This window comes from Zea mays, chromosome 5, assembly GCF_902167145.1.
Source record: "Zea mays cultivar B73 chromosome 5, Zm-B73-REFERENCE-NAM-5.0, whole genome shotgun sequence".
In the NCBI taxonomy this organism is placed as follows: Eukaryota; Viridiplantae; Streptophyta; class Magnoliopsida; order Poales; family Poaceae; genus Zea; species Zea mays.
In genome coordinates this window covers 80,348,275-80,420,363 of record NC_050100.1, presented here as the reverse complement: position 1 = coordinate 80,420,363, position 72,089 = coordinate 80,348,275, and the positions used below count along the sequence as shown (strand labels likewise).

Here is a 72,089-nt window from a genome sequence, read left to right as displayed (position 1 = left end):
CAAGCCGACCCTAAGGAAGCTCACCTTACGGCCGTGTCGGGGACCATAATTAGGGGTACCCTCAAGACTCCTAAATCTCAGCTGGTAACCCCCATCAGCACAAAGCTGCAAAGGCCTGATGGGTGCGACTAAGTCAAGGATCGGTCCATTCGAGGGACGCGATCACGCCTCGCCCGAGCCTAGCCTCGGGCAAGGGCAGCCGACCCCGGAGGATCTACGTCTCGCCCGAGGCCCCCCTCCAGCCACGGACACACCTTCGGCTCGCCCGAGGCCCAGTCTTCACCAAGAAGTAACCTACGCCAAATCGCCACGCCAACCGACCAAATCGCAGGGGCGTTTAATGCAAAGGTGGCCTGACACCTTTATCCTGACGCACGCCCTCCAGTCGACAAGAGCCGAAGTGACCATAGTCACTTCGCCGCTCCACTGACCGGTCTGACAAGAGGACAGCGCCGCCTGCGCCGCACCGACTGCTGAGCCACTCGACAGAGTAAGGCTGACGGCAGCCAAGTCCGGCCCTAGGCGCCATGGGCAACTTCGCTCCGCCCGACCCCAGGGCTCAGACTCAGGCTCAGCCCCAGAAGACGACGAACTCCGCTTCGCCCGACCCCAGGGCTCGGACTCGGGCTCAGCCCCGGAAGACGACGAACTCCGCTTCCCCAACCCCAGGGCTCGGACTCGGGCTCAGCCCAGGAAGACGATGAACTCCACTCCGCCCGACCCCAGGGCTCGGACTCGGGCTCAGCCCCGGAAGACGACGAACTCCGCTTCGCCCGACCCCAGGGCTCGGACTCGGGCTCAGCCCCGGAAGACGACGAACTCCGCTTCGCCCGACCCCAGGGCTCGGACTAGTGCTCAGCCCCGAAGAACGACGAACTCCGCTTCGCCCGACCCCAGGGCTCGGACTCAGCCCTGGCATCAGCCGACGGTCTCCGCCTCGTCCGACCCGGGGGCTCGGACTCGACCTCGACTTTGGAAGACAGACTCGACCTCGACCTTGGAGGAGCCTCCACCTCGCCCAAACTAGGGCATGGACCGACCACGTCAACAGGAGGCGCCATCATTACCCTGCCCAAAGCTGACTCAGGCTACGGGGAACAAGACCGGTGTCCCATCTGGCTCGCTCCGCCAGACAAGTAATGATGGCGCCCCGCACGCTCTATGACGATGGCGGCTCTCAGCCCCCTTACGGAAGCAAGAGGACGTCAGCAAGGACTCGACAGCCCCGACAGCTGTCCTTCCGCCGGGCTCCAGCGCTCCTCCGACGGCCACGACACCACACGAACCGGGTGCCAAAACCTCTCCGGCTGCCACGATGGCATGTACTTAGGGCGCTAGATCTCCTCCGCTAGACACGTTAGCACACTGCTACACCCCCCATTGTACACCTGGATCCTCTCCTTGCGCCTATAAAAGGAAGGACCAGGGCCCTCTTATAGAGGGTTGGCCGCGCGGGGAAGGACGGGACGGCGCTCGCGTGAGGCCGCTCGCTCCCTCCCGCGTGGACGCTTGTAACCCCCTACTGCAAGCGCACCCGACCTGGGCACGGGACAAACACGAAGGCCACGGGATTCCACCTCTCATGCCCGTCTCCCTCCGGCTGCCTCCCCCCTTCGCGCTCCGTCTCGTGCCGACCCATCTGGGCTGGGGCACGCGGCGATAATTTACTCGTCGGTCTAGGGACCCCCCGGGGTCGAAACGCTGACTGTTGGCGCGCCAGGTAGGGGCCTGCTGCGTGTTGACGAACTTCCCGTCAAGCTCCAGATGGGCAGTCTCCAGCAACCTTTCCAGCCTAGGACGGTGCTCCATTTCGGGAGTCTTGAGTTCATGTCCCTCGACGGCAGCTACGACATGATACTCCTTCCCCCGCCGTGCGACAGCGACAATGACGGCCGATAGCCCGCCCGCCGGCGGCAGAATCGACGACGCCTTCCCCGCGTAGTGGAAGAACAACATTCGAGCTCGCCCTGTCCCCTCCCCCGCCGACGGAGGAGGAGGCGGGGCAACCAAGGCCAAACAGGAGGCGGCACCTCGTCGGCTGTCGAGCGAGTCGACGACGCCGGCGCCCCAACGGGGGGCACGTCGGGCATCGACCTTGCGTCTGAGACGAAGACGAGCGCCGTCTCCCCGCAACACGCCAATCCCAAGCAAACGGACGACGCCAGCACGCTCGCGAAGGACTTGCTGGGCGTCACCCTCGTACCTGAGACGACGGTGCAGTCAGTCCCTGACGTGACTTCGTCACCGCCCGTCGACCAAGAGGTACCAACTGATTCCCATCTCACGCCTTTTGGATTCAGCTTCGACCCGCCAAGCGACTTCGCTTTGGTGGACGCTCTCGTAGAGGCGAGTCCAAACCCTCTGGGGTATCGTATGCGGTCACCCTGGGACCGGCTGACGGACGTCTCGACCTACGGGCCCTCGGGGTCCGAGGAAGATGACGAGCCCGACTTCTGTTGGGATTTCTCCGGACTTGGTAACGCTAGTGCCATGCGGGACTTCATGACCGCATGCGACTACTGCCTTTCTGACTGTTCTGACGGTAGCCGCAGCCCCGGCGACGAGGACTGCGACCCAAGTCGTGAATGTTTCCATGTCGATCTAGGGGGTCCCAACGAAGGCAACCATCTTGGTATGCCGGAGAACGGTGATCTCCCTAGGCCTGTGCCTCGCGTTGACATCCTACGGGAGCTAGTTGTGGTCCCCGTCCCGGCGGGGGGTCATGACCCACAGCTCGAGCAAATCTGCGAGATGCAGGCTAGGCTCGACGAGGGAGCAGGAACACTTGAGCCGATCCACCGAGACATCGGGCAGGAGTGGGCAGGCCAACCTCTGGCCGGAGAAGTGCGTCATCTACCCCAGGGTATCCAGCACCGCATCGCCGACGATGTCAGGGTAAGGCCGCCACCCACCTCCAGCGGAGTCGGCCAGAACCTGGCTGCAGCGGCAATGCTTCTCTGCGCGATGCCGGAGCCATCAACCACCGAGGGGCGGCGTATCCAGGGAGAGCTCAAGAATCTCCTGGAGGACGCCGCGGTTCGACGGGCCGAAAGCTCCGCCTCCCGAAGGCAGGGGTACCCCTCGGAACATCGCGCCGCGACTTTCCGATTCATGTGGGAAGCCTTGGTCCACACCGGGCGCACGCGCAACACAGCGCAGGCAGCCCCAGGTCGCCTCAGCAACGAGCACCACCACCGCAACCGTCAGGCCCACCTCGACAAGAGGGTGCGCCGAGGCTACCACCCCAGGCGTGGGGGACGCTACGACAGCGGGGAGGATCGGAGTCCCTCGCTTGAACCACCCGGTCCACAGGCTTTCAGCCGCGCCATATGACGGGCGCCGTTTCCGACCCGGTTCCGAACCCCGACTACCATCACAAAGTACTCGGGGGAGACGAGACCGGGACTGTGGCTCGCGGACTACCAGCTGGCCTGCCAACTGGGTGGAACGGACGATGACAACCTCATCATCCGCAACCTCCCCCTGTTCCTCTCCGACACCGCTCGTGCCTGGTTGGAGCACCTGCCTCCGGGGCAGATCTCCAACTGGGACGACCTGGTCCAAGCCTTCGCCGGCAATTTCCAGGGCACGTACGTGCGCCCTGGGAACTCCTGGGATCTCCGAAGCTGCCGACAGCAGCTGGGAGAGTCTCTCCGGGACTACATCCGATGATTCTCGAAACAGTGCACCGAGCTGCCCAACATCACCGATTCAGACGTCATCGGCGCGTTCCTCGCCGGCACCACCTGCCGCGACCTGGTGAGCAAGCTGGGTCGCAAGACCCCCACCAGGGCGAGCAAGCTAATGGACATCGCCACCAAGTTCGCCTCTGGCCAGGAGGCGGTTGAGGCCATCTTCCGGAAGGACAAGCAGCCCTAGGGCCGCCCACCGGAAGATGTCCCCGAGGCGTCAACTCAGCGCGGCGCCAAGAAGAAAGGCAAGAAGAAGTCGCAAGAGAAACGCGACGCCGCCGACGCGGACCTTGTCGCCGCCGCCGAGTACAAGAACCCTCGGAAACCTCCCGGAGGTGCCAACCTCTTCGACAAGATGCTCAAGGAGCCGTGCCCCTATCATCAGGGGCCCGTCAAGCACACCCTTGAGGAGTGCGCCATGCTTCGGCGCCACTTTCACAAGGCCAGGCCACCCGCGGAGGGTGGCAGGGCTCGCGACGACGATAAGAAGGAAGATCACCAGGCAGGAGAGTTCCCCGAGGTCCGCGACTGCTTCATGATCTACGGTGAGCAAGTGGCGAACGCCTCGGCTCGGCACCGCAAGCAAGAGCGTCGGGAGGTCTGTTCGGTAAAGGTGGCGGCGCCAGTCTACCTAGACTGGTCCGACAAGCCCATCACCTTCGACCAAACCGACCACCCCAACCGCGTGCCGAGCCTGGGGAAATACCCGCTCGTTGTCGACCCCGTCATCGGCGACGTCAGGCTCACCAAGGTCCTCATGGACGGAGGCAGCAACCTCAACATCATCTACGCCGAGACCCTCGGGCTCCTGCGTGTTGATCTGTCCTTGGTCCGGGCAGGCGCTGCGCCTTTCCACGGGATCATCCACGGGAAGCGCGTCCAGCCCCTCGGACAACTCGATCTTCCCGTCTGCTTTGGGACGCCCTCCAACTTCCGAAGGGAGACCCTCACGTTCGAGGTGGTCGGGTTCCGAGGAACCTACCACGCAGTACTGGGGAGGCCATGCTACGCGAAGTTCATGGCCGTCCCCAACTACACCTACCTCAAGCTCAAGATGTCGGGCCCCAACGGGGTCATCACCATCGGCCCTACATACCGACACGCGGTCGAATGCGACGTGGAGTGCGTGGAGTACGCCGAGGCCCTCGCAGAATCCGAGACCCTCATCGCCAACCTGGAGAGCCTCTCTAAGGAGGTGCCAGACGTGAAGCGCCACGCCGGCAACTTCGAGCCAGCGGAGACGGTTAAATCCGTCCCCCTCGACCCCAGCAGCGACGCCTCCAAGCGGATCCGGATCGGCTCCGAGCTCGATCCCAGATAGGAAGTAGTGCTCGTCGACTTTCTCCGCGTGAACGCCGACGTTTTCTCGTGGAGTCCCTTGGACATGCCCGGCATACCGAGGGATGTCGCCGAGCACTCGCTGCATATCCGAGCTGGGGCCCGACCCGTGAAGCAGCCTCTGCGCCGATTCGACGAAGAAAAGCGCAGAGCCATAGGCGAGGAGATCCACAAGCTAATGGCGACAGGGTTCATCAAAGAGGTATTCCATCCCGAATGGCTTGCCAACCCTGTGCTTGTGAGAAAGAAAGGAGGGAAATGGCGGATGTGTGTAGACTACACTGGTCTAAACAAAGCATGTCCGAAAGTTCCCTACCCTCTGCCTCGCATCGATCAAGTAGTGGATTCCACTGCTGGGTGTGAAACCCTGTCTTTCCTCGATGCCTACTCGGGGTATCACCAAATCAGGATGAAAGAGTCCAACCAGCTCGCGACTTCTTTCATCACACCCTTCGGCATGTACTGCTATGTTACCATGCCGTTCGGCTTGAGGAATGCGGGTGCAACGTACCAATGGTGCATGAACCACGTGTTCGGCGAACACATTGGCCGGACGGTCGAGGCCTACGTTGATGACATCGTAGTCAAGACGAGGAAAGCCTCCGACCTCCTTTCCGACCTTGAAGTGACATTCCGATGTCTCAAGGCGAAAGGCGTGAAGCTCAATCCCGAAAAGTGTGTCTTCGGGGTTCCCCGAGGCATGCTCTTGGGGTTCATCGTCTCCGAGCGGGGCATCGAGGCCAACCCGGAGAAGATCGCAGCCATCACCAGCATGGGGCCATCAAGGACTTAAAAGGCGTACAGAGAGTCATGGGATGCCTTGCGGCTCTGAGCCGCTTCATCTCGCGCCTCGGTGAAGAAGGCCTGCCTCTGTACCGCCTCTTAAGGAAGGCCGAGTGCTTCACTTGGACCCCTGAGGCCGAGGAAGTCCTCAGGAACCTAAAGGCGCTCCTTACAAACGCGCCCATCTTGGTGCCCCCCGCTGCCGAAGAAGCCCTCTTGATCTACGTCGCCGCGACCACTCAGGTGGTTAGCGCCGTGATTGTGGTTGAGAGACGAGAAGAGGGGCATGCATTGCCCGTCCAGAGGCCAGTCTACTTCATTAGCGAGGTACTGTCCGAGACCAAGATCCGCTACCCACAAATTCAGAAGCTGCTATACGCGGTGATCCTGACGCGGCGGAAGTTGCGACACTACTTCGAGTCTCATCCGGTAACTATGGTGTCATCCTTCCCCCTGGGGGAGATCATCCAGTGCCGAGAGGCCTCGGGTAGAATTGCAAAGTGGGCGGTGGAAATCATGGGCGAAACGATCTCATTTGCCCCTCGGAAAGCCATCAAGTCCCAGGTCTTGGCGGACTTCGTGGCTGAATGGGTCGACACCCAGCTCCCAACAGCTTCGATCCAACCGGAACTCTGGACCATGTTCTTCGATGGGTCATTGATGAAGACAGGAGCAGGCGCATGCCTGCTCTTCATCTTGCCCCTCGGAAAGCACCTACGCTACGTGCTACGCCTTCATTTCCCGGCGTCCAACAATGTGGCTGAGTACGAGGCTCTGGTCAACGGGTTGCGCATCGCCATCGAGCTAGGGGTCTGACGCCTCGACGCTCGCGGTGACTCGTAGCTCGTCATCGACCAAGTCATGAAGAACTCCCACTGCCATGACCCGAAGATGGAAGCCTACTGCGATGAGGTTCGGCGCCTGGAAGACAAGTTCTACGGGCTCGAGCTCAACCACATCGCCCGACGCTACAACGAGACTGCGGACGAGCTGGCTAAAATAGCCTTGGGGCGAACAACGGTTCCCCCCGGACGTCTTCTCCTGAGACCTGCATCAACCCTCCGTCAAGACCGACGACACGCCCAAGCCCGAGAAGGCCTCGGCCCAGCCTGAGGCACCCTCGGCTCAGCCCGAGGTACCCTCGGCTCGGCCCGAGGCACCCTCGGCCCATCCTGAGGCACCCTCGGCTCGGTCCGAGGTACCCTCGGCCCCCGAGGGTGAGGCACTGCACATCGAGGAGGAGCAGAGAGGGGTCACGCCTAATCGAAACTGGCAGACCCCGTACCTGCAATATCTCCGCCGAGGAGAGCTACCCCTCGACCGAGTCGAAGATCGGCGGTTGGCGCGGCGCGCCAAGTCGTTTGTCTTGCTGGGAGACGGGAAGGAGCTCTACCACCGCAGCCCCTCAGGCATCCTCCAGTGATGCATTTCCATCGCCGAAGGCCAGGAGCTCCTACAAGAGATACACTCGGAGGCTTGCGGCCATCACGCAGCACCTCGAGCCCTTGTTGGAAACGCCTTCCGACAAGGTTTCTACTGGCCGACGGCGGTGGTCGACGCCACAAGAATTATCCGCACCTGCGAAGGGTGTCAGTTCTACGCAAGGCAGACCCACCTGCCTGCTCAGGCCCTGCAGACGATACCCATCACCTGGCCTTTTGCTGTGTGGGGTCTGGACCTCGTCGGCCCCTTGCAGAAGGCACCCGGGGGCTACACGCACCTGTTGGTCGCCATCGACAAATTCTCCAAGTGGATCGAGGTCCGACCCCTAAACAGCATCAGGTCCGAACAGGCGGTGGCGTTCTTCACCAACATCATCCATCGCTTTGGGGTCCCGAACTCCATCATCACCGACAACGGCACCCAGTTCACCGGCAGAAAGTTCCTGGACTTCTGCGAGGATCACCACATCCGGGTGGACTGGGCCGCCGTGGCTCACCCCATGACGAATGGGCAAGTAGAGCGTGCCAACAGCATGATTCTACAAGGACTCAAGCCTCGGATCTACAACGACCTCAACAAGTTCGGCAAGCGGTGGATGAAGGAACTCCCGTTGGTGGTCTGGAGTCTGAGGACAACGCCGAGCCGAGCCATGGGCTTCACACCGTTCTTTCTAGTCTATGGGGCCGAGGCCATCTTGCCCACAGACTTAGAATACGGTTCCCCGAGGACGAGGGCCTACGCCGACCAAAGCAATCAAGCTAGTCGAGAAGACTCACTGGACTAGCTGGAAGAGGCTCGGGACATGGCCTTACTACACTCGGCGCGGTACCAGCAGTCCCTGCGACGCTACCACGCCCGAGGGGTTCGGTCCCGAGACCTCCAGGTGGGCGACCTGGTGCTTTGACTGCGACAAGATGCCCGAGGGCGGCACAAGCTCACGTCTCCCTAGGAAGGGCCGTTCGTCATCGCCAAAGTTGTTCTGAAGCCTGGAACGTACAAGCTGGCCAACAGTCAAGGCGAGGTCTACAACAACGCTTGGAACATCCAACAGCTACGTCGCTTCTACCCTTAAGATGCTTTCAAGTTGTTCGTATGCCTCGTTCCCATGCAAAGTTTAGTCATCAAGGAAGGGTCAGCCTTGCCTCGGCAAAGCCCGACCCTCCCTCGGGGGCTAAAAGGGGGGAACCCCCTCTGCGTCGAAATTTTCCTCGAAAAAAGATCTTTTCTGCCAGAATGTCTTTCGTGCTTTTCGACTACTTCGAAAGTGGATCCTGAAAATGACGGAGTACACGTAAGCAGCCAAGGCTGACCGAGCCGAGGGACTCCTACGCCTCCGGGATACGGATACCTCACTCATCACCTTCTGTGATAAGTAACTCATGCTCGGATAAGTGACTCCGCGGACCGAACAAGTCTTCACGCTCGAAAGCCCCTCTGCCGAAACGATTTTTCGGGCCTTCTCGACTGCGTCGGCGACAGAACCCTATGGACGAGTAAGAGTGCGCGTAAGCGGCAAGGCCGACCGAGCCGAGGGATTCCTACGCCTCCGGGATACGGATACCTCACTCATCACCTTCCGTGAAAAGTAACTCTCGCTCGCACAAACAATTCTGTTACCGACAAACAAGTCCAGATACTCGAAACAAGAGGAAAAGAAACGCAGCTTTACAACACGACGATGGTGTGTTTGGGCCTCGGCGGCCGCAGAAAACATACACACACTACAAGATAATCCGATCCTGCAGGCTCGGATCTTGACAGTTGAAGGGAGAAGCACCACCCTCGGCGTCAACTACACCTTCGGCGAGGTCCGACCTAGCCTCGGACGGCGAAGTAGTCGGAGAATCTCCACTTTGAAGGACGACATCAGCACCACGCCCGGGCCATTGCTGCCAGGGTCTTCTCCAGGAATCCGGATCGAGCAGACGGCTCGGCCGGCCACCCCGAGGCCTCGGCCGGCTGTCCCCCGAAGACATGAGCCCGGTCCTTGGCCTCGGCAACTCAATTCCGGCGTCGGTCCCGCCATGGACGACCCGGTCAGGCTCCGGTCGACCAAGTCTTCTTTTCGAAGCCAACTCTGCCTCTGTTCGAGCTGACACCGCTACCCTCGGCTTCGGCTCATCGAAGAGCGGCCGAGGGGTTCCTTTAACTAAGTAAGAGAAGCCTCGGACAGCAAGGCCGACCGAGCCGAGGGACTCCTACGCCTCCGGGATACGGATACCTCACTCGTCACCTTCACACGAGGCGACTCACGCTTGGTGAAGCGGTTCAGATAACCAACAAGCGAGTCTTAGTGCTCAAAAATGAGGAAAAAACACGGCTCTGCGCCGAAAATACATACATGTTCAGGCCCCGACAGCCACAATGAACAAAACACCGGCATTCAAGGCGCCATTACAAACAGAACTCTGGTTCCGTCTCCGCAGGTACGAACAACCCCACACGATTGGGGGGGCCTGCGGAGCAGCAGAAGACCGACGAACGGCTCGCCGTCGCCCGCTCCAGCAGCAGCGACGACGACGACTTCTGCTCCGGGGGGCGAACAGCAACAACGATGACCTCTGGGCGGATGCTGCTGCCATGAGGCCCTCGCCCATGCCCTCACTCGAGAGGTAAGGACGGGCAGAAGGCCGTAGAGTTGGAGGTCAGTCCGTGGGCGGCACCGGCTATCTCGTCGGCGGAGGAACCTCTTCCAGCTGTCGTGGCGGAAGGCGGCGCTGGGAGCGGCTCCGAAGCCACTCGGGTCAGAGAGCCAGGCACGCGGCAGCTGCCAGCGCCACGAACGGCGAACGCCCTTCCCCCCGATCACTGAGGGAAGGAGCGGGCCACCGCCCGCGCAGGGACCGACCCCAACTCGGCACACTCCCCTCCCCAGCACTGATGATGAAAATCCTTGAAGCTGAGGGAGGGGAAGAGGCCGCAGCCCGGCTTGCTTTTCCCCGCCATCGAACTGGAGGTCACCGTCTTGGGTGACCGCCGGCGAGGGGGTGCAGCCGGGCTGCATGATGAAAATCCTTAAAGCCGAACGATGGCTGAAAGGTACCAACTTCCACGAAGTTGCGTTCCTCCAACGACAAGGCAGAAGGATTGCGGGTGTCCCCCATCTGGGGGCTCGGAAGGTGGAAAGACACGGTGCATAAGGGAGCGCGAAGACATGGTCGCCTTTCAAGGGGGTCACCCTCCTTTTAAAGGCGACTCTCCCTGCTTGCGTCCCCAGTCGTCGTGGGCTGAGTCTTCTCCAACACGCTCCAAGGTCCTCCCCCTATGGCACGGGGGCTGGGTCCCACGCGTCATGCAAACTGGCCCAGGGCAGAAGAAGCCAAACTGCCACGCGCGGTGCATGCAACCGCCCAGCGGTTACAAGCACTCCTCCACTTTCGCCCAGACCAGCGGGTGAAAGGGCGGACAGCCGTGCAGGCGGCATGCAACCGCGCCAAGTGGGCGCGCCCCTCCGACTTCCAACGCACCCAGCATGGAGGCCCGGGCCCACGCGTCACACAACCGGCGCGCCGGTCGCTACGTGCGAGCAACTGCACCGCCACTCGCACCACTACCACGCCTCCTCGACTGCGGAACCAGTACCGCGACTCGAGGCAACCCAGCGTATGACCCAGCAGTGCCAGCCAGGCGCGACGGTCAATACGGCCAAAAATGGGCCGGCAGTAATGGTGGTGGCAGGCGGGCAGGAGCAGCGGTCACGTCGTCAGCCAAGCTCACGTCACCTCGTGGGACAGCGAGAGAACCCTCTCTCACGGCGTGAAGACGGCGCGCCCGTGTTCCGTTCCTCGAACGGCTCGCGCACGCGCAATGGCCGCCTCGCGAACCACTCGCCCCGTCGCATTAACTCCGCGGCGGGACAGGCGGCGCCTCAGGCAGGAGAAGCAAGCGACGCTTCGCCTTCGCCATAATGACCGCGTCAAAAAAGGTACGCCATGTCATTCGATTTTGTATCCTTTTCCTCTTTCTCTCTCTTACAACAGGGACTGGGAAAGGGGGATACCCCGAAAAGGATCCTTCTCCGTGAAGGAAACAGGCCCCGAGCCTCCCTACTGATCAGAGGTTCAAAGGCTGGCCCCTCGGAGGGGTTCAACAGCCGCCTCAGAGCGCTTGGGTTCTGCGCCCACTACTGGTCAGAGGTTCGAAGGCCGGCCCCTCGGAAGGGTTCAACGACCGCCTCAGGCCACTCGGGCTCCGCGCCCACTACTGATCAGGGGTTCGTAGGCTGGCCCTCGAAGGGGGTTCACAGCCGCCTCAGACACAGAGCGAGGGATGACCCTGGGTACGTTCGATACATAACCGAGGCTCGGGCTACGCTCCCGAGGTACCCTAGGACATTTCCGAGACCAGCGGGAACGATCTTGTAATGGAATCCCATCAGAGGGAGGCATCGAGCCCTCGGACCCCGTCGAAAGGGGACCGGGTCCGGTAGATCACCCACAGGTACTTTTGGAGCGCGCCTCCGGGCCTCTAGCCGACCCCTAACAAATGGGGCACGGGCGTCCACTCGGATTACCCGCCAGCAGCTCACCAGAGAAACCATGTTCGGCGCCCTCCAAGGGCAACATGGCGCTTTTCCCCCCTCCTCCTTGCGGAAAGGCGACGCAGGGGCGTATGTAAAAAAGACGAGTCTGTCCTTGACCGTCCTCTCGCCCTGTGCAGAGGCTCGGGGGCTGCTCTCGCAAACCCGGCTCCGGCCAAACCGTTGACAGCGTCAACATACCAGCCCGAGAACTTGGGACCCGACCGTGCACTCGGGCTACGGCCAGCTCGCATCAGGGAACGACCAAACCAGCCGAAGCATTGTGCGAGTTATTAAGACCTCGGAGGAGTCAAACCACTCCTCCGAGGCCTCGGGGGCTACACCCGGCGGGTGCGCTCGCGCGCACCCACTGGAACAAAACGCAACCGGGAAAGGCTGGTCCCCTTGCAAAAAAGTGCGACAAAAGCCTCCAAGCGAGTATTAACACTCCCTTCGAGGCTCGGGGGCCACTATTGGGGACCATAATTAGGGGTACCCTCAAGACTCCTAAATCTCAGCTGGTAACCCCCATCAGCACAAAGCTGCAAAGGCCTGATGGGTGCGACTAAGTCAAGGATTGATCCATTCGAGGGACGCGATCACGCCTCGCCCAAGCCCAGCCTCGGGCAAGGGCAGCCGATCCCGGAGGATCTACGTCTCGCCTGAGGCCCCCCTCCAGTCACGGACACACCTTCGGCTCGCCCGAGGCCCAGTCTTCACCAAGAAGCAACCTAGGCCAAATCGCCACGCCAACCGACCAAATCACAGGGGCATTTAATGCAAAGGTGGCCTGACACCTTTATCCTGACGCACGCCCTCCAGTCGACAAGAGCCGAAGTGACCACAGTCACTTCACCGCTCCACTGACCGGTCTGACAAGAGGACAGCGCCGCCTGCGCCGCACCGACTGCTGAGCCACTCGACAGAGCGAGGCTGACGACAGCCAAGTCCGGCCCTAGGCGCCATGGGCAACTCCGCTCCGCCCGACCCCAGGGCTCGGACTCGGGCTCAGCCCCGGAAGACGACGAACTCCGCTTCGCCCGACCCCAGGGCTCAGACTCGGGCTCAGCCCCGGAAGACGATGAACTCCGCTTCGCCCGACCCCAGGGCTCGGACTCGGGCTCAGCCCCGGAAGACGACGAACTCCGCTCCGCCCGACCCCAGGGCTCGGACTCGGGCTCAGCCCCGGAAGACGACGAACTCCGCTTCGCCCGACCCCAGGGCTCGGACTCGGGCTCAGCCCTGGAAGACGACGAACTCCGCTTCACCCGACCCCAGGGCTCGGACTCGGGCTCAGCCCTGGAAGACGACGAACTCCGCTTCGCCCGACCCCAGGGCCCGGACTCGGGCTCAGCCCCGAAGAACGATGAACTTCGCTTCGCCCGACCCCAGGGCTCGGACTCAGCCCTGGCATCAGCCGATGGTCTCCGCCTCGTCCGACCCGGGGGCTCGGACTCGACCTCGACCTTGGAAGACAGACTCGACCTCGACCTCGGAGGAGCCTCCACCTCGCCCAAACTAGGGCACGGACCGACCACGTCAACAGAAGGCGCCATCATTACCCTGCCCCAAGCTGACTCAGGCTATGGGGAACAAGACCGGCGTCCCATCTGGCTCGCTCCGCCAGACAAGTAATGATGGCGCCCCACACGCTCTATGACGATGGCTGCTCTCAGCCCCCTTACGGAAGCAAGAGGACATCAGCAAGGACTCGACAGCCTCGACAGCTGTCCTTCCGCCGGGCTCCAGCGCTCCTCCGACGGCCACGACACCACACGAACCGGGTGCCAAAACCTCTCCGGCTGCCACGATGGCATGTACTTAGGGCGCTAGCTCTCCTCCGCTAGACACGTTAGCACACTGCTACACCCCCCATTGTACACCTGGATCCTCTCCTTGCGCCTATAAAAGGAAGGACCAGGGCCCTCTTACAGAGGGTTGGCCGCGCGGGGAAGGACGAGACGGCGCTCGCGTGAGGCCGCTCGCTCCCTCCCGCGTGGACGCTTGTAACCCCCTACTGCAAGCGCACCCGACCTGGGCGCGGGACAAACACGAAGGCCGCGGGATTCCACCTCTCACGCCTGTCTCCCTCCGGCTGCCTCCCCCCTTCGCGCTCTGTCTCGCGCCGACCCATCTGGGCTGGGGCACGCGGCGATAATTTACTCGTCGGTCCAGGGACCCCCGGGGTCGAAACACCGACAGGCCGTAAAACGAATCATGAGATATTTAGTTCATACTCCTAAGTTTGGGCTTTGGTATCCTCGGGGATCCACATTTGATTTAATTGGTTATTCGGATGCCGATTAGGCGGGGTGTAAGATTAATAGAAAGAGCACATCAGGGACTTGCCAGTTCTTGGGAAGATCCTTGGTGTCTTGGGCTTTAAAGAAGCAAAATCCCGTCGCTCTTTCTACCGCCGAAGCCGAGTATATTGCCGCAGGACATTGTTGCGCGCAATTGCTTTGGATGAGGCAAACCCTTAGGGACTATGGTTGCAAATTAACCAAAGTTCCTCTTCTATGTGATAATGAAAGTGCAATCCGCATGGCGGATAATCCCGTTGAGCATAGCCGCACTAAACACATAGCCATTTGGTATCATTTCTTAAGGGATCACCAACAAAAGGGAGATATCGAGGTTGTGTATATTAACACTAAAGATCAATTAGTCGATATCTTTACCAAGCCACTTGATGAACAAACCTTTAATAAACTTAGGCATGAGCTAAATATTCTTGATTCTAGGAATTTCTTTTGATGTCTTGCACACTTAGCTCATAGGTATACCTTTGATCATGTCTCTTTTATATATGCTATGACTAATGTGTTTTCAAGTGGATTTCAAACCAAGTCATAGGTGTATTGAAAGGGAATTGGAGTCTTCGGCGAAGACAAAGGCTTCCACTCCACTCCATAACTCATCCTTCGCCGACGCTCCGAGCAACTCTTCGACTTTGGTATAATCTTCACTCATATGTCTTTTACCAAATGGGGAGAAAGTAGTTAGAAAGGGCTCTAATGATTCTGTTTTTGGCGATTTATGCCAAAGGGGGAGAGAGCATGAGCCCAAAGCAAAAGGACCGCACCACCACCAATTTCAATTTTAGTCTTTCAATTTGGTTTTAAAGAAGTATTTTCAAATTGGTATCTTATTTGTGATATAATTTCAAATTGGTATACCCTCTTCAAAATTAACATCAAAACCCTCTTGAACACTACGAGGAGGATTTTATCAAGGGGGAGTTTTGTCTAGTCAAAGGAAAAGCATTTGAAACAGGGGGAGAAAATTTCAAATCTTGAAAATGCTTCTCAAATCTTATTCATTTACCTTTGACTATTTGCAAAAGAACTTTGAAAAGAATTTACAAAAGAATTTGCAAAAACAAAACATGTGGTGCAAGTGTGGTCCAAAATATGTAAAATAAAGAAACAATCCATGCAAATCTTATGAAAATATTTATTGGTTCAATTCTAAGTAACCTTTGCGCTTACAATTATGCAAACTAGTTCAATTATGCACTTCTATATTTGCTTTGGTTTGTGTTGGCATCAATCACCAAAAAGGGGGAGATTGAAAGGGAATTAGGCTTACACCTATTTCCTAATTGATTTTGGTGGTTGAATTGCCCAACACAGATAATTGGACTAACTAGTTTGCTCTAGTCTATAAGTTCTACAGGTGCCAAAGGTTCACAATAAGCCAATAAAAGGACCAAGTAAAAGGTTCAAACAAGAGAGCAAAAGACAACCCGGAAGGCACCCTGGTCTGGCGCACCGGACTGTCCGGTGCACCACCGGACAGTGTCCGGTGCACCACCGGACAGTGTCCGGTGCACCACCGGACAGTGTCCGGTGCACCACCGGACAGTGTTTGGTGTACCAGGGCACTCGAGGCCCAACTCTTCACCTTCGGGAATTTTCAGAGGAGCTCCGCTATAATTCACCGGACTGTCCGGTGCACCACCGGACAGTGTCCGGTGCCCCAAGGGAGAGCAACTCTGAACTCGCCAGCTTCGGGAATCCGCTCCGCTATAAATCACCGGACTGTCCGGTGCGCACCGGACTGTCCGGTGTGCCAGCGGAGCAACGGCTACTACGGCGCCAACGGTCACCTGCAGAGGCATTTAATGCGCGCCAGAGCGCGCAGAAGTCAGGCACGCGCGAGACGGCGCACCGGACAGTCTACAGTACCTGTCCGGTGCCCCACCGGACAGCCAGGCGACCCCACAAGTCAGAGCTCCAACGGTCGGAACCCAACGGCCAGGTGACGTGGTTGGCGCACCGGACTATCCGGTGCGCCCGTCGACAGCAGCCTCCACCAATGGTCAAGTTTGGTGGTTGGGGCTATAAATACCCCAACCACCCCCACATTCAAGTCATCCAAGTTTTCCACCTTCCAACTACTTACAAGAGCTCTAGCATTCAATTCTAGACACAACCAAATAGATCAAATCCTCTCCCAACTCCACACAAAGCTCTAGTGATTAGAGAGAGAGATTTGTTGTGTTCTTTTGAGCTCTTGCGCTTGGATTGCTTCTTTCTCTCATTCTTTCTTGCGATCAACTCAATTGTAACTGAGGCAAGAGACACCAATTGTGTGGTGGTCCTTGCGGGGAAGTTTGGTTCCCGTTTGATTGAGAAGAGAAGCTCACTCGGTCCGAGGGACCGTTTGAGAGAGGGAAAGGGTTGAAAGAGACCCGGTCTTTGTGACCACCTCAACGGGAAGTAGGTTTGCAAGAACCGAACCTCGGTAAAACAAATCATCGTGTCTCGCTCTTTATTCGCTCACGATTTGTTTTGCGCCCTTTCTCTCGGACTCGTTTATATTTCTAACGCTAACCCGGCTTGTAGTTGTGCTTAAGTTGTTAAATTTCAGATTCGCCCTATTCACCCCCCTCTAGGCGACTTTCAATTACCTCCATCCAAAAATATAATTCAAGAATCTCAGTGATACTTATCTACTACTACGCATTGTGCAAGGGTAGCAAGTGAGTTTGGTGAGAGATGTAGTAGATGTGTTTCCTATCGTAGATGTATACATAAACACACATATGGTGTAGCGGTAGCTACTCTTAGCCTTTGCTTAAGAGGTCACAGGTTCAAATCCTCTTGAGGACATGTGTGTTTTTTTAATTTTAGCTAAACGTGGGCTGTACGGGGAAATGAGAATGGACTTTGCGGGGAGGGGGGAATGAGAAAGACAGAACAAAGAATGGGAATGAGAGAACATAGAATGATGGCAGAACATGGGAATAACATAACAAGATTTTAGCCCTTTCTATCCAAACAGATCAAGCTCCACGAGCTCTAACCTAAAAAACGAAACTAGAAGCTAATTTCATGAAATTTTCGAAGCTAAAACACTATTTTCATACATTTTCATGAAGTTGCACAAAAACCACCCACCATGTCATTGATTACATAACATACCGATTCAAGGATAATTAATTAAACTCGCACAAATTAATTATATTACATAAACTGGAGTCTATGTGCAAGCCAAACACTCTTAAACTCTGCCTTACCAATTTGTTGAAGTTGTTCCACGGTGAATCTGAAAAACTAAAGTTGCAATTCTTGAAATAAAGCCCTTCCAAGCAGAGCATAAGACTCTTGAGATATTTTGGAACCAATTTATTCGGTTGATGTTATTACGGGAGGGCTTCTTCGACTTAGTAAGGAGGTCTAAACATATGTACAAGAGGGCCGAACCCCCATTGAGAGATGGCAAGCCAAGATCTGGCGCTTACGCAAATACTTAAGAGGGTGGATAGAAAATACTAGTGAATCTTATAAAAAGGAAAAAAGCAACTCCTAGATAAATGGATGCATTAGACAAAAAAGCTGAATCAATATTTTTTAGAGGCTAACGAGGTGATTTTGAAACATGTGCTTAAGGATAGACTAGCTAAGTTATTAAGAGAGGAAGAGATCAAGTGGTATCAAAGGGCAAAAGTCAGTGGAGGGGGATGCTAATACAAAATACTTTCACTTAGTTCCCAATAGAAAGCATAGGAAAACTAGAATTTTTCGGCTAGAACAGGAGGACGATTTAATTCTTGGGTACATTGAGATAAAAATATATATTACAAAGTATTATAAGAAGTTGTTTGGGCCTTCAGAAAGCAACTCAGTATCAATGGATGAATCACGATGTAACGATACTCCTCAAGTTATAGATCATGAAAATGATTTTCTAGTGGCACCTTTTACTGAAGAGGAGATTAAAGAAGCAATTTTTCAAATGAAGCATAATACTGCGCTTGGCCTAGATGGTTTTCCACCGGAGTTTTATCAAGTCTTATGGAATGTGATAAAAGAAGACCTAATGGCCCTGTTTAGGAATTTCCATGTTGGTACATTACCTATGCATTGCTTGAACTTTGGTACAATATTATTGTTACACCAATTTGTTCGTTGAATGTTAGCTTTAAAATCTTCACTAAAGTTGATACTAATAGAATTGTGAAAGTTGCCCAACGTATCATCAAACCAACACAAACGACCTTCCTTCCTGACCGAAATATAATGGAAGGAGCTATCATCCTGCCTGAGACCTTACATGAACTCCACTCAAAGAAATAGAGTGGGATTATTTTTAAGATCGACTTTGAGAAGGCTTATGATAACACCAGATGGGATTTCCTACAACAGACACTGAGAATGAAAGGTTTTCGTCCTACTTGGTGCAAGTGGATTCAATCCTTAATTCAAGGTGGAAAAGTCAGGATACAGGTTAATGACCAGTTGTGGTTTTATTTTCAGATTAAGAAAGGACTCAGGCAAGGTGATCCATTATCCCCAATTTTGTTTAATATAGTCATGGATATGCTAGCCATTATTTTGCAGAGGGTCAAAGAGGATGGTCAAGTGGGAGGTGTTGTAACTCACCTAATAGATGGTGGATTGTCTATTCTTGATACTATTATTTTTCTAGACCACGATATTGAGCAAGCAAACAATTTAAAATTAATTTTGAGCTTGTTTGAACAATTATCAGGTCTAAAGATCAACTTTCACAAGAGTGAAAATTTATGCTTTGGACAAGCAAAGGAGATAGAACAATATTATTCCACCCTTTTTCATTACCTAGGTCTGCTAATGCATTACAAAAAGTTAACAAATAAGGGTTGGAGTTTTTTAGAAGAAAGGATTGAGAAGAAACTGAGTAGTTGGAAAAGCAAGATGCTCTCATGGGAGAAGGGGGGGAGATTGGTGTTGCTAAACTCGGTCTTATCAAGCCTACCTATGTTTATGCTATCTTTTTAGGTCCCAAAGGGAGTCCTTAAGAAAATTGAGTACTATAGGTCAATTTTATTTTGGCAAAACGTCAATCATAAAAAGAAATACAGGCTGATAAAATGGAATCTGTTGTGTCAACCTAAAGAAAAGGGGGATTAGGGGACCAAAATTGGGATATCCAAAATAAATGCTTTTTGAGTAAATTGCTCTTTAAACTTCTAAATGAAGATGGGATTTGACAAAACCTACTAAGGAAATAATATCTTAGTAACAAATCTCTAGGCCAAGTGTTCAATAAACCAAATGACTCTCAATTCTGGAAGAGCTTACTGGGCGTTAAATATATTTTTCTAGGCCTGGAAAGGTTCAAGTTAGGTAGTGGTAACCAGATTAGGTTATGGGAGGAGAAGTGGTTAGGACACCTTGAGTTTAAGGGTCCAGTACCCAAATTTGTTTAATATAGTTAGACACAAACACATGACAGCGGCAGGGATACTCAATGAGGCCCCACTAAATGTATCTTTTAAGAGATCATTAGATGGGAATAAGCTAAGAGAGTGGAACCATCTTGTTGCGAGAGTGTCCGATATTAGGACATGTGTGAGGGTATGGATTGCTTTGTGTGGGGGTTGCATAAAAAATGGCTCCTTCTCTGTGAATTCAACGTAAATTTTCTTATGAACAGTGGTATAAAAGTTACGCAGGAAATTTGGCGTGTGAAAATTCCCCTAAAAATTAAAGTTTTCTTGTGGTTGTTGAAAAGGGGGAGTTATTCTAACTAAAGATAATTTAGCAAAAAGGAATTGGAATGGTAGCAAGGCTTGTGAATTTTGTAGTAGGCCAGAATCTATCCAGCACTTATTTTTTTGATTGTCACTACACTAATTTTATATGGCGTGTGGTTTATATTGTTTTTGGGATCCCCACCTACGAATTGTGCTCATTTATTCAATAACTGGCTAGAGCAGGGGGTCACATAAGTAATTCTATGTTATTAACAGGAGCGAGTTCACTTTGTTGTACGATTTGGCTCACAATGAATGACTCTGTTTGACAAGAGAAAACCAAAATCTTACTTGCAATAGTTAGTTCAAGCTTGCCAGTAACGGACTTTTTTTTGCTTCACATGAATGGCCTTTTGTGTTTCGTCTATCTTGCTAAGATGATTTGTTTTCATCAAGTATGAGGTCTGTAATAATGGTGGTCTGAGACCTTTTCTACGGACAGGTCGGAAGCGAGAACATTTTTCCATTATCTAAAATAAATTTATTCGGTGGATACAGGTCATGAACGTACACCGGCAACTCGCCGTCGCCGTCTTCTCGTTCATCGGTCAGCGAGGGAGTGAGTAATATGAAGAATTGAATGGTCGGCGGCGGCCAACCTACAGGCCGGCAACCAACAACCTTAGTAATTCTTGACACCGACGGCAGGGCCGACGCTCCATGTTTTGGCCAAGCACCACTATTGCCCATTGCACGGACGTCGTGGTCCGACGGGCCGGGGGACAGACAAAGACACGAGACACATGGATCCCGGCTGGCCGGGGGAAAGAAATGAGCGATCGAGCAGCAGTGCAGAAACGTGGGGTACTAGCTAGTCTTTAAATAGATGCAGACCACAGTGCTGTGACGATCTTGCGGATGGCCGTCGTTGACACCAGCTAGTAGCAGCCAGCACTAGTCGCTACTAGCTAGATAGCCATATCACCAGCATGTGGAGGCTGACGGTGGCCGAGGGCGGCGGCCCGTGGCTGCGCTCGACGAACGGCTTCGTGGGGCGGGCGGTGTGGGAGTTCGACCCTGACCTCGGTACGCCGGAGGAGCGCGACGAGGTAGAGAGGGTACGCCAGGAGTTCTCCGACCACCGCTTCCAGAGGAGAGAGTCGGCCGACCTCCTCATGCGCATGCAGGTATACACTATTATGACTATTCAAACATGATGGACAGAGCAAAAAAAAAAAATCTCATAAGGGCTAAATTAAGCCGCTACATTGATATAATCTTACTAAAACTCACAATAGACATTATAGTTTGAAATAGTGTTATAATAAAAACATCACAATTGTATTACATTAAAATATCGATAAACGGCAAAAAAACATAAGGGTTTCAATGAATCTCTAATGAATCTATATAAACTCGGGAGGGTAGAGAGGCTAGAGCCCCACCGTAGGGGCGAAGCTAGGTACATCACAGTAGGTGCACCCACGAAAAATTATAAAACTAGTAATTTAGACTAGATTTTCACCGTATATACATGACCTATAAATTATTACCATAAATCCTCAAGACATATGCACCCTCCACTAATTTACTCTGGCCCTGTTTGTTTCGGCTTCTGGCAGCTTCTGGTCACCAAAAGCTGCTGCGGACTGCCAAACGCTCAGCTTTTCAGCCAGCTTCTATAAAATTCGTTGGAGCAAAAACCATCCAAAATCAACATAAACACATAATCGGTTGAGTCGTTGTAATAGTAGGAATCCGTCACTTTCTAGATCCTGAGCCCTATAAACAACTTTATCTTTCTCCACACCACTACAGGAAACGCCTAAATTTTCATGGGCCAAAAACCCACGAAAATAAGCTTAAACCGACGAAAATAGATTATTTTCGTCGGCATACCGACGAAAATAGCCGCCGAAAATATGTTAGACGAAAATAAGAAACTATTTTCGTCGGTACCGACGAAAATAACATATTTTCGTCGGTTTGTCCAAGGCCGACGGAAATACACAGGCTATTTACGTGGGCCCATTTGGCCGACGAAAATACACAGGCTATTTTCGTGGGCCTCTTTGGCCGACGAAAATACACAGGCTATTTTCGTGGGCCCCTTTGGCCGACGAAAATACACAGGCTATTTTCGTGGGCCTCTTGACCGACGAAAATACAGCAGTTATTTTCGTGGGCCCCGTTGGCCGACGAAAATTAATGATACCCCCCCAAAACAGATTTTTCTGCACCTTTTAATTCACAGCAAAATACACATAATCCACAATGACATATACATATTTCACAAGCAATACAGATTTCACAAACCACATTCACAAGCAATACCATAATTGTTTCAAACATAGTCCATACATAGTTCATACAGTTCATACAGTTTCAATACCATAATCACATCTATAATAAAGTGTACACATAGTCCATACATAGTCTATAATCAAACTCACTCCTGCGGGCTGTGGGAGTTTTGGCCACTCCCTCCTCCGCCACCAGGAAGGTGGCCACTCCCTCCAGAACCATGGACGAGGAAGCCTTGGACGTTGGCAGCACCCTCCGATCCCTGAGCATTTGACACTGAACCCTGCAATTCATCAAGCATTCAAATAAGGCTGTGTATTGCTATCCCTAATGTTTGGTCACGATTTGCATAAAATTAAACATGGAACGTCACCTGTGATCCTGCATGCATCCACGGGTACTGTTGTGCTGGCCACCCCAGAGGTGGTGGCACCCACCCCGTCGGTGGCGGTGTCATCCACGCTTGAAATGGCTGAGAGCCCGCCGGTGGCTGGAAGACCGGTGGCACCCATCCCCGGACTGGCTGCGATCCTTGGGGTGGTGGAGGCGTCCAAGTGCCTGGAGGTGCCTGCGTCCACCCAACACCGGTCCCGGGTGGCTGCGACGCTGGAGCTTGTCCTGGCCACTGTCCCCATCCTTGTGCATGCGAGCCATTTTTTATAATAAAAAAGAGTTGCTATGGAATTGAAGTGTTTAGATAGTGTTACCTGGGGAGGGCGAAAAGCGGGCAAGTTCATATCAGGGCCGAGTCTAGTAGTCATTTCCTGCAAATGGATGCAACGTTAGAATCGCAACATTATACTTTGAATTCAATGACGACACGTGATGAGATAGACGAATTACCTGAAAATAAGAAGCCATATATTGCGTCAGCTGCCCAACCTGCTCCTGCGCTGCTCGAGCCTGCTCCTGTGCTGCTCGAGCCTGCTCCTGTGCTGCCCGAGTCTCCTCCTCCAGCTGAGCCTCTCGAGCAGACCTGGAGGAGCGAGAACTCCCTCCCGAAGACGATGCCTTCCCTTGACCTATTGTCCTGTTATAATCCACAACGCCGGTGCCAAAGGCAAACCTGCATGATACACATAGTTGAGCCATTAAGTGGACACATTCTTGTTAATGAAATCGTCGAATCAAACACAAACACCTCACCTGCCATGCTTTCTACCCCCACCACTGTGGTACAACGCCGAGACATCTAAGTCTGAATGCATCCAGTCGAAGTCAGGCCCATGGCGTTGAGTCATTTCCTCCCCATATGCATTCTGCAAAGAAAGTTAGAGTTGGAGTTAGACACAAAATATGCAATTTAATTCATAAATACAAACTTGTTTACCATTTTCTCCCTTGCCGCCTCGCTGCATAGCACATCAGGGTTAGCCGGATCAGGGCCACGGTGACCACGGACGTAAACCTCCATAAAACTTGGAGCAACTCCACTTTCAGCTTCCTGCATGAAAAAGAAGAGTTAAACCATAGAATTTTCATAGATGTAACATACAAGTTTGATTTATATACTTACCATGCGGCGTGCGGTACCAAGGTGTCCATCGGCGCCGTACCTGTGCCCCGGTCCTTCAGTGCCACGGTTGGTACGGTGCTTCTGGGACTCTGCAATCCACTCTGGCGACGCCCATCTCTTAGCCAACCACCTCCAGGCTTCCATGTCCTTCGCCAGCCAATCCACAACGCTCTCCAGGTACTGCTCCTCTGTGAGGTAGATCTCATTGGCCCCTAATGCTTTGCTCATTTTTTGCCCCTTTATCTTCTTGTAGTAGTAGTTGACGGCCGCGATGCGAGCATTGTACATGGCATCCTTGATTACCTTATCAGCGCACTTCCGAAAGTGCCTCTTCACACGTGCCCACTGAGCCTGATCCTCCTCGATCTCATTCGGCAATTGGAACCTCCCCTACATATCAATGGAGAAGTTAAGTTAAAGTAATATTAGGAGAAGCAATAATTCAGTGAATTGCTTATATACGAAAGTAGACTCACCCAGAACTCGTCCCACACAGCCACCTGACAAGTCCTTCGTTTTTGTTCCGAACTTCCCCCTCCGCTACTGCTTTCCCCTGACTCCCCTGGCTGGACATAGTCCTTTAGACCCCAGTCGGCCCACTGCATAGCCGCGAACCTCTCGCCATTGAGCTCCACCATGCCAGGGTAGTAGAAGCGACAGAGGCTACCCAACACCGCGTTCACCTTGGGACGTCTGCCTGTACCGTCCCAATTCAAGTCTTCCCATGACCTACAAACATTAATAAAAAAAGTAAACCAGTGCAATCACATTCACATTAAAAAATTAACACAACAGAAATAAGCCCCACCATTCTCCATGCGGCCGGATGAGCCTCCTCTCGGCAGGTCTCGGACCAAGCGCATTGCTCTTTTTATACCTAAGTATACAAGTAAATTCAATATGATGAAATGATAAAAAAACTAATATCAATTAAACTAATATGCATAATAATACCTGAAGGACGTAGAACCATCTGACGCGTCGCCCGCGCTGCCTTTCTATAGGATACATCCACCTGAATTGCACTGGTCCCCCTACCAAAGCTTCCCAAGCCAAATGCACAATTAGATGTTGCATCACATTGAAGAATCCTGGCGGGAAAACCTTTTCAAATTTACAAATAAGGATTGGAATTTCTTTCTCAAATTTCTGCATCAACCTCTTCGATACCGTCTTTGCGCATACTTCCCTATAGAAGTAACTCAGCTCTGCAAATATGCTCCAAAGCTCATCCTTAAAATAGCCTCGAAACATCACGGGCATCAGCCTCTCCATAATAATATGGTAGTCATGGCTTTTCAAACCGATCAATTTACCGATCTTCAGATTGACTGCCCGTTTCAGATTTGCCGCATATCGATCTGGAAATTTCAGATTCTTCAACCACTTAAATATTTCTTTCCTTTCATCCGGCTTGAGGCAGTAATCAGCTCGCGGCCTACTCTCATGCCCTTTATCGCTTACTTTCAACTCGAGCATCGGCCTCTTACAAATTTCAGCCATGTCTTTTCTTGCCTTCATATTATCTTTCGTTTTATCAGTCACATCGAAACATGTGCTTATGATGCTTTCAGCAACGTTACATTCTTGGTGCATCAAGTCTATGTTGTGCGGCATGATCAAGGCTTTTGCATACGGAAGCTCCCATATTGATGAAATATGGGTCCAGTTGTGGTCCTCCCCGTAGCCTTGGAACCTATCATTTTCTCCTTGCTTCAGACAAGCATGCCATGCCATTATCTGCGGTGCAGTTAGCCTCTTTGGTGGCCCATTTCTGATTTTGGCTCCACTTCTGAATGCAGTAAGCGAACTCCTGAAATCATGCTTGAATGGAGTCCAACGTCGATGAGCATCAAAGAATGACACTTTCCCACCATGCTTCAATCTGAATGCATCCGTATCATTCATACATATGGGACAACACAACCGACCATGAACACACCATCCAGACCAATCTCCATACGCTAGCAGATCATGCACTGACCACAAATAAGCAGCGCGCATGGTAAACTCCTTTTCAGTATGGCTGTCATAAGCCTTCACACCTCTCCACAATTGTTTCAGCTCTTCAATTAAAGGGCGAACAAACATATTCAGCTTTGGCCTGGATGCTCGGGGCCTGGGATGACTAGTGCAAGGAACATGAACTCTTCTTTATTGACCAACTCAGGAGGAAGATTATATGGCACAATGAAGACAGGCCAACACGAGTAAGGGCTTGCACTGCTATTGAAAGGTGTGAATCCGTCCGTCGATAGACAGGACAACACGTTGAAAGGTGTGAAACACAAAGCAAGGCTAGTGGCTAAAGGGTATGCTCAAAGAGAAGGAGTAGACTTCGATGAAGTGTTTGCACCTGTAGCTAGACTAGAAACAGTGAGAGTGTTGATTGCCTTAGCTGCTCATGAAAATTGGGAACTACATCACATGGATGTAAAATCTGCTTTTCTGAATGGATACCTCAAAGAAGAAGTGTATGTCTCACAGCCACCAGGATTTCAGAAATCAGAAGTGGATTCAAAAGTTTTGAGGTTGAACAAGGCCCTGTATGGTCTGAAACAAGCTCCCAGGGCTTGGAATTCAAGACTAGACTCTGAGCTGATTCTGTTGGGGTTTGCAAAATGCAGTGTGGAGCATGCAGTTTATAGAAAGGGCTCTGGTGAATCTTTGTTGATAGTAGGTGTCTATGTGGATGACTTGATTATCTGTGGCCCTTCAGTAAAAGAAATTGCAGACTTTAAGAGGAAAATGAAGCAGTCATTTGACATGAGTGATCTGGGCTTGCTAACTTATTATCTGGGGTTAGAAGTCAGACAGACAACAGATGAAATCACCTTCTGTCAGAAGGCGTATGCAGCAAAATTAGTGGAGTCTTTGAATATGACTGGTTGCAATCCAAGTGACACTCCAATGGAACAAAGAATTAAGCTGGTAACGGCAGAAAAGGGAACTGAAAGAGATCAAACAAAATACAGAAGTATTGTTGGGAGCCTGAGATACCTCGTTAATTCTAGACCTGATATATGTTTTGCTGTTGGTATGGTCAGCAGGTTCATGGAGTCACCTGGAGTAGACCACTGGGCTGCAGTAAAAAGAATCGTTAGATATGTTGCTGGAACTTTGGGTTATGGAGTTAGACTCAAGAAAGGCGGAGGAACAAAGTTGTCATTGCTCGGGTATACTGACAGTGACTGTTCAGGGGACCTTATTAAGAGAAAGAGCACCTCTGGGATTCTGTTTCTCCTCGGCATGAACCTAATAACATGGTCTTCACAAAAACAAAGAGTAGTTGCTCTCTCATCTTGTGAAGCTGAATATGTGGCCGCTGCACTTGGAGCCTGTCAAGGAGTCTGGCTGAGCATGCTAGTGGCAGATATACTGAACCGCACTGTCCAAAAGTTCAGGTTGTTGATAGACAACAAGTCAGCCATTGAACTAAGCAAGAATCCAGTACATCATGACAGGAGTAAGCACATTGATACAAGATATCATTATATCCGAGATTGCATCGAGAAAGAAGTGGTTGATGTGGAACATGTGGGTACAGACAATCAGCTGGCAGACATATTGACAAAGCCACTTGCAAGGCTTAAGTTTGTCGAGCTGAGAACCAGGCTGGGAGTGGTTCAAGTTCAACAAGATTAAGGGGGTGTTTTGTTAGACAAATAAAGTGCTGAGCACCATGTAATCTTGTTGGAAACAGTATTTATGCTTTCAGTTTTTGTTTGGCGTAGTTTCATGGGTGCCTGGAACGCGCACAGACCATGCCATGACCGCCATGTGGGTTACCCCGTCGCGACGTCGTGTTTGCGTTGTGCACGTCTCTCTCTGATCCGAAATTACAGGAGACGTGGAGCCTTCGTGCGACGGGGAAACGGCTATAAGCCGGATGTATCTCGTTCATTATTGAGTAGAGAATAAACCCAGAAAAGTTGCAGCCATTAGTCTGCAGGCCAAAAATTCTCTCGTGTGATATTCATCCAGGTGTGTGTGTCTGTGTGTACCGGAGCTCAGGCGCCGGCGTGGTAATCGCACGTCTCGCCGCTTGCAGACGCCGGCTGATCCAAGAACCCGCAGCAGTGCTTGGGTTCCAACACATATTGTGATCAAGATGCTCATATGTGGTGTGGGATGTTCTAAGAGTAGTTGAGAAACTAAGTATACTGACAACAAATGCAACAACACAATTTTGTACCTTTTCTTGTAGAATTCTGATAATTTCAGAGGAGCACGTAGGCAAAACAATAATTGGTCAAATTAGTCTCTGTTACTTCAACCATGTAAATTAACACCATTTCTGGCATGTATTATTTTCTGTTCACAAATCTGGGCTCCTCAGTGGCATAATCTTTACTTCTGATATGTTTTTAGGGCTGAGTAATTTCGTAAAGCACAGGGAACATGCTTTACGAGCAGCAGAAGCAACAATGCAGCGCTGCAACCAGATCTCGCCTGACTTTTTTTTTAAAATGCCACACGCGCAGCGCATCACAGCAGTGCATCGGGTCGCTAATCGCCGAGCACTGAGTCCCAGACGAAGCAGGGAGCGGAAGGGAGAGATTTTTAAAAAAACGAAGTGGGGCGACGAGCAATCCGTCACCAACCGCACCTAACACGAAGATTTCGCCGTAAGGAAAGCACCAACCGGATCGGAAGGGAACGTACCGGATTGAACCGAGCCTGGCGGATCCGGAGATGGAGCCTGGCGGGGGCCTCCCTGCGGCGGATCGAAGTGGCGTCCTCCTGGACTTGCCGGTTGGGAGCAGGTCGGCGGCGGCAGTGGTTGGGAGCAGGTCGGCGGCGGCGGTGGTTGGGAGCAGGCCGGCGGCGGCGGTGGTTGGCTAGCTGTGGGGTGCCCGCGCGCGACAGGGGAGCAGGAGTGTCAGGACTTGCGTCGGTCGATTCGATGGGTTTTAGGGCCACTATTTTCGTCGGCCCAGAGGCCGACGAAAATAACTACATTTTCGTCGGTCCAGAGGCCCACGAAAATAACTACAGTATTTTCATGGGCCTGCCCACGAAAATATTCACCGACCCACGAAAATACGTCACATTTCGTCGGTCCAAAGGCCGACGAAAATAACTACAGTATTTTCATGGGCCTGCCCACGAAAATATTCCCCGGCCCACGAAAATACGTCACATTTTCGTCGGTCACGAGGCCGACGAAAATAACATCCGAATTTTCGTAGGTCGGCCGACGAAAATAAAACGGCCCACGAAAATTTATGCGTTTCCTGTAGTGCACGTAATCGTAATAATACTCAGATTCTCCCCACAGCCAGATTCTCCCCGCAGCTAGATTTTCAGAAAAGCTGGTGTTGGGGACTTGTTCTCAAATGCTAAGAGTTAAGAACAAGGCAACATAAAAAGTGTTAAGTGTTAAAGTCCTTCGTCCTTCGAAGCATTATGTCCCTTCGGGAAATAATGAGTTTCGGACGAAAGTCATAAGAGACATACCTTCGTAAACATAACAAGTAATGACGAAGGATTCATATAAAGCATGAAATATAATATAAGCATCATCATAGAATCATTTCTATTTTATTAACATGGAAAAATAGAAATGATTTCAAATTACAAATGTACCTTCGGTCCTGAGAGAAGATAAAAAGTACAAGCGTGACGCAAAAGCAAATGCCAAGTCCGCGTGAACAGTACGGGAGTACTGTTCATCTATTTATAGACGCGGGACGCAGCCCACGTAAAATTACATTTATGTCCATTACATTTGTCAATGACTTATGGAAATTTGACAAGGCCCACATAGTCTTTTCATCTTTAAGTCGGTTCCCCTCTCTGCTATCGCGACGAAGCTTCCCTGCGCACAGCTTCGGCTGTGCACCATCCTTCGTGGAGCTTGGTAATCAGCCCGTCCTTCGTCTGGTTCAGGCTTCGTCCTGACCGCACTTCATGTTCGTAATTCTGAGTCCGAAGGTACCTGTTCACATAATCCACTTGGAAAACATTGTCAAATCATGTTTTTGAGGACCTTCGGAGGACGAAGGCCCCCAACAGTAGCCCCTCGCAATATTAATTTGTTAATGATAAATTCAGATTGCGATATGGACGAAGGCCTTGAGCCGAAGGTCCGAAAAAACACCTGGTCAGAAAAAAGCTGAACCAAACAGGCCCTCTGTCTTCGCCACTGCCCATCCGCCCACTGCTAGAACTGTCCTTGTGCTATACCACTACGGTACCTTATACTCATTCTTTCATAAAATCAAACTAGTCTATATTATATAGATAGACCTTGCATAAATAAAATACTTATTTAGATATAATTATATTTTTTATTTTCAAATTATTAGTATATACATATTTACAATATCTCTCCTTTATATATTATAAATGGGCATGATAGTTGAGCTCTTCGAAACCAAGGGAGAAGGTTTGAATCTCCATCACCCTATTTTTTAATATTTCGCATGGAGGGAAAAAATTATTCGCTCGCTTTGCTCGCTGGAGTGACACGTGACAAAAAACTGTTTTATATTAGTAAAGATAAAGATGTTATTGCCGATTCTTAAAGAAAGTCAAATGTTTTAAATTGTATTTAAATATATTTAAATATTGATATTTACAGTGTTTAATTAATATTATTAGATAAATTATTGAATATACTTTTATAATACACTTCCTTAGAGTCATAAACATTGCTAATACTTTTTATATATTTATTAAAAAAGTTAAATAATGACCGGCACAAAATTTTATATTTGCTGGTGTGGCATCTAGCAGTGAGTAAACATATTTTGCTCTAGATTTTTATATACACTATTATATCCTCTACGTCTTATATATATTCTAGTTTTACTTAATCTATTATTTAAAATATTAAAATAGATAGAGAAAAAGAAGAAAAAAACTCCCTATATATATGACGAAGGAACGTCCTCTATATTCAGAGGACGTTACTAGAAAAGGTAGGGAAGAAATCTCCTCTAAAGTTAGGAGACCGGAGTGTTTATGGTGCCATGCTAAACTCAAGACCTGATCCAAATATTTAGAGCTAATTATTAACCACTTAATAAGTTGTTAGTCGATTATAGCTATATTGAGATATGTAACAACTAATGGCTATTTTAGGAGTATAACTAATAATTAGTTGGTGTATAAGTTGACACTTTTAAACCTCTCAGTTAATTTTAGTTGCTAACTATTAGTTTCAAATAAAGCCTCTAGCTAACCACGCATTCACCAGCGTCGTCAACTGTCACACCGCTTGCATATGATTAACCACACTTAGATGTGTTTGATTCAGCTTTCTAAACTAGATTCGTTGTAAAAAATCTATAATCTCAACCAAATAGGTACAATAGTACAGTAGATTCTTGACATTTTATAGATTTCTCTAGTTCAATTCAAAATCACCCCATACTCTAGATTTTTTAGATTTCTGTCATTCACATTACAAACTATCATTGTTTATCAAAATTTGTAGTTGATAGTTGTTTAAACCAAACAAATTTCAATTCTTCATAATTGTCAGCTCACGGCTAGAATCATATTTTTAGGAGTCTATAACTGAACCAAACATACCATTAATACCTGTTTGTCCCAAATTGAAATTTGTTTTCAAGAATTAATAGATTTATACAACATTTGATGCATGGGAATATCTAGATTCATCATTTATTTAAATATAAATATAAAAATCAAGAGATAAAATAAATACTATTTTGGACGGAGATAGTACTGTTCAGTCACTCAATCATATTCGTGTTACTTGATTATCTATACAAACATTATGATTATGGAGGGTGTGCCGCTATCTATATTTTTTTTGCCGTGATACGCTCCACAATTCAATGTATTATAACTTTAAATTTATTAGTTTGTAAAATATAAACAAATATATTCAGTAGTTTGATTTTATCTGTAGAAATAATTTTAAGTTAGGCACCATAAGACAAAAAATGATTTTAGAAAAATAAATTCGTTTAAAATTTTCGAAGATATTTTTTTTCTAAGATGACAAAAGATATTAGTGTTTCTAATTGCGTTATTCTTACTGATACAAATAGTAAGATGGAATTTTGTTTACGAATTTTGAGATATATTTTTAAATATTTCTAGTGCGATTTAACCGCTAAACTTTCTACTAAACACGATGTACCCCTCTGATGCGAAAAGCCATCATTAGAACAATTGAAGATGAAAAAAATGTTGAGCGAGGGTAAATGGGATTTGTATTCAAGAAGTAAAATCGGACGACTGCGGTAGCTGAGGCCTTTTTCTAACAAAAATATTAGGCTCCATTTGCGTTGGATTATCCAGGGTCCAAGGCCCACCAGATAGTTGTCGATCGCGTTGCTGGACTAATGGGCCTACGGAACAGCGCAATGGAGGTGGGCTTGGGCCAGCGGCGGTGGCGCCGAGGCGGAGGATGCATCGCCGGGGTGGGAGCCTTGCTGCGAGCCTGCGACAGAGGAGACAGCGTTGGCGATGGCGTCCACAGTGGCGGGAGCTTCCTGGAAGTGGATGGATGAGAGCGCAGGAAGTTGAAAGGCCGATGTTTTCATTCCAACCCTCACGCTTTTTATTTTTGTTTATTTCATCTTGGAGAGCAGCTCTTCCTACCGATGTTCCTCACCAATTATCTCATATATGTTCATACTCATTTTTTTTGAAAAATACATTTGTGCTTAAATTATGTCAAACATTTTAGCAGCTAGCTAATCAAAATCGATCCTTCGTTGTAGTGCGCAAAGCAGAACAGATCTCAACGTCGTGATCTGCCACGCATCAAGCTTGGGGAGGATGAGCACGTCACTGAAGAAATTGTACTGAGCTCCTTGAGGTCGGCTCTGGACCAGTTCTCTTCACTGCAAGCCAGCGATGGGCACTGGCCTGGTGATTTCAGCGGGATTATGTTCATCATGCCTGGTTTGGTGCGCCTTATTTCTCCACAAAGCGGCGTTGCCTGTTTTCTCCCCTTGCTTAGCTAAGTATTTTGATTCCTTTCTGCGCACTTATATAGATATAACAAATTTGCACCTTCATATGCAGATATTTGCCTTGTATGTCACTGGATCACTGAATGTTGTCATATCACCAGAACATCGGCATGAGATTTGCCGCTACATCTACAACCACCAGGCATGTCATAGTTCTCTTGGATTATCTCGCTCATTAAGGTCTTGTTGGAGACAAGGTCAATTTGCACCAAAATGTTCACTTTGGATGTATATAAGGTGATTAGTTAACAATTTTCTTACTCCTTCAATAAACAATGTCTAGAACGAAGATGGTGGATGGGGCACACTTATCCTGGGTTCGAGCACCATGTTTGGCACATGCTCAAACTACATCACCTTGAGGCTTCTCGGTGAGGAGCCATACGCCAACAACAGTGTGTTGGCTAAAGGGCGTGCTTGGATTCTATCCCATGGTGGTGCAACCTTGATTCCTCAGTGGGGAAAAATATGGCTTTCGGTATTCTTCGCAATCCATACATGTGTCCTAGTTCTGCATACATGCATATTAGGATTCTTATTTGGGGAAAAAATAAAAATATAGCATGTTCTCATTTATAAGATATGATTCTCCATTCTAGTTTCATTGACATTTCATTTGCTTTTGTATCAATTGAAGGTACTTGGATTGTTTGATTGGTCAGGAAATAATCCAATTTTCCCTGAACTATGGTCCATTCCCCAGTTTCTTCCATTTCATCCAGGTATATATTCCTTCTATGAAATTGTGTCGTTCCAACTTCCTATAAACTATACATTGGATTTGTGTGGATCTGGTGGAATAAGTTTGTTATATTTGTTGGAAGAATTGAAACCTTAACCCTAGCCAAGGTTGGGAGTGCATTAATATAGCTGAGTTTAGTGGGCCAAGGCCCATTACAATAGGGTATGCACAATAACAGAAAAGGGTACGCTAACACACCACAGTCACAACTCTATCCTGTATAGATGTTGAGATTGGACCGGAACTCGGTGAAAATGGTAGAAGGAAGCCCCTTGGTGAAGATGTCGGTGAATTGCAAAGTGGCCGGGACACAGAGAACACGGATATTACCGGTAGCGGCCGTTCCTGACTTTTTAGGGGCCCGGTGCGAAATCCGAAATAAAGGCCTCATCCACACACAATATATATAATATTCAACGTATACAAATTATAATGCACTATTTTCAAGTTTATAAGATGATAAATATAAAATATAGCAAAAACACATACTTGTTATCCGATGTCATTAAAAATATCTTCTAACATTTTCTGATACAAATCATTGCTTATACCATTAAGATCAATCTCATCCAACAACTTCTTTTAGATACATATAATCATCAAACCATTTAACCTCTCTTAAGTCATTGTTGACCTTAAATAGTTCAAAAAATATTTCAAGTTTAAAAATCTTCTCTCCGTCGATGCAACCATCATGTGTATAGTAAATAATACTCTCTCTGTATCAAAATAGAATTTATTTTGCTTCTCTAGTTGATTCCTCATCATCTAGTTGAATATAGACATAAAAATCAAAAGTTAAAACAAATACTATTTTGGAACAAAGTGAATATTAGATAAGTAATTGAGACATTAGTTTAACAATCTAAACGAAACTGATTGAAAGTGTATCGCTCTTGCGTATTTATGTCTAGAGTAGATATGCTTAGCGGTAAAAAGTGCTAACATCCAGTGACCAGAGGGGCCCTCTGTTTTTGGGGGCCCGGTGCGGCCGCACCCGCCGCACCCCCTCAGGGCCGGCCGTGGCGACACACTCGCAGACGAAGTGGAGGTCGATCTCCACGTGCTTCGTGCACTGATGCTGCACGGGGTTGGTGGAGAGGTAGACCATGCTGAAGTTGCCATTGTAAATGGGTGACCGAAGTGCGCACAAAAACCCATGTTGGTTTGTGGGGATGATATATGATCCTAGAGGGCTGCCAGGAGTAAGTACCGCCGGTTTGGGAGTGGACGGGGTGTTACAAGGAGCGGAAAAAGGAAGGGAGTGAGGCATCGCGTGTGAGAGAGAAGTAGGCATGGGCGCTAGGTCGAGCCCATGCACGCCGGTGTCGGGGCGATTGGAGCAAGGGAGTTGGCGTCACCAGGAGTTGCATTCGGAAGGGAGGTCGTGGGCGCAACAATGGATATCCACGAGTGAGAGGCGAGGGGAGGGGAGGAAGGGGTTACTGACATCCTTCATGGCTGACAAGGACCAAGACGACGATGGCTAGGGGAGAATGGCCGACGGCTGGCTAGGGAGGAGGTAGGGAGAAAAATGGCTTGATACCATGTTAGGAGAATAGAAACTTTAACCCTAGTCAGGTTTGGTAGTGCATTAATATAGATAAGTTTAGTGGGGCCAAGGCCCATTACAATAGGGTATGCACAATAACAGAAAAAGGTATGCTAACAATATCTGCTAATGTCTCTATCCATTTCAGGGAAATTCTGGTGCTTTGCCCGTATGGTATATCTACCAATGGCTTATCTTTATGGCAAGAAATTTGTTGGACCAATTACACCAACTATATTGGCACTAAGAGAGGAAATCTATGACACTCCTTATGGAAAGATTGACTGGAGTGATGCTCGTAGTAAATGCGCAAAGGTTTGTCACATCCCCTCTAGTTCCACATGTTGAACTGTATAAGTGGATTTTTGTCACACCCGGGTTTAAGGACAAATCCAGATACATCTCACATGTGTGCTAGGATCAAGTCTCACACATATGATGACAGTGCACAGAAAATAATGTCATATCTTTATTATTTAATACAATTTCTGTACAAAATAACTAAATAAATTACACCATTTTTTTATCGAACGCACAGGAGAACTACACATCTTTATATTAAAAGGGAAGGAGACAAACCCAAAGGGTTTTACAAGACACAGATCCTGCCAAAAGAACAAAAAGGAAAAGAAAAACAACACAAAAAAACAGAACAAGACCAAGGATCTAGATGCCTAAGGACCCAGCCACATTCAAAGACCTAGCGAGATCCAGGGATCCAAGGCCCTTAGCACCAGCCTTAACCCAACAAACTGATTCATCAAGGAAGCTTCTCTGAATCCTTCTCAACGAAGGGGAATCCCCATCGAAGACCACTTTATTACAATGAAGCCAAATACACCACGCCCCTAAGATGATGACACTGTTAAGCCCCTTTCTTGAGCTTTTGGCGACATGAATACTCATATGTTTTAGAGAAATTAAATTTGTAATCTCTTATCAAGAGAATTTAATTTGAATAATTTAAAGAGTGTTTCTAATTATCCAGTTCATGAAAGGAATAGTCTACTTTAGGAGAAAATAACTTCAAAAGTAAGGAACTCTTATTAAAAGACATTTTAATTCAGTTCTTCTTGGAGAAATTTCACCAAAGCTAATTTTGGGTGTTACAAATGGTATCATAGTCAACCCTCGCTGTTTCACGGGCGTGTGTGGGCTAGGGGTTCGGGCATATGGTGCATGGCACATGTGAGCTAGGAGTGGTCACATGGCATGGAATATAATGACACTAGACAGACAGACGTGGCCAAGAGGCGAGGTTCCTGGCTTGGGGTTGACTGACGAGGACGTCAGCCTTCTAAAAGGGGTGGATTGTGATATCCTGGCACAAGGCTTAATATAATTAATAAAGTACTCATACCAACAAGGTACATATTCTTTTTCAGAAGCCTATCTCAAAAGAACCTCTGGGTTAAGTGTGCTTGGCCCAGAGCAATCTTGGGATGAGTGACCGACCGGGAAGCTTTATCAGGTGCGCACGAGTGAGGACAAACTGCACACAAAAGACTCATGTTGGTCTATGGGAATGATCTATGATACTAGAGGGCTGTCAAGAGTAAGTACCGCCAGTCCGGGAGTGGACGGAGTGTTACAATTTTCTACCTTCTCCTAACAGCCTAAGCTTTTGGGGGTGAACTAGTTAGTGCGTCCACTATAACATGGTATGTTCGAATCCTGGTAGAGGCATCATTTGTGCCTTCGCTCCTTTATTTCCACGTTTGTGTCTTCCGCTCCGGGTGCACGTCAGTGGGGATGTTGAATTGTATAAGTGGATTGTTTACCTTCCCCTAGCAGCTTAAGCATGCACTTCTATGTTTGGAATGTTTAAGCATGCTCTTCTATGGTGGGAATGTATCTGATGGTGGTGAGGTTTTTATAAAATTCCCAAGCCGTCTTACAAAGTTCTATATCTTCAAAACTTGCTTTGATGGTCTATTTACTTTCTGTATAAATAAGTAAAAACTATATTGGCTCCACGAACCATCTGGATCATACTCTGAGTATGAATGTGAGCAACATACTATTAGAAGTTAGGTTATGTGATCTATTTGTGGTCTTTTGTTGGATTAGCCTAGCTCATCCAACTCCATGTCGATAGTTAGGATACTATTAGGTGGTTATCTGGATTAGCCCTATATCTACTAGCGTATTGCTCGTGCTAATGCTATGGCCCCGAGGAGGGGAGGGGGAGGGGCCGGCGGCGGCACGAGTGAGGGGGATGGGGAGCGGGCGACGGGGTTGCAGGAGGAGCCAGGGGGTGGTGGGGTCACGGGGGAGGGATGAGGGATGATTCAAACGATCTGAATCATTGGATTTGAGTAAAAGAAAGGAGGGTTATCAAGCGATCTAAATTGTTCGTTTTGAGGGTGTGTTATGTGTGGGTGCAATTTGTTTGGTGGATTTAGTGAAAATTATAAGTGTGGGGGTGATTTGGTTTGGTGAGTTTTGCAAAGTTGAAACTGGTGAGTTATATAGGGGTATAGATAACTTGGTTACACTTGTGGATAGCTGTCCAGTGTAACTAGGCTCATTCCAGAGAGGTGGTCTGCAATAGACGACTATTATAGTTTGGGTGGTGTTCAGTCCTAACTTCCTAACACCTATATTCCTCCCTCTGCATACAAACTAAAAATAATAACACCTACAGTTTTGTTTTGTGTTCATATTTGCCGAATCCTCATATTTTAATTGTAAGACAACTTTAGATTGTTCCACTCAATGATGGGTTAACTACTAGGAATATCTCTTTTCTTAACCCTGTTTTAAATTTCTTTTAATTTCTTTTTGGCATCTCAGGAGGACCTCATCTGTCCACGCACACTGTTGCAGAATGTTATTTGGACTTCACTTTATAGGTGTGTGGAACCAGTATTGAGCAGTTGGCCTATCAACAAGCTGAGAGAGAGAGCTCTGGGAAACATCATGGAGCATATCCATTATGAAGATGAGAACACACAATACCTATGCATATGTCCTGTGAATAAGGTAAATATCTCCAAAAGTTTGATGTCTTGTTACTGGAACTTTAATTGTCCATGCTTCTGTTCTGTTGTTGTGGTCTTATTATTAATTCTCCTACTTCATGATTTAGTGTTTACTGTTTCTTGTTAATTATTGTCTTGTGGATGATGAACTTCTGATTGGTGCCTATTAATATTGGTTACTTTGCCATTTAGGCTCTAAACATGGTCTGCTGCTGGGTAGAAGATCCAAATTCAGATGCATTCAAGCGTCACCTTGCAAGGATACCAGACTTCTTGTGGATTTCAGAAGATGGCATGAAGGCACAGGTATAGTTTTTCTCCTTTTTATGCACTTCTGGCACTCGCTACCGTTTATATCATTCTGGCGGTCTGTTCGAATATCATAATAAGTTAAGCTAGTAATATTTTCTTTTAGCTAAGTCATCATTATTGCATCTTTACTGAGTGGCAGAGGAATTGGCGCCAATAATTCATGTATTGCATTGGGCCTTTAGATAATTTATAGAGTATATGACGCAGAAGATAAGGCAACCCACTAACACATATGGCAATGTACGAGACACAATATGTAGACTACCAAATATACTCTTAATACATATGGAAGTTTATGGGACATTAATATCTAGACTAATAAATATACTCTAACACCCCCACCTCACAATAAAAACTCTAGCCACGACAGATGTTGACACTAGACCGAAACTCTCAGAAGACCAAAGACGAAAGCCCTTTGGTGAAAATGTTTACAAACTGCAATGATGCAGGAACATGAAGCACATGAATGCAATATGTTTGGTGTGCTGATGTTGGATGGGGTTGGTGGAGAGGTATACGACACTAATGTTGTCGCAGTAGACAAGTGTACTCCAGCGGAGAGGAGAGTGAAGCTCCTGCAGCAGCTGGTGCAACCAGCTAGCTTTCGCGATGCCATTTGCAACAACCCGGTATTCAGCCTCAGCACTTGACTGAAAGATGACGTTCTGATGCTTCAACAACCAAAAGATCAAGTTATCCCCCGAGAAACACAACATAGCCTGATGTGGACCTGCGTGAATTCGGACAACTATCCTAGTCGGTATTCGTGTAGACAACGAGCTCGTAGGTGGACGAGTGGCAAAGACAAAGAACCGAATCTAGAATACCCTAAAGGTTATGCGCTTGAGGGCAACCATATGGGGCTCATAAGGATTATGCATATGGAGGTACACCTGCTGAACAACATGAGACACATTTGGTCGTGTGAATGTGAGATATTGAAGGGGGCTGGCCACTCCTATACTAGGCGGCATCCTCCACTGATGACGGTAGGCCTCCGATAATTTGAACGGGAGGTTTATAGGAGTGATACACTATTTGCAGTCAACCATGCTGGCACGCTCAATGATGTTTTTTAGATAGGTGCGCTAATGGAGAAATAAACCCTCGAGTCGCCGCTCCATAGTGATGCCCAAGAAGTGGTGAAGCGACCCAAGGTCCTTCATGGCGAACTTCCAATAAAGAGTTGAAATAATATGTCAAAGAAGAATATTGCTGGAAGCCACGAGGACAATATCATCAACTTAAAGCAACATATATACCGTCTATGCACCCCGATGGAAGATAAACAGAGAAGTACCCAACTTAGCCTCGTGAAATCCTAACGTAGCAAGAAAGAAGAAAACCAATTATACAAGGCCCGAGACGCCTGCTTAAACCTATAGAGGGACTTATTGAGGCAACATACCAAGTTCGGATGTGTTGGGTCGACAAAACCAACTGGCTGAGTAGCATATAGGGTCTTGAAGAGTGTGCTATGCAGAAAGGCATTTTCACGTCGAGTTGGTGCACCAGCCAGTCATGTGAGAGTGCCAAGGACAACACCATGTAGACAGTGGCCGATTTAACAACTAGGATGAAAGTCTTACCATAGTCAACGCTTGGGCGCTGAGTGAAGCCATGACACACTCAACATGCCTTGTAGCCCTCCAAGGATCCATCAACGCGCCATTTATGAGTCCAAACACATTTACCAGTGACAACGTTTATACCACGTGGACGAGGCACCAGGTCCCAGGTCCAATTGGTAACCAAAACCTTGAACTCCTCCATAGTCCGAAGCCAATTAGGATCATTGAAAGTCGTCTAGAGGGGAGTGAATATACGGAACCTGAAATTAACTAATTTAATCACAAACTTCAATATGGGTTAGCGTTAGACGAGTATAATGTCAATCGGAGTGCAGGAGAAGGGTTCTCCTTGCTTAGAGTTGCTCAATCAATTGGAGATTACTTTAGGAGCCAACTCAAATCGATCGCAAGCAAGAGAACAAGATAGAGGGAAGAGGAAGAACCAAATCGCAAAGATTGTAATCAACACAAAGACACAACGATTTGTTTCCCGAGGTTCAACTCTGAACAATTTACATCCCCGTTGACGAGTCCACAAAGGACGAGTCTCTTTCAACCCTTTCTCTCTCTCACATGGTCACGGAGATTAGATAAGTTTTCTTCACAATCTCAAGGACACCAAGTCCCGCAAGGACTTCTACACAAAGAATAGAGTTTGTTGTCTCGCTTTACAATTAAAGATAATGAGGAGGGAGTGAGAATGAAAACTCAAATCAAGATCACAAGAACTCATAACTCTCAAATGCGCAAGCCGCTAAGTCTCTCAAACACAAATCGATCAAATGCAGCGCGAGAATTGCTTTGGAAGCTTGGAGATGTTGCACTTAATGTGTAGTAGGTTGGAGTGAGTCTTGTGCCTTCAATGTGCTGGTTGGGGGTATTTATAGACACCAATAACCAAAAGAGCCATTGGAGATTAGCTGCAAAAACTGCTCTGTCGGGTGGTGCACTGGACTATCTAGAGTGCTGGTCCGGTGCACAACCGGGCCTCGGCGTACTGGCCTGTAGGTTACTGTTGAGTTTGTCAGCCAATTGTTGGCTTCTGTCAGATGGCCCGGTTGAGAGCACCTAGGAAGGGGGAGGGTGAATAGGTGATCCTGCAAAAATAGCTTCAAAAACATACAAAATTGGTCTAATAATTGAATTAGAGTAAACTAAAACCAAGTTTGAATAGAGAAGATGATAGAAAAGTTCCCTTCACTTGATTGCTCTTCCAAGATATGAAATATTCTAAGAGCAATATTCTAAGTGAGTTGAGAGAACTTAAGAAGGAAAAATCGCAATAAAGTAAATGAGACAAGAGACACAACGATTTTTATCCCGTGGTTCGGTCAAGCGTAATATACTTGCCTGATGAACTCAATGGATAAAGGTACACTCAACCCCTCTCAAGCAATCACAAAGATCAACTTGAGTGCCACAGTCTTCCTTTATCACTTATATCCTGTTTGTGAGGAATCTCCACAACTTGGAGTCTCTCATAGCCTTACAAATGGTCAATATCGCAACTTAGAGTAAGGGAGGGAGATAGAATACGCACACAAGAGCAAATCACAACAACACACGCTAGAAAGCCAAAGAAACGAGCGCAAGAACACAATATGACAAGAACGGCTCAAAACTGGCGCTTAGACCTCACTAAAATCACTAGAAAGCGTGCTCGCAGAGTTTCAGAGTGTTGGTATGCTCTTGAGATGCTTGTGTGCTGGTTGGAGGCATCTAGGGGGTCCTTTTATAGCCCCAAGGGGCCTAGGAGCCGTTGCCTCCTCCAAATGGATGCTAGAAAACTTTCCTCTCTGCAGGTGCACCGTACCGTCCACAGTAACGCTCAGTAGATCCTCTGATTGGTGCCTTTCCTTAGCTAGGTGGCACTGGACTGGTCCGGCGACGTCAGCTACCCGTTGGAGATTGGTGACTGCTAGAGAGAGCCGTTGGAGAGGCAGTCCGGTGCACACCGGACATGCACTATTCATGGTCCGTTTAATTTTGTATTAAAATTCCCAAAACCGAGGACTTCGTCCATACGCCCCACTAGACCGTGCGGTGAGTCCTAGACTTGCCCAGAGTTCGCTCTTTTGAGCCAAACTTCTCCAACTTCTTTCGGCTATCCTTGGTAGCTTCCCTACGACTTAGACAAAGATAATTAGCACCTAATCCAATTGACTAATTATAGGAAACATATCTTTTCCTTATAGTTTCACCAGGAATTTTAATGTGGCTCAAAACAAGTCCAAAAAGAACTTTTCTTGCAGAAATGAGTTAGTAGCCAAAACAAAAAGTGCTAGAAACATAGAATAGGGAGTGTGCAACTTATTCAAACACTTAAATCTCTTGTTTATGTTGATTTGCCCAAATTTGCACTTTTGGCCCTCCATTTTAGCTCATTTGGACTTGATCTTTTCAACTTGCCTTCAAGTCAACCTATGCTCATACTCATATGAAGATAGTTAGTTCAAGACTGTGTGTTGAGCACTTAATCACCAAAACAGGTAGAAATGGCCCTATAACACATTTCCCTTTCACCGTTTGCCACCGGTGCGCCAGCCCAAAAATACCATTTGACATGTTCCCTGCATACTCAGTCTAGAGCCTTCAACAAACCAGTCTGATGCGCCAGCTCCAAGAAGCCCCGAAAACAACGTCCATGCATAGACAGTCCAGTGCCTCATCGGACCGGTCCGATGCGCCAGCTAAGAAATGGCTAAGTCTAGCTCCTCTGCTCAGACGGTGGTGCACCACCGGACCAGTCCAGTGCCTAAGTCATGGATCTTGGACTTTTTATTCTCTCCAACTCAATTTCATGTTTTTGCTCAAACTAGCTTAAAAAGAGTGTTTCATTGACACTGAGCTATCCAATCACTTTGCTTGAGTCAATTAAGTTCCTAGGGCTGTATACAAATTATCCAAGGTGTGGAACTAGGTAAAGTTCCTCTATTCCAAGTTTTACCCCTTTTTTGTTGGTTTTGAGCTATTTCTTTCCTAGAACTGAAATGAATGGTCTTATGCACATGTGAATCAAAGACTAGGCAAACTAGTTAGTCCGTAAGGTTGTGATGGTCATCAAGCACCAAAATCAATTAGAGAAAATGGTTAAGCCTATTTCCCTTTCAATCTCTCTTCCCCTTGCCCTTGTTTTTGTTGCTGGCGGTAGGAGCAGAGGGACGGGGAGGCCCACTAGAGGGTACATAGAATGGGTGGTATAACCTGCGACTGCGACTATTGAGGTCGTGTGCCAGTTTCATAGAGGGCAGTGGCCTCGCCCGCCATTCCGTAGGTAGCACCAGGTGGTGCCATTGCAGAAGAGAAGTGGCACTAGGCTGCAGTGGTTGAGGTTGACTAGAGCAGTGTAGCTAGGGAGTGGGAGGGCACAACCATACCAGGGAGGCAGTAGCCTAAGAGAGGGGGAGAGGTAGGTGGCGCACCCTGGAAGGTTAGAGAGGCGGCAAAAGCAGAATGGATTTGTTAATTGTTAGGCTCTAGTACCATGTCAGAGGGATTGTCGCCAATGATTCATGTATTGTATTGAGCATTTAGATGGTTTGTACAGAGTACATAATGTAGGAGATAAGACAACCCATAGACACATATGGCAGTCAACGATACACAATATCTAGACTACCAAATATACACTAACACATATGGTAGTCTATGGGACACAATATCTAGACTACCAAATCTACTATAACCCTGAGGACTAAACTAACATAACAATTGTAGAATTGGTATGCAATTGCCTTGGTTATTTCTTCTCCAGACCCCACTCATGTAGGAGCCGCCAGCACTAGGTCTAAAGTGTCTTAGTATGGTTGCAAGTATATTGGACATGTTGAATATGCACAAAAATTTACTTATAGGATATAGCTCTGCATGACTGGTGCGTTACCCTGATAGGTATATGATGGCTGCCAGAGCTGGGAGACATCATTCATAATTCAAGCATTTTGCGCTACAGATCTTGTTAATGACTATGGTTCAACTCTTCAGAGAGCCTATGAGTTTATGAAAAATTCACAGGTTTCTTTCTTTATCTTGAAATCGTGGCAATTTTTATATATTTACCGTCATGGCAATGATGAAACACAACATGCATTTGTGTACTTGAAGGTCATGAGGAACCATCCTGGTGACCAACGTTATTGGCATCGCCATAGATCGAAGGGTTCATGGACACTTTCATCTGCAGACAATGGATGGGCTGTATCTGACACTACAGGAGAAGCACTTAAGGTTATTTCATGTTTGTCATGTTTTCTTTTGCTGCAATGTAGACGAGTAAAGCTACCTTTTTTCTCTCAAACTTGAAGGTCAGCTACCCTTTACTATTTTTGTCAAACACGCAGAGGAGCTGCGTATCATTATATTAAGAAAGCTACTGATCATCATTATATTGAGAAGAAATGAAACTAAGGTCACTAAGTACCATATAATGTTATTGTTAATTTACAGTGTGTAGTAATTTAATATAATGCTCTTCTTCATATGTTGTTCATTACATGCCTTCTAAAACAGCTTACCCTGACTCTATTTACAGGCTGTACTGTTGCTGTCAAAGATCTCAAACAAAAACAACCTTGTTGGGGATCCAATAGAAAGAGAAAGGTTGCATGACGCTATTGATTGCCTTCTATCTTTTGCGGTATGGATTCTCTAAAATTCAGTCGTCTGATGTGATATTATCATTTGTTTCATACCCTAGAAAAATTGCAACACAAAACTTGCTATCATGCATGCTTCTGTAAGCCATGGAAATCAGAAATGTCACACTTATTGGGATGATATGATGAAGTGAAGTGTGTAGACGAATAATTCTCTTAAGGAACCAAGTTTCTAAATTCTGAATTTGGCACAAATTTTTTCTCACCTTTCAAATTTTAATCAATAAACCTAATTTAGCTGTAACAGTACATGCTTGCGTTGCCTAGCTTGTTTTTTAAAAATGTTAGTGTGCCAGTTGTTCTAAGCTATGAGATAATTTCTTAATTACTAATCACCATATGTTGTAGAACAAAGATGGCACCTTTTCTACATATGAGTGCAAAAGAACTTATTCTTGGTTAGAGGTAAGTTTCTGTCGGCTGGAGCTCTTATATATCCTTGTTACTTCCCATTAGGAAGGTGCAATCTTAAACTTTTTATTTCAATACATCTTAATATTTCTAGCTCCACTGTATTGACACGTCTTTTTGTTAATTAACTAGATTCTAAGTCCTTGTGAGACTTTCCCAAACATTGTTGTCGATTACCCGTAAGTGATGCATGCAAATGGCATATATATTTTTTTAGCAAAAGATCATGCTTACAAAATTTTCACTTCAGATAAAGAATTAAAATCATGGTGTATTATCAATTGACAGTTACCCAGAATGCACTTCATCAGTGCTCCAAGCTCTGATATTGTTCAAAGACTTATATCCTGGTTACCGCACAGAAGAGATAGAAGCATTAGTTAGAAGTGCAGCAACGTTTATTGAGACCAAACAACAAGAAGACGGTTCATGGTTTGTCCTAATGCACCATTTACCCAAAGAATTTCTACGCCAGCAGTTGCTAACACAAATGAAATAGTTGTTTTGCAGGTTAGGTAATTGGGGTATATGTTTCACCTACGGGGCCTTCTTTTCGATTAAAGGTTTAGTCGCTTCTGGAAGAACGTACAAGAACAGCCCTTGCATACGGAAAGCATGCCACTTCATATTGTCGAAGCAGCTCAGTACTGGTGGATGGGGAGAAAGTCATATCGCTATTGAAACTCAGGTAACCATATTTTGTTTCACTTCATATTTTGAATCCTTGTTGAAGATACTAGCAATAAATTGACACATGATATGAATCTGTGCGTTCTAACTACGCTCATTTAATTTGTTCTCAATATGCCTTTAGTCTCAAGTCCCTAGCGAGTCATAGGTAGAATATCTTTGAACTTACCTTTTCCCACCATGCAATCCTAAATAGGTGTATGTAAATCTCAAAGGTGACCGTGCTCACGCTGTGAATACCGCCTGGGCAATGCTCGCTTTAATTTATGCTGGACAGGTACAGGTCATTCTGTAATTTCACATATGAACAAGAACCTACAATTTACCAATCTGTTCACTCACCTCTTCTCTAATACTAGTTTGAACGAGATCCAACGCCATTACATCGTGCTGCAAAGGAATTGATCAACATGCAACTGGAGACAGGAGAGTTTCCTCAGCAAGTAAGCTCCATTCTGTTTTCGTTGATAGTAGTACATTATATTGTTGACAAGTGAAAACTCGTTCTGTTCCTCTTGATTTGTGTTTCAAATTTATCCAGAGTGGTTTTGTTGATGACTTGATGTCCACTTGCGCTTAGGGGTGACAATATGCTCTAAATTTTACAATATAAAAATTCAAGGATCAGACTTTATGTCTATTCACTTTTGAACCAAAATTAATTTAGGGCCGTAAAAAATTGTGAAGAAATATTTTGATCGTGATCCATTACCACCCCTACTTGCGTTTTGGTGACAGGAGCATGTAGGATGCTTCAACTGCAGCCTCTACTTCAATTACCCAAGCTACCGCAACTTGTTCCCCATCTGGGCTCTCGGTGAGTACCATCGTGGCCTTCGTGCAAAGAAAGACAATTGAGTCCGTGTGTGTATATATATAGTACGTATAGCATTGTGAGGAATAAAACAGGTTGCGTCGGTGGTGAGTGCGCAAAAACAAGATGTGCTTTTATGTAGGTGTACCACAGTGTACAATGTTGGTCGTTGTTAGACTGTAAGGCTATCATGACGTGTATATTGTAATATATATACTACGTGATTGGTGTCCTGTATGGTCACGGCCATACTCGCTGCGTGCGTAGAGCGCATGATTGGCTTCCTGCGCGCGTAGAAGCTAGGCTGCCACGCGCCGGTGCGATGTAGGATATTTTTTCATTCATTTGCTGCATCCATGGAGAAGCCAGGGAGGGACGTTTCCCACGGGCCAGGATGGCGCGCGCCTGGCGACGGTGAGCGCGCGAACCAATCACACGTTATAGTGTTCCATATGTTTCAAATTATATAAGACGTTTTATCTTCTCTAATGAACGAGCAGTCTCCTTTCCCAAAATATGTTGGTGAGCATACCAAATTCAGAGCACGTGGTACGCTAAATCGCGATCATACGCCAGTTCATCATCTTCGTGTGGAGTGCAGCTGGGACCATCACACAGGTCGAACGTTCCATATTACAGTACATATATATCCCTTTGTTCTACTCTTGTTTAGACATGTTCAGTTAACATCTCCCTCTGTTTACAGTTGAGTTCATTGCATACATTGTTTTTGTTGGGGACTAAGGCTGGCTCCAACAAGGTCCCCTAAAGGGTTCTCTACCCTAAATATAGAGGACCAAACGGTCCTCTACGCTCTCCAGCAGCGTCCTCTAAACGGTCCTTTAAATTTAGAGGACGTTGCTGGATTCTCTATATATAGAGTTTCTCTAAACGATCCTCTATTCATTTGACTACTTTAAATAACCGGTTTAGTAAAACTAAAATATGTACAATATATTTGAGAGTATGATAAACACGTATGTACAAAAAATAAAATTAAAAAATGTCTTTAATATGGGTATTTCAGTATAGAGAACGTGATTTAGAGGACATTGTTGGAGAGAAATGAGATATAGAGGATAAAATCTTTTAGAGGAGACTGTAAAGGACAGATATAGAGGATGAATATAGAGGACGTTGCTGGAGACAGCCTAAGGCTGGGCAATTCGTCCCAGTGTTCGGTTGGTTAGAAATACACCCTTTAGATCTATATGTACGATAAGACGATCCATTGGAAAAAGTCTGACACTTGTTTTTGTTGCATTAGACTAACTCTAATCATTCTCCCCATTTTTCTCATCCTTTTTGTACTTTATACTATATTTTACTATATGCAACCCTCTAGTTATAGTGGCGTACTCATGACCTACGAGTCCCTTGGCCTGCGGAGTACTCATGACCTATCGAGCCTAGGCCTGAGAGCGCGAACCGACCACATGACCCGCAATACAACGAGCTGCGCCTAGACCGAGACTGTGGAGGCCTGGATCCGCATGGCGCAAATATAGTAATGATGGCGCGAAGGGCCACACCGCCCATGCTAGTTGTCATAATGAGCACGAACAAAGATGACAAGGCGCATATAGACAGACGACCATGCCACAGTAAAGGCACTTGGTTTAACCACGGAAAAGTGGTTCCTTCTCAAAGGAGCCACCGACCGCTGACCTCCATCTTGACCTATAAAAGGAGGAGGTCGACCACGAGGATAAGGGTTGGCTAGACCTAGATGGACCAAGATGAACCAATGAAGACCCAAGACAGAAGACACTCGATAGGAGGCAATCACATACGTCCGGAGATACCTAAAAACCTAGAGGCTGGAGACAAGGCTTAGCGTAGGGCCCCAGTTCCATAGTCTTTAGGACCACTCCTTCATAAGAGACTTTGGAGCCTTTTATCCCTCTCTCGTCCGCTTGTAACCCGCTTGTAACCCCTACTACGAGCATCGAGTAATAGAGGCGCCGGTAGCACGAGCCACCGAAGACTGGATGTAGGGACATTCTGCCCGAACCAGTATAAACTTTGTGCCCACCGAGCACACCGTACGGAGCCCAGAATGTGCACATAGAAATTTACTTGTCGGAGCAAAGATTCAAATCATTGATAGTTGGCACACTAGGTAGAGGCCTTTGTGTTCTTGACGAACTTTCCAGGCTCCAGATGGCCAACAACAACAGTGGTGTTGTTTGGACCCTCGGAACGACCATTCGTTTTGGGAGTCTCGACTTCGTCATCAACGATAGGAGAACAATGGCCAGGACCCCGGAGCCCTGGTTCCCCCAACGAGCTACTTGCTCGACATTGCCGGAGGCCTCGACAGCCTCCGACTCGGTTCCCCACGAGGTGGTGACGGGCGACGACATGTACTACAACCCACTTTCACCGAGATTGTGGGAATGCTAGACCCCATCCGGGACTCGTTCCACAACCTCCTCCTATCGGGGTCGACATGCATACTTAGTTCCCCATCAAGCGGGACCGACCACAACATAGCCCAAGAATGCCTCATGGCCAACTCGTTGGGGGACCCCACCAATGCCATGATGTATGTCATGGCATCCGCCCCACCTCGACTCGACCTGCCTTCCCAAAAACCACCGCCAGGGCAAAGCCCCTCTCGGGGTAGCCGAGGCCCACAATTGGGGGACGAGGATTGCCACGATGGCGAATGGGGCAGTTACGTCGGTGCGCTTGGTAAACACACGCCATGACAACTAGCGCCTACCACTGCCTGACCTACGGTGGGGCCGGCCCACCACGATTCTCCTAGGCGAGCCAGAATGTTGCAGCCGCCGCAACGCTCCTGGACAAACTCCCCGAGGCAGAAACTCTGAGCGAATGAAGAACCCACCAAGAAATGTGAGTCCTCCTCGACCTCGCCGTGTAGCAGCATGCCAAAAGTTCCATGTCTCGGCATCGGGAGCCAGGGACTGACCAGTGTACCGCGTCCACGCCAGCAGGAAATGACACCTTATTGGGACAGTTGTCCGAGCCCGAGGAAGACATGGAACGAGCCCCACCCCATCGATACCCAAGGTCAAGTGGGAGCGTGCAGAGCGTGCCTGACCTAGGGAACAGTGAGGGAGTGCAGAAGGGATAGGACAACGACCATAGGTACAACCGGCTCCGCAGAGTCCGCTTCAACCCCATTGAGGACCGAAGTCTGAGCCCCCACCATCGGGGCCTCGGGCCTTTAGCCGCCACATCCTCCAAGCGCTAGTACTATAATGATACAGGGCCCCCGCCAACATCGCGAAGTACTTTGGGGAATCAAACCCCATCCTATGGCTAGGATACTACCTGCTGGCATGTTAGGTAGGAAGGGCGGATTGCGATGACTTCATAATCTGGAACCCGCCCATGTACTTTATGGACTCGGTACGAGCATGGCTCGAGAACCTGAGGCCCAGGTGTCTCTGAAATTGGGCTGACCTCAAGAAAATCTTCGTCAGGAATCTCCAGGGCACATACGTACGCCCGGGCAACCCATGGGACCTTAAGAACTGTCGTCAGAAATCGGACGAGACCTTAAGAGACTACATCCGACGCTTCTCACGATAGTGCAACAAGATGACTAACCTTGCTAACGCCGACATTATCAGCGCTTTCATCTCAAGGACCACTAGCGAGACCCAGGTGCATAAGCTAGGGCGAAAGAGCCCGCAAACAACGAAGGAGCTTCACGACATCACAACCAGTCACGCGTTAGGGGAAGACGCGTTGGGACGATCTTCGACCACCGTAAGCAGAAGGCCAAACACCACTAGGAGTTCAATGGGGGCTGATAGAGGGCAAGGCCCGATCTTCCGTGAGGTATGATAACTTGATTGGGTGGAGATCTCGATATTGATGATCCAAGGCTCCGAGCGAATGGATCCTCACACTCACTACACCACTGCTCCGTTGGTTATCACTCATGACACACGAGTGACCTCGCCATGAAGACTTATCCCTGCAAGTGCAATCAAGAACACAAGCACGAATGTGAAGAACACAATCAAAATTGTATTGATCACGAGGTGGGGTCTCATAAACCGATGAATGGTGATATCGTTCAATGACAAATATGATCTAAGAAAAACCCAAAACCTAATGTGGCGGCGACTACTGATAAAATAGAGGTTAGAGGCGTGCAGAACCCCTAGAGAAATCCCTAATGGGCTACAACATGATACACGACCCAACAGCCCAATAGACGGTGTTACAACACCAAAACAAAATTTGAACGCTAACTTGTTTCGATGATTTCCATTGCCTCCGGATGATTTTTAAGGTGGTTCTAGTTGGGTTGGAAATCTTATCTCCTTAGGTTTCCATCCATATAAATCCCAACCTAATTGGAGTTCGGATACATCCTGGGAGTCCGGTTTAGTGCAGACTGGTCTAAGAGTCCAAGGTGGAGACGAAGTTGAATCAGATTTGGATTTCTCTTGTTGTGAATGTCCTAGTTTCTAATTGTTGACATCTTGGCCTTTCCCAAGTCCTTGCTGGTCCTCCCCAAGGTTACTAATCACCAAAACATCCATGTAACGAAGCGTTCTGAAACACAATTGACTAGGTAAGAACGAACCTGGAGATTTAGCTGTCGTGCACGTGCTTGTGTTGTTTGTCCATACATTGTTTCTATGGGAGTGATGTCCTCATGACCCCCCTCACTTGAATTGGAGTCATCCTCGACTCAGGCGGTGGCCAAGGGGGTGGCCGAGCGACCATAGGTTGTACAAGGCCTTTAGAACCAAAAACAGGTGCCACTGATTTCTGCCAGATTCTGGACGTCATCTGGTTATGATGATTGTGATAAGCTCTGAGAGTATTTTGACGCTGGACTAGATGGTTTAGAAAGGTTATCTCCTTAACTTTCCAACTATATATGTTGGGGGCCTCTTATGCCGAAGATCACTTGTTAACAAAGAAACGATGACTTATCTAACATGTTGCTTCGGCTTAAACACGTGTATTTCAAGAATATTCCCACTGGCAGATGAAGCTTACCTTCAGCTAAAGAAGTGTACAAAGACGCTTTGTCTATGCGCGAGTAACATAGACAGTGCCCGAAGGTTTCAGCATCGGACACAATTCAGAGGGGGAGCTACCGAACAACGAAGGTTGAAACCTGAGCTGAGAACGAGGAAAATACATTTCTGTCCTAATGTCATTTGTAAATAGCTTATGTAAAAACTGGTGGGCATTTTTGTAAATCTATACTAAGGTGGTTCATCTCCCCTATAAATAGATGAACAGTGCTCTACATAAAGCACCTTTGCATAAGGTCATAGCTTCATGTCGCTTAGCCTTCGAAGAACCTTCGTGCCTCCCTCTATTTAGGAGCCGAAGGTATGTTTGTAAATCTATCAAGTGTAATGGGAGACATAATATGGATGCTAAGGCAATGGAGGTAAGTTCTCATGTATCATTTCAAGTGTCGTATTCCATTACATATTATCTTCGTCATACATTCTTGTCCGAAGACCTTTGTCCTTCGTATTAACGGGTTAATCCTAGGACGAAGGTCTTCACTCCTAACTTGTGTTTCCATGATTTTCAATAACTTCACGAGTTGAGATCAAGTACCCAACAATATCTAGAACATCAAAAATGGAGTCCGTGTGTGGCCTAGGCGTCTGTTTCATGAGACCTACTCCTACAGTCTGAACCAGATCCACGAATAAACTTGACTTCGACACGCCTTGAGCTTGAGACTCTATCATTAATTGGGTTTTGACCATATAGTTGGCACCCATGTACTCATCATTCTCCCCTTCTTGGTTTTGAGTCGTCCTCGATTCAAAGTCGTTGGTGCTTGCATAAGGTGTTGTTGTAGTGCTTGATGTCGTCCAACCTTGCTTCCCTTCTTGAAGTTGACCCTATTGTTGCAAAACATACAAAGAAGGACAAGTGGAACTAGACGTGATATGGTTAGTTTTTATACAACCCTCTAATGAATCATATTGTTTCAAGACAAAAGGAGGTTTCATATTTGAACTAATATATACTCGATGTACCATATATTCTCCTTTCCAAAAATATCTTCCATTAACATGATATGTATGTTTAGATAACCATGGCAAATCAGCACTAAAATAAAGTTTCTCCTCTAAATTACTTAGATTACATAAAACATCAAATTCAATATAACCCAAAGTATTTAAAGAAGACAACAATTTTAGCTTATCATGCACACTAGTTATGGGATTGAAAATTCTAATTTCAGCACAACTAATAGGGTTGGAAGCAATAATATCAAGTTTGTTCTCAAGTTTTGGCATCTAAGTAATATAAGAATCATCACTCAACTCTTCTTTATCACAAGGAACAACAAGACAATCCTCTTGTAACAAAGGCAACTCAGATTTATCGGAAGGCATGACATCAACAGAATTACTCAAATTATTTTTAGTATCATCCATAGAAACAATTTTTTCTCTCATAAGTGCTTTCACATCAGTCCAAGTTTGTGGTTTCTCATAGTAATGCAAATTATTCCACTAAACTAACACATCATTCGTTAAAGTACTAGCCACAATTTTAAATTTTCACCTATCACATATACGACGTCATGCAAAAATCTTATCCATTTATAGTTCCCATTCATTATACTCATTTGCAATATTTTCATCAAAAGTAGAGAAGGATGGATATATCATACCCGAGAGAGACGAATTCGCATCAATGGTGTGGCTCTCAAAAGCTTTAGTCAATGTGTGCATCATCTCCTTCAAATCTAGATGGAAGACACACTCACCATCAGTAGACTTAGGGCCCTTATCCATATCCATTTGGGTCTCTGGTCCTATCATTGTTAGTACAAAACATAAACAAAAGCAACAAACAAATAGTATAAACTCTACAACTACTCTCAGAGGTGGTGGTGGAACACAAGTTATGAAGCGTCTTACCCTGCTCTTACAAGGTTCTTACCAACACTGCAGGTGACAAATGGTGGCCGATGTGACAACACTTAGAGCATGGGTGTGATTGCAAAGGAGTACATGTTTTGCTCAAGAGAAAGGTGGAGCTTTGGGAAGGCTCACTAAATATATATATGTGACACACAAGTCAGTAACAGATAGCAATGTTGAATAAGAGTTCAAAGTGCTCGTCCTAGCTGCTGGCCTAGAGAATGTATTAGCACAGTTGAAGGAAGACACAAAGTGTCACACCCTTTTCTGAGGGGCAGAGCCGGGTGCATAGCATATGTGTGCCAAGATCTATTTCCACACATATGTTGACGTCACAAGTGTAATATATTAAAAGAACAATGCATAAAAGCGTAAATAAAGATTATATTAACATATTACACTTCGAGCAGACATAATGTCTTAACCTTTATTCATCAAAGTACAGCGAAACATGGACATCCATCCACAGGAAGATGACCGAGGGTTTCACTAGACTAGCATCCATGGAGCTCAGCATCATAACTTCATCTGCAAACTTCTGATCAAAATTAAGCAAGGGTGAGCTCACTTATGGTTGGGACTCAGCAAGTGGGGGAAAAACTAATGCAAGGTAACAAGGTGAGGCTAAGGTTGAGCAGTAAGCATTTTAGTTGGTCCACATTTTATTAACAACACCCGTCTTACTAATAAGTGTGAATCCCAAGTATTCCCATTAAACAAAGGTATAAGAATATATCAACAACACTTAATTGAAACCACTTAAGCAAACCAATGGCAGATCATCGTATCTCGATTTATTTCCATCTTTAAGTTCAATTATCATGGGAGGAGTCCATGCTGCTCATAACCATGAGCACGACTGATATATCAGTTTTACACTCTACAGAGGTGGTACAACTTTACCCACAAGCCGTGTATCCCCTCTAGCCTGGGTCGGCCAAAACCCGTAAACACTTCCGAGGTGAGTGGCTAGGGATCCACTATGAAGCTTTCACAAAATAAACTTAATACGAAGCAACCCGCTAAGGTTTCTAAAGACGATGGTGGTGCCCCCCTAGGTGAGGTACCTTAGCCAAGAATACGTCCCCATGTTAACGTGGGCTGCCAACACCTACCGCTCCCCCTCTTGCCCATATTTCAGGTAAGGTTGCCAGGCACTAAGTATATAAAGCTAATTACCAAAGCCAGAGCCATGATAGCACTCGTGGTTGCACTGTTTTCCCGGGTGGTCACTCCATATTTCAATTAATATGCAATAATCTTGTTTAACCATCGGGTTAACAACAATAAAGTAAACTTACCATTTTGGAACATTAATATCATAAGCGGGAGTGACTGCATAAAGTTAAGTTGCAGCAATAGCATAGCTACGAAGGTAAGTGTAATTCCCAGGTTTGATCAAGGAATAAGGTTGGAAAGGTTATCTAAATAGGTAACCCGTCAAATTATGCATATATATCCAAAAGAATAAACTTTATTAAATGTATTGTTTGGGATCAAACAGAGTATGCAGAGGGAGAAGTCCACTTGCCTTGCTTATTGAAAACTCGAGGTTCTTCCACGGAATATATCTTGATTCTCAACTACTAGATCAACCACTGAACATCACACAAACAAACAAGAAGAACGAACACCACTCAATAACATACAACATTCACCATACGTAAAGCTAAAAGAAAGCCTAACGAAAAGAGCGCTCGCTTTTCAAAAACATTACACGCAAGGGTTATAATAAAAAGGTATTCTTTTCAAAAATGTGTGATCTATACTTTATAAAACAAGGCATGAGCTTAAAATGTCTTGCATGAAATAAATTTATTACTTTTATTTGATGATTTTTATGGTACTACACAAAGGAGGTGACAAAGATTTAGGAACAATAAGGGAACACGTTGGAATGAAAAAACAATCACAGAGGTGCACAAATCAATTGTGTTTCTGTTTATGCGCACTCTTTTTCTCTTCTTTGTTTTGTGCGGATTTTTTTGCACTTGCCTTTTTATATTCTCTTTTGTTTTCACAAGAGTGCCGCAAAAACAAGATATAACACAAGACACAAAGGAGGTGACAAGATATAAAGTGTTGTTTGCTATAATTTCTTGTTACCATGTGTGATTAGAAGGATGCCAACCTAGTTTAAGGAATATTTTAGAACTTGAAAAGCTAAAGCTTGACTTAGACTCAGCTAGTGCTTTTGGCAAACCAAACCCCTTAGCCAAACAACTTCATGGTCTAGAGGTAGAGGAGTAGACTCCTCACACCGATTAAGTCTACCTAAGTATTAGTATACTCAACCTTGCTAGTGGCACCAAACTTTTTAGGTTTCCTGCAAGACATGGTTGATGGGTTGACTTGGCCTTCCACCCTGCCACTGGGGTTGGATAGTTGTTTGGAATGATGCTACATCTTTGGGTGAGGACCAGGAGGAGTAGTTGGCCAGGCTTTGCCATACTCCCCAGTTTTCTTTGTTAGTTTAATTCCGCTACAAAAAAACAATGGTTTACTACTTTTAAACTCCGATGATGTAATAACTATTGATACACTTAATTTTTTGGTACTATGCATTATAGTATTTCTCTTTGTCTCACCTTCGAGTGAGCAAGTGGTGTTCGATCTAGTGTAAGTGGTTTTATCGGACAATTTAAGTGTGATGTTGCCTCTAAGGCGGTACTTGGGCACTTAAGCTGGAATAATTTGGACGGTTCTACCACAGATGGTATCAGAGCGAATTACCGCTTCTGAGAAGTCAATAAGACATGATTACCAACATTTTCAAAAATAAAATTTTCTTAGAAATGAATTGTTGGTTAGACTATTAGGACGATAAGGATAGACCTAAGACATGAAGCCTCAGAAAATAGGTGTGTAGCTAGGTGGCTATTTAAGTATGCTGCACGTGCTACTACTATTAATAGGTGGGATGCTCTAGTGACACCCCTATGCTTGATGACATCATAATATTAAAATATTAGTATTATAATTTTGCATAAAAGAAAAGTCATGAAAGTCGCCTAGAGGGGGGTGAATAGGCGAAACCGAAAATTATAAACTTTGAACACGCACTTCACCTGGGGTTAGGGTTAGAAATAAATAATATTGAATTCGGAGTGTGAAGGATAGTTCTTATTGCTATGAATTGGTTAATCAATGTGGATAACTTTGGGAGCAAACTCAAAACGATGTGAGCAAGAGAACTTTTAGAGAGAGAGGAAAGGGAAGAAACAAATCGAGTGAAGATCAACACTAGTGAACACAATGATTTGTTTCTTGAGGTTCGGTTCCAAGGAAACTACTCCCCGTTGAGGAGGCCACAAAGGCCGGGTCTATTCTAACCCTTTTCGTCTCTCAATCGGTCAGTTAGACCGGTCGAGTGCTTCTTCTTAATCACACGGGTCACTAAGACCCCGCAAGGATCACCACACAATTAGGTATCTCTCGCTTGCTTTACAAAACACTTGGAAAGATTGGAGTGAGAAGAAGAAAGCAACCAAGCAACAAGAGCAACAAAAGAAACACAAATCACCCTCTCTCAAGTCACTAAGCACTTTTGATCACTTAACTTGATTTTGAAGCTTGGAGAGGATTTGTTGCTTTGATTGTGTCTTGGAGTCTATTCTTTTGCTCTAGTATTTAATGAGGAAGTTGGAATGCTTGGTTAGATTGAATGGTGGTGGTTGGGGATATTTATAGCCCCAACCACTATTCGAGTCGTTGTTGTCGATTGGCACACCGGACAGTCCGGTGTTTCACCAGACACTGCACTGTTCACTGTCCGGTGAGTGCCACGTCAGCCGATCGTTGGGGTTTGGAGCTGTTGACCGTTGAAGTCTTCTGTCTTCTTGTGGCACCGGATAGTCCGGTGGCACACCAGACAGTCCGGGGCGACCTGTCGTCGCAGACTATCATCTGACTTCTAGTACTGTAGACTGCGCGTGCATTCGTGTAGTCGACCGTTGGGCGAAGTTGATCGTTGCTCCGTTGTGTCACCGGACAGTCCAGTGGCACACCAGACAGTCCGATGAATTTTAGTGGACTCGCGCTGAGAAAACTCGAGAGCGGCCAGTTTGCGAGGTGCTCAGCCAGGGCACCGGACAGTGTCCCGTGTGCCACAGACTACGTCAAATCTGTTTTGCTCCAACCGTGTAGAAGTCCCCAAATCATTTTCTTTATATGTTTATGTGAACTTGTAACACCTCAAATCTCGGTTTTGGGATTTAGCAGAGTTTATCTTAATGTCTAAATAATTACGGTTTAAAATAAGAGATTTAAATAAAGGAATCCTCATATAAGTTAATAGTTCCATTAAATCAGATATTCAAAAGTATTCTCCCTAAGATTCAAAGTACATTATCTCTCCACAACAACCATACAAAAGAAATAAGCATAAAACATTAAATTTTGAATAAGATTTTAATTGGACAAACCATGTATCTCTTCAAAATTAAAAGTTCTTTGTGTGTGTACAACACATTTGTAATACTATAATTAATATAAAAATATAATAATAATAATAAGTATATATTGCATCGTGCTGGGATTTTGTCTTCTGCATTTGAAATGTGATATTCAAAATCAAACTGTAACTTTGAAAAGTTGAAAATTAGGTGAACTAATTATTCTTTTATATTATGCTCTATAAAATCATTCAAAAATAATAATGATAATAATAAATAAAGTTATATAATTACTTACATGTTGGAGTTGCTGATGTATATTTGAAGTTAACAATGGTTATGAATTTAAACTTGAATTTGAAAATAAGTAAGAGTAGGGGTTAAATACACAAAAATATATTTTTGCTTTAATACATGTGTTTTATTTGTGTATATAAAAAATTAAAAGTTTGGAATTCAAACTAGAGTTTGAATTGAATTTAAAATAGAAATCAGAAAAACATGAAACGAAAATAGAAAAGAATAAGCTGGCGCCTAGGCCGGATCTCCTCAGTGGCGGCCCACCCAATTCCCTCGGCCTATATCTTTTCCCCGCCGTGCGGCCCAGGTAATTCACCCGCGCTTCTTCTGCGCCAAACCCTAGCCGCGTGAACTCATCTCGCCGCTATGTGGGCCCACCTTGCCAGTCAGTCCACCGCAACCGCGCCCAGCCTCCTTATCCACACGCTCAATCCAACGTCGCAGACAACCGGGGCCCATTGGTCAGCTCTTCCGGGTAGCTCGGAACCGAAAATGCCCTGCGCACCGTGAGCTCCTCCGCGTTGATTGGGGTTAGTTCGCCGACCCGTGCGCACGACCCGCTAGACTATTTGGTCGGGTCTTTGAGTATTTATGCAGTGCGATGTTCTCTCTGTTGCACTCAAAACCACCACCAGCTCCTTTATTACCTCTCTCGCCATTGCCACCGACAGTGAGGGAGAGGGCGAAAGGGGGGGAAGAACTCGGTGAACTGGTGCGTCGTCGTGGGCTCCAACTGTCACGCTGTGGGACTAGGATCGTCCTGACATTCATTGGTGTGCGGGTGCACGTGGCGTGGGTCACCAGTCGGCTCCGTCGCGGATCAGCATCACTGTGGAGTGCGCTTCGTCACAACAACCGGTGAGTACCCCTTCTTGGCTGTAGATGGCATCAGTAATTTATGTGTGGCGTTTGTACTCCGGGGATGCTGGCACCACGGCGCCATGGGTGTGCCCCTCCGGCATGGCGCACTCCGGTCGCGCGCGACCGCGGATCTGGGCGCGGGTGGCGCTACCGCCGTGCCGGAGGTTGAGGATGCGCGTGGACCGTCAGATTTAGATCAGATGGTGGTGAAGGGATGTAGGGTATCCCATTCATTTTTAGATCTGGGCCGCTAGTCTTGATCTTGTAACACCCAGATTTTGGGGGTATAAAATTTCTTTCCAACTATCACCCAAAATCATGTGTTACTCTTCCTTTTCTCACTCTAGGTTTCTTTCTCTCTAGATTCTTTCTCTTTTTTCCTTTTTGATTAGAAATAGCTTAAACTAGTGGAGGTTAACTATTTATTTTTGTCAAAACCTTATGAGTCATGACATGTTGCATCATGCTGAGCTTAAAATATTCTTTGAAGTGTTGCACAAGTTTGAATTTATTTGAATTTGAAACCTAGTTTGAATTTGGATTTGAAAACCCTATAGAAAAAGAAATAGAAAAGGAATTAGAAAATCCAGAGAAAAAGAAAAGGAGAAAGCAGCCCAGTTGGCCCACTAAGCCCAGCCAGGCCGCGCGCCCGCGTCGCTTGACATGCGGATCCCGCCTGTCAGCAGCGGTTCTCCCTCATGCGCGCCGTCCCTCTCTCGCTCACTGCCCAGTGGGGTCAACCTGTCGGCGCCATATTCCTTCGCCTGTTCGCTCTCTCTCTCTGTCTCGCGGGCCCGGTTCGCCAATGCCGAGCCGTTGCCCCCGCGCGTCCCCTTTTCTCTCTTTGCGCCTTGGGCCTGCCTTGTCAGTTTCGCCTTCCCCACTCTCGCCGTGGACCGGCGAGTGCGCACTCGTGCACGTCGCCGGGTTTCTCGGCCACGACGCCCGCCCACACGCCCAGCTCCCCTTTTTAGATCCCCGCTAGTGCCTCGTGCACACCCCTCGCCTCACTTCGCTCGACTTCACCCTCTCTCGCGCTATGCCCACGCTGCCAGCCGCCGCCGGAGACCCGCACCCGCATTCCTGGCCATCCAGCTCGCCGGAGACCGCTCCAAGCCTCCCCGAGCTCCGCCCCGAGGTAAGACACCCGTCCCCGTGCCCAATTTCCTCTATTGCGCCCTGTGCTAGGCCAATTTCACCTTCGCCGGTGCTCGGTCGCGGCGGTCCGTCGTGCTCGCGCGGTGGCCGACCGATTTAGCCTAGTCTAGTTCATCGGAGTAGGTCCCTGGGCCACCCCTGTCTCTGCTGAAGCCAGCCTAGGCCTTAGCGCGCCTTAAGTCCCGTCCCCGTGGCCGGAATCGCTCACCGGAGTTATTCCGGCCCGCCCGAGACTCTCTCACCGCCGTTCTCCCCTCTTTGCCCGTGGATTCATGGCCTCTTCCCCTCCATTGAGTTCGCCGTGGCACCCTCTTCCCCTCTACCCAACTCCGATGACCCCGGAGCCACCCTAGCTTGCGCCAGCCTCAACTCCAGTGATTTCACTGCCGTGGAGAGGAGCGGCGCCGCCCGCAGCCGTCTGTTTCCCCGGTCTGATCCCCTCCGTCCAATTCAGATCGAATGGCTCGGACCGCGGGTACCGCTTTGCGCATGCGTGCCTGACGCCCTGTCCCACCTGTCAGTGCCCCCCGCAGCCGCTTATCCTTCCCGGTCTGATTTCCCCTGTCCGATCTTGATCGAACGACTCAGACCCCCTCGGACCCCTGTAGCCGTCCGTTTCCCCTCTGGCGCTGGGCCCGCTCGGTCAGCGCGGTCTTCCCCCTGTCGCTGACACTCCCTGGCCCGCCTGTCAGCGCTCGCCCGCTCGCGCGCGCGCCCTCGGCCGCAGATCTAATCTCGACCGTCGGTTTCTGATCTAGCGGTTAGATTCACCCGATACCCCTTCGCGCGGTAGTTTTCTTAAAGAGACCCTTGGTTTATTGGAAATCAACCCACCGTCCCTGGTTTTCGCGCGCAGACCCCTGTAATCTTGCAGATTTAGCCCTAGACTTTTAAATATTCACAAAATTAGCCCTAATTTCATATTTTGAATTCCCAAACTTGTTTATTTAATAACTTTTGCATATGAACTCCAAATTTAGTGACTCAAATTGCAAAATGCTCATAGAATTATTCTTTGTTTAAATAAAATGGTTTCACTTATGGTCTGCACATTCTAATTTTTATGATTGATTATGAACTAGTATAGATGTAGTTTTATTTATTTAATAAAAGGAGAACCTTAGAGATTTAATCATGTTTAAACTTGTGAGATTAATGATAGGTATTGCATGAGTTCATTTCTATTTTAAATTATAGGTCACAATAAAATAAATTGATCTATGGTTATGTACTTGTAAATAACACTTAAGGAAATAATAATCTATTTTCAAATAAAGTTAATGTATGCCATAGTTTATGTTATACTTTGAATTCATTATCCCTTATGTAGTATTATGTCTTTTTAAGAGGTTTTCCAATGTTTATACATGTTTGGTGTGGTGTTCATTTGTACTTTCCAAATGTATTGAATGCATGCTCGCTTTATTTAGACAACGAGCAGTCCGAGGTTCCTGAGTGTATTGTTGGAGACCTCCCTGAGCAACAACCTAGTGAAGGCAAGTGTCCTCTGACCCATTATGTCCTACATACTTTTTGATTCACTGTCCCGCATTACTTTATGAAACCTAAGGATTGACTAGTCTGTATTCACTTATCCTTGTTTACCTTTTGGGTTATCATGGTTAGCATGTTGCTACTGCCTTAACTTAATCAATGAACATGATGTGAACATTTATGATACGATACTGTTATCCTGATTATGTGAATGATCTTGTGATACCTTAGGGGGCTCAGGCCTTTTCCTGAGTACCTCTCCGTAAGGACCTGTTCGTGGAGTGACCACCCGGGATAACAGTACAACCATGAGGGTGGAATGAGATGCCCTTAGCTGATTAATTAGATGAACCTGGGGGTGTAGTTGGCTTTGCCGAAGGCCCGTCAATGGGGGCCGGGGCATAGTGCTCGCTCTGCCAAGGTTGGGGTGCAGAGGTTCTTTCGATTTGGTTTTGTTAGTCACCCACCTTGGGGAGGTGTACTGCATTTGTACGACTAGCGAAACCTAACGAGCAGCTATGCACCAGGGGAGTCTTTGTAAAGGCTACGTAGTGTATTCCTGGCCATTCACCTTGGTAGTGAAGATCGGGTCTGTACAACCCAGGCTGGAAAGGGATCACGACTTGTGGGTAAAGTGTACAACCTCTACAGAGTGTTAAAAACTTGTATATCAGCCAAGCTCATGGTTAAGAGCAGCCTTGGGATCCACTTTGATTAGAAAAACTTTGGATACTTTTATGATGATGATTAATAATGATGTTATAAAATCTGATCTCTGGTATTTTCCTTGTTTGAGGAGGTACTTCTGGGTAATAACTGGGTTTATTACTAAAACTTGGCTCTACTAATAGTAATAAATACTTGACCAACTAAAAGCAACTGCTTAACCTCAACCCCATATACAGCTAGTCCACTTTAGCCAAAACGGGACATTTGCTGAGTACATTGATGTGTACTCACCCTTGCTTTACACGCCACCCCCACCCCAGGTTGTCCCAGTGTACCCAATGCTCAGGAGGTGATGCTGGTAACATGGATGACTTCGAGGAGTTCTAGGAATATAACGAGTTCTAGTTCTTTCCTAGTGGCAAACCCCCAGTCAGCTGCCTGTGTAGGCTTAGCATCTATGTTTCGTATTTCCGCACTTTGATAATTATGTTGAACAATGGTTATGTATTAGACTTTGTGGATGTCTTGGACATCTTGATGTAATAAAGTACCTTTCCGCTATTTACTTCAAGCATTGTGTGATGATGTCCAATTATGTAATCGCTGTGTACGTGAGTTTCTGATCCTGGCACGTACATGGTTCGTATTCGGTTTGCCTTCCAAAACCGGGTGTGACATAAGTGGTATCAAAGCCTTGCTGACTGTAGGACCGCTAACCTAGACTAGAATGGTCGTCCTAAGGACTATAGACCCCTACTCTTACCTTGACCTTAGAGTTCTTTCAAAAGTTGGTCATCTTGACCAACTCTATGTTATTTACTTATCTCAAAAGTTTCGTCTCACTTTCCTTTCTGTTTACTTTCTGGTCTCATAGTTCTACTCTTACTCTTGTGATTATGATGTCTTCTGTAGATGGTTCGTATCAGGTGCACTGCACGTAAGTCTGTGATCCACTTTTTGCCTTCTCGCCTGGCGGAGCATCCCCTGCGTCGCACGGTGCCAGGTCAGTCCAGTCAGCTGGAGAGACTGCATCGTCGCATGCATGAGGAGCAAGAGCACCGACTCCAGGAGCAGGAGCAGCAGGACTCTTCCCCCTCACCTCAGTAGGAGGTGGAGTCCGAGAGGCCGCCTTCCCCTGCACCTCAGCCAGAGATGCCCCCTGCACCACCTTAGGGCATCCCAGCTGCTGGAGGAGACCTTGACGGAGACGGAGACGACGATGATGCCAGTGGCAGTTCGAGCCACGGCACGGAGCTTTCGGAGGAGCCAGAGCCGGAGGGATGGATCGCTAGACCCATCACTCGTGATGCCGCTTGTGAGTGTCACTTCCACGACGCTCTCGATACCCTGCTGCATCGGGCCTTCGACCGACACACATGGTCTATCGAGTACCGTTGTGTAGTCTACCAGCATCGTCGCGGGCTATACCCGGACCAGTGGGAGGCTACTTGCTTGGTGCGTCGTTCGGACGATGATCTCCAGGGTGCAGAAGCCTTCTCAGAGCACTATTCTATTACTGAGAGGGATACTGCCGAGGCAACCATGCAAGATGCAGCACGACGGGCACTTTCTCAGTATTGCTCGTTGTTCAGCGGGGTAGCTAATGGCCTTGACTTGAAGTACTACCCTCGCCATTCGACCAGGAGTGCTGGAGGTGTGATTGCCTCGCCAATTGGTGAGGGCAATCCCAGGTTGAACAACATGGTCGACTTGGCTGCCGTGCTCAACATAGAGTTGGACCACGCCCTTGATGAGTTGGGCAAGGTTCGGGCGGAGGTTGCGGAATTGCGTGTTGAGCGCGCAGCACGCCACTATCTAGATGGTGGTTCTCCCGCCCCTGTCGGGATTCAGCACCCTTACCGTTCACCACTCCGTGGTCGCTTCGACTATGGTACCCCAAACTGCAGGACCTGGATAGATTTGGATCCCTAGATCGACAGAGTCGGAGTCTGTAATAATGCTTAGTTCAGTGTCTCAGTCTAGTCAGTCTAGTTAGAGTTAGTTTGCTTATTTTATGTTGGATGCTTGTTATGATGGACATGTACTGAAGTTGGATCTTTGTAATGATTGTCACCAAGCTATGGGTATCCCCTGCAACTTCGTGTAGTTATTAATAAAAGTCAGTTATTTAGTTGGGTAATCCATTTATTTCCACTTTCCTCTTTATCTGAGAAGCTGTCAATGAAGATGGTCAATTGTTCAATTCTATGAAGATCTTCTATACATCTTTTCTTATGCTGAAAGACTGCAGAGTTAGATTTGATATATGTGTGTGATTTCTACATATGTCTGAGAACAGGCGCATAGGTGCGAGGCGTTCTCAGCCTGAACAACAGGCACCCCAAGAGGAAGCAGCCCTGCAGCAGCAGTTGCCACCGCTACCACCAATGACCATTGAGTAGATGTTTTTGATGCAGATCCAAGCGGTCCAGGCAATTGGTCAGACCTTAGCAGCCATGCAGCAGGTGCAGCAGCAGCCACCACCGCCTCAGCCTCCAGTGCAAGTCCAGATGCCTCAAGTGCCCAGAGACAAGCGGGCAGAGTTCATGAGGGTCCATCCCCCAGTCTTTGCCCACTCTGCTGATCCCATGGACGCTGAAGATTGGCTGTGTACCATGGAGCGTGAGTTGCACACTGCCCAGTGCAACAATCGTGAGAAGGTGTTGTATGGTCCCCGACAGCTGAGGGGAGCAGCACAGTCTTGGTGGGAGTCCTACCTCGCCACCCATGCCAACCCTGAAGCCATCACTTGGGAGGAGTTCAGAGATAACTTCCGTCGCTACCATGTGCCCGAGGGACTGATGATAGTGAGGAAGGAGGAGTTTCTCGCCCTGAAACAAGGTCCCCTATCCATCAGTGAGTACAGGGACAAGTTTCTGCAGCTGTCGTGTTATGCCCCAGAGGATGTCAACACGGATGCCAAGAGACAGTACCGCTTCTTGAGAGGATTGGTCGATCCCCTCCACTATCAGCTGATGAACCACACCTTCCCTACCTTCCACCATCTGATCGACAGAGCAATCATGACTGAAAGGAAGCGTCGAGAGATGGAGGACAGGAAACGTAAGATTGGTGGACCTCAGGTTGGGAGTAGCAGCCGTCCTTGCTACTCAGGAAACCCACCTCAGCCATTCAAGCAAGTCACCAGCACCAGCATCAGCGTCAGAACCAGCCACAGCAGTACTAGAGGCAGTTTCCTCATCAACAGCAGTACCATCAGAACAACCAACAAGGAGGAAATCAATACCAGCGTCAGAGCAACTAGGCAGCCCGTCTTCCTACCCCAGCAACCAACCAGAGCAATCAAGCAGCGCCAGCTCAAGGAGGAAGTCGTGCATGTTTCCACTGTGGTGAACACGGCCATTGGGCGAATCATTGCCCAAAGAAAGCAGCTCAGCAGCAGCCAGCTCCCAATGCCCCAGTCAGGCAGAATGCAATGCAGCCAGGAGGCAACAACCGTGGGCAACCTCGTGCCCAGTATGGAAAGGTGAGCCACTTGGAGGCCGACACAGTCCAGGAGACTCCAGGAGTGGCACTAGGTACGTTTTCAGTCGAGTACCATTCTGCAAATGTCTTATTTGATACTGGAGCCACACATTCTTTTGTGACTGCATCATGGGTAGAATCACATAATATACTAGTAGCACCCATGTATCCACCTATGAGAGTTAGTTCAGTTGGTGGAAGGACCCAAACTGATAGATTTTTCCCTAGTGCAAAGGTTCAAATAAAAGGGATAGAGTTCCCCGCCGATTTGATAGTTATGAGTAACTAGGATACAACTATATATGTCATCCTAGGGATGAATTGGCTAACCAAGTATCAAGCCAGTCTTAGTTGTGATAAGAGAACGGTGAAGTTAGTATCCCTATCAGGAGAAGAAGTGTTAGTAGAGTTGGTCTTGTCAGGACCAAGGAAAGGGAGTTGTCACCAAGTCACCGCTCATATCGAGGAGATTAAACCATCAGAGGCTGTCAATGTAGTGTCAGAATTCCCAGATGTGTTTCCCGAGGAGTTACTAGGTAAGCCACCTGAAAGGAAGGTTGAATTTGCCATAGAGCTTATACCATGCACCGCCCCTATTTCCAAGAGAGACTATCGAGTGTCCGGACCAGAATTGGTGAACTCAAGAAGTAGATTGATGAGTTGTCGGAGAAAGGTTATATCAGACCGAGTACCTCGCCTTGGGCAGCCCCAGTGCTATTTGTGGAGAAGAAGGATGGCACGAAGAGGATGTGCATCGATTATCGAGCTTTGAATGAGGTTACTATCAAGAATAAGTACCCCCTGCCCAGAATTGAAGATTTATTCGATCAGTTGAGAGGAGTCAGTGTGTTCTCAAAGATAGATATGAGGTCAGGCTACCATCAGCTCAGAATCTGACCTTCAGACATATCGAAGACAACATTCATCACCAAGTATGGACTATATGAGTTCACGATTATGTCATTCGGTTTGACTAATGCGCTAGTTTACTTCATGTACCTGATGAACAATGTGTTCATGGACTACCTCGACAAGTTCATGGTGGTATTCATTGATGATATTCTTATATATTCCCAGAATGAGCAAGAGCATGAGGAGCATTTGAGGAAAGTACTTCAGAGGCTACGGGATTGTCAGCTGTATGCCAAGCTTAGCAAGTGCGAGTTCAGGATCAGTGAAGTCCTATTCTTGGGTCATATTATAAACTGAGAAGGATTGGTTGTAGATCCGAAGAAGGTAACAACTATCTTGGACTGGAAAGCACCAAAAGATGTCCGAGGAATCAAGAGTTTCATCGGAATGGCTGGTTATTATCGGCGTTTCATTGAAGGTTTCTCCAAGCTTGCCAGACCAATGACAACATTGTTGGCAAAGAAGGTTGAGTTCAAGTGGACCCCAGCATGCCAGAAGTCCTTTAAGACATTGAAAGAGAAGTTGACAACGGCACCAGTACTGATTCTGCCAGATGTTCACAAGCCATTCTCAGTGTATTATGATGCTTCGTATACCGGACTGGGATGTGTGTTGATGCAGGAAGGGAGAGTATTGGCATACTCGTCCTGACAGTTGAAGATTCATGAGAAAAATTATCCTACTCATGATCTGGAATTAGCAGCCGTGGTTCATGCATTGAAGACCTGGAGGCATTATCTTTATGGGCAGAAGTGTGGTATCTACACGGACCACAAGGGTCTCAAATATATATTCACTCAGTCAGAGCTAAACATGAGACAGCGAAGATGGTTAGAGTTGATCAAAGATTATGAGCTGGAGATTCATTATCACCCAGGCAAAGCAAATGTGGTTGCAGATGCTCTTAGTAGAAAGAGTCAAGTCAATATGTTGGCCGCTCACCCGATGTCGTATGAGCTAGCGAAGGAGTTCGATAGATTGAGTCCCGGATTTCTGAACAACACCCAAGGAGTGGCAATCGAGTTGGAACCCACTCTAGAGCAAGACATCAGGAGAGGTCAGAAGGATGATGAGAAGATCAATGAGATCCGACAGCTGATCATAAATGGAAAAGGCAAGGATTTCCACGAAGATGTAGAAGGAGTGGTACGGTTCAAGGATAGACTGTGTGTTACCGACATCAAATCGATTCGGGAACTGATTCTCAAGGAAGCCCATGAGACAGCATACTCTATACACCTTGGTAGTGAGAAGATGTACCAAGACCTAAAGAAAAGATTCTGGTGGTACGGTATGAAAAGAGAAATAGCAGAGTATGTGGCTGTATGTGACAGTTGTCAGAGGATTAAAGTAGAACATCAGAGACCTGCAGGTTTGTTGCAACCATTGCAGATTCCTCAGTGGAATGAGATGAGATTGGAATGGACTTTATAGTCGGTTTGCCCCACACTCGTACTGGTTATGACTCTATCTGGGTAGTAGTGGACCGTTTGACAAAGGCGGCCCATTTCATACCAGTCAAGACCACCTACAACAGTGCGGTGTTAGCCGAACAATACATGGCTCGGATTGTGTGCTTGCATGGCGTTCCGAAGAAGATAGTATCAGATAGAGGCACCTAATTCACCTCTCATTTTTGGCAGCAGTTGCATGAAGCTTTGGGCACACACTTGAAGTTCAGCTCAGCTCACCACCCGTAGACAGATGGTCAAACAGAGAGAACCAATTAGATTCTGCAGGATATGTTGAGGGCGTGTGCTTTGCAAGACAAGATAGGTTGGGACAAGAGATTACCATATGCAGAATTCTCTTACAACAACAGCTACCAGGCCAGTCTGAAGATGTCACCATTTGAAGCGCTCTATGGGAGGAATTGCATAACTCCTTTGCATTGGGATCAACCTGGTGAAAGACATGTGTTCAGTCCAGATATTTTGCTTGAAGCCGAAGAGAACATTAGAATGGTCCGAGAAAATTTAAAGGCAGCGCAGTCCAGATAGCGAAGCTATGCTGACACCCGAAGAAGGGAACTCAGTTTTGAAGTGGGAGATTATGTCTATTTAAAAGTGTCACCCATCTGAGGAACCAAGAGGTTTGGAGTCAAAGGCAAGCTAGCACCTCGTTATATTGGACCGTATCAGATTCAAGCTAGACGTGGAGAAGTGGCTTATCAACTCAGCTTACCAGAGAATCTGTCCGCTGTGCACGATGTGTTCCATGTGTCACAGTTGAAGAAATGCTTGAGAGTGCCAGAAGAGTAGTTGCCAATAGAGGATCTTGAAGTTCAAGAAGATCTGACGTACATTGAGAAGCCAATTCAAATTCTAGAGACAGCAGATCGGATCACTCGGAGGAGTAACATCAGGATGTGCAAAGTCAAATGGGGTCACCACTCAAAAGAAGAAGCAACCTTGGAAAGAGAGGATGAATTGAAAGCCAAGTACCCTGAGCTCTTTTCTAGCCAGCCCTGAATCTCGAGGGCGAGATTCCTTTAAGGGGGGTAGGTCTGTAACACCCTGATTTTGGGGGTATAAAATTTCTTTCCAACTATCACCCAAAATCATCTGTTACTCTTCCTTTTCTCGCTCTAGGTTTCTCTCTCTCTAGATTCTTTCTCTTTTTTCCTTTTTGATTAGAAATAGCTTAAACTAGTGGAGGTTAACTATTTATTTTTGTCAAAACCTTATGAGTCATGACATGTTGCATCATGCTGAGCTTAAAATATTCTTTGAAGTGTTGCACAAGTTTGAATTTATTTGAATTTGAAACCTAGTTTGAATTTGGATTTGAAAACTCTATAGAAAAATAAATAGAAAAGGAATTAGAAAATCCAGAGAAAAAGAAAAGGAGAAAGCAGCCCAGTTGGCCCACTAAGCCCAGGCAGGCCGCGCGCCCGCGCCGCCTGACAGGCGGATCCTGCCTGTCAGCGGCGGTTCTCCCTCGTGCGCGCCCTCCCTCTCTCGCTCGCTGCCCAGTGGGTCCGACCTGTCGGCGCCAGTTTCCTTCGCCCGTTCTCTCTCTCTCTCTGTGTCTCGCGGGCCCGGTTTGCCAGTGCCGAGCCGTTGCCCCCGTGCGTCCCCTTTTCTCTCTATGTGCCGTGGGCGTGCCTTGTCAGTTCTGCATTCCCCGCTCTCGCCGTGGACCAGCGAGTGCGCACTCGCGCACGTCGCCGGGTTTCTCGGCCACGACGCCCGCTGTCGGTGTTTTGGGTCCGACCGCGCACCCGGGGTTGCCCCTCGAGGTGCATTTTGGAGTAGGACGGTGTTACCGACTGTAGCTCGATGGTTCGTGCCGGATGCACGAGAGACAGTAGACAATCTTGTACAGGTTCGGTCCACTTTGAGATGCGTAACACCCTACGTCCTGGCGTGGATACTTTGTGTGGTGGGTTACAAGGGAGTTCTCTAGTATCAGGGATGCTAGAGAGCTATGTAGATGGCTAAGTAGTGAGTTGCTTTTGAGGGGATGCCCCCTAGGCCTTATATACTCGACCGTGGGGCGTTACATGTGGATATGATAACAACGTGTGCCTAAGTAATAGTGAACCGACTGAGCCTATCTTCCTATAATTCCGCTGACTTATCTCCATTCAGTTTCGATGCATGAGGATACTGTATGTGAAGGTCGGGTCACTGCTGCGGTCGTTGCTCAAATTCATCGGGCCGTCTGGGCTCGAGTTGATCCAATCTTGCGTCAATCCACTTCACCAGACGTCCCTCCCCAGGCCCACGAAGGGATGACCTTGCAAAATATTGGGCCCAAGGCCTTTTGCGAGGTCTTTTAGCCTTCCAGTGGACCCGAGGGATATTTGTCCCCCACAAGCCCCCAATCTTTGAGTTGATTTTGAAATAATCGGCCCAAAGATTCTAGGTCCAACTTGCAGTTTTTGATTTCGATAAGGAATGCCTTGGAAATAGGCCTATCGAGCCATTGCTTCTAAACTCTGATTGACTCAGTAAAAGCGATCTTCTGTTGTTTTCTTCTGCCATTATTCATCGGTCTTCGCTTTTTTCCTCAGAAATCGGTGCTCTATCTCGGGCTTATGCTTTGGAGATCAGCATTCTGCTCTCTAAAGTTCAGGATTCATTGGGTGCACCAAAGGTGCACCCAATGGGTGTAGCCCCCGAGCTTCGAGTGGATTACTGAAAATAATCCACTCGAAGGTCTTCATCTCAAGTCTTTTCAGAAATCATTTTTATCTTCATCTCATGCTTTAGGAATCAACATTGTTTTATTTTCATCTCATGCTTTAGAAATCAGCATTCTGTCTTTTGGGGTTGACGATTCATTGGGTGCACTGGAGGTGCACCCAATGGGTGTAGCCCCTGAGCTTTGAGTGGATTACTGAAAATAATCCACTCAAAGGTCTTCATCTCATGTTGTTTTAGAAGTCGTCCTTTCATCTTCGTCAAATGCCTTAGAAATTAGCATTATATCATCAGCTTTATGCTTTAGAAGTCAGCATATAGTTTTGCCTTTGAGATCAAGCATGCGATCTACCCATGTCTTGTTAGGTTTGAAATTTATTTGATCTGCGACAGATTGGACATCCGGTAGATGGCCCTTGGCTGGTCTTCATATCACTTTATGCTTCAATGCTTCTATTGATTAGACTTGTACTTCATCAGCTATTTTTGGCTTTCCTCTGATCTCCATCGATATCTTCCTTCTGTCTTGATACATTCATTATGTATACTGCGTGGATGTGACTACTTGGGAAAATCTATTGAAAATTCCTGGACGTCCCCCCAATGGGTGTAGGCAAGGGACGACTTGGTGCGCTGAGCGTTTAGCAATCTGCCCCTGAGTAGTAACTTGACGTGACCGCGGGTGTAATCATATCGTCCAAGCAGTTGACTTGAGTCCCAATGGGTGTCGTGTTACGTGAAACGGCGCCAGCCACCTGACTTGTTTCCAAACGATTTGAATTGCTTATTGAATATTTGCGACTGTTCAGTGACCATGGTAGGAGATGAGCGGTTGCCTTCTTCTTCTATAAATAGAGCGCTTGCTTCACTGGCATCTTCACACATCTCTCTGCCGCTTGTTGCTTACTCTCCTCTCTTCTAATCCACCATGGGCAAGAGCAAGAAGGGCGGAAGTTCGTCGCACCATTCCGGCGACAAGCGGAAGCGCGAGCCGACCCCTCCCTCAGAGGATTTCGGCGATTCCGAGTACTCGGAGGAGGAGTTCTCCTCCGAGTCCGAGGGGTCGCCGGTCTACACCTCTCCCCCGGCATCGTCTGACGACTCAGACGATTCCCGGGGGATCGCTGCTGAGGTGTGGACATACATCCGAGCCGTCGAGCGTGCTGGGCTTGAGGGCTCGGATGAGTTGGAGGTCTCCTCGGATGAGGAGAACTCCTCAGACTCGTCCGAGGAGGGGAGCGGCGGTGATGGCGATGACGAGGGCGACGATGACGGCAGAGGCGACGGCGATGGCGATGGCGACGACAAGGGCGACAGTGGCAGCAGCAAGGCCAGTGGCTAGGCACCACTGGCTTAGATGTTAGTATAGATAAATAGTAGTAGAAGTAGTATTAGTGGAATAATGTAGTAGTAGTTAGTAGTATAGCGTAGTGAAATGTAATGTAGTAGTATAATGTATCGAACAGTGGGAAGAAGACCAACTCATAATGAGTTGGTTTTTAAGTTTGTG

The 72,089-nt window shown here is 47.5% G+C and overlaps 1 protein-coding gene across 2 annotated transcripts; it reads left to right on the top strand.

Moving 5' to 3' along the window:
- The first annotated feature begins 20,612 nt into the window (after positions 1-20,612).
- On the top strand, positions 20,613-46,766 carry LOC100285643 (cycloartenol synthase). Of its 2 annotated transcripts, none has more exons than NM_001158534.2 (18): positions 20,613-20,928; positions 32,267-32,455; positions 32,574-32,663; positions 32,805-32,999; positions 33,159-33,243; positions 34,964-35,130; positions 37,612-37,800; positions 37,992-38,105; positions 43,577-43,699; positions 43,790-43,912; positions 44,217-44,321; positions 44,689-44,745; positions 44,884-44,930; positions 45,040-45,183; positions 45,262-45,439; positions 45,638-45,718; positions 45,801-45,884; positions 46,180-46,766. In NM_001158534.2, the coding sequence occupies exons 1-18, from the start codon at positions 20,731-20,733 to the stop codon at positions 46,297-46,299; spliced, it is 2,289 nt and encodes a 762-aa protein (NP_001152006.2). In that variant the 5' UTR covers positions 20,613-20,730; the 3' UTR covers positions 46,300-46,766. The 2 variants fall into 2 exon arrangements, with proteins under 2 accessions (NP_001152006.2, XP_008643825.1); XM_008645603.4 differs by lacking the exon at positions 20,613-20,928 and adding an exon at positions 31,965-32,078 and having other exon boundaries at positions 46,180-46,492.
- The last annotated feature ends 25,323 nt before the right edge of the window (positions 46,767-72,089 follow it).

Coding starts and splice junctions, on each gene's coding strand:
- LOC100285643 (NM_001158534.2), top strand. CDS start 20,731: ATGTGGAGGCTGACGGTGGCCGAGGGCGGCGGCCCGTGGCTGCGCTCG. Junction 37,801..37,991: donor GCATATGTCCTGTGAATAAG/GTAAATATCTCC, acceptor TTTGCCATTTAG/GCTCTAAACATGGTCTGCTG. Junction 38,106..43,576: donor AAGATGGCATGAAGGCACAG/GTATAGTTTTTC, acceptor TTACCCTGATAG/GTATATGATGGCTGCCAGAG.